Source organism: Vidua macroura, chromosome 3 (genome assembly GCF_024509145.1).
Source record: "Vidua macroura isolate BioBank_ID:100142 chromosome 3, ASM2450914v1, whole genome shotgun sequence".
Lineage (NCBI taxonomy): Eukaryota > Metazoa > Chordata > Aves > Passeriformes > Viduidae > Vidua > Vidua macroura.
The window spans coordinates 35834804-35906892 of record NC_071573.1 but is presented as its reverse complement, the minus strand read 5'-3'; the positions used below and the strand labels follow the sequence as shown (position 1 = coordinate 35906892).

The 72089-nt window shown below is 42.7% G+C and overlaps 1 long non-coding RNA gene across 2 annotated transcripts; it reads right to left on the bottom strand.

The window, feature by feature from the left end:
• Window positions 1-25760: 25760 nt before the first annotated feature.
• Window positions 25761-53910, bottom strand: LOC128805206 (uncharacterized). 2 transcript variants are annotated; one of them, XR_008436325.1, is made up of 4 exons: window positions 53827-53910; window positions 52266-52427; window positions 51871-51942; window positions 25761-25890 (listed from the first exon to the last, which is right to left on the bottom strand). It is a non-coding gene; the product is annotated as an uncharacterized LOC128805206 (long non-coding RNA). The 2 variants fall into 2 exon arrangements; XR_008436326.1 differs by lacking the exon at window positions 25761-25890 and adding an exon at window positions 49169-49253.
• Window positions 53911-72089: the final 18179 nt, after the last annotated feature.

Below are 72089 nucleotides of genomic sequence, written 5' to 3'. Positions count from 1 at the left end.
CTTGAAAATAAATGTGTTCTTTCCAAGGAAACCTGGCTTGGATGCCTGATAAATTCCACCATTCACTCAGCTGCTGGAATTTGAAGAATCCCTCCCCATCCTTCAGCTGGTATTTTCTTAAAAGTAACTATCAGGCATTATCAAACGTGGGGAATTCCCGAAGGCCCTAACATCCCAGCTGGATCAAAGCATGGCCGCGATAAGATCAGTGACTGAGTACATCCCCATTCTGCGGAAGATAGGTGGGCGGAAGGATAAATACAGTAGAGGCCGTGCCAGAAGCTAATGCAGAACAAACACTGAGCAACCCCAGATGCATTTTCATCTGGCTTTGTCTGTGACAGACCATCTTCCCACCTGCGGAGCGAGGAATGCTTCAGGCGGATTTCAGCTGGCACGGGCTCACTTTTAGCACCTCAGCTCCCCTGGCCGACCCAGATCCCTCTCCCTAGCAGAGCAGGGCATTTCCCGAGCCAGGCAAGAGGGATGAGTCCCTACTTACAGCCTAACACTGGAGAAGACAGCTTGTGTCTGAAGGAGATGCACTGAATGTGGTTTTCCACAGCTCCTGCACAGTTTACATTCCTTTAAACTTCCCACAAAGCCTTTAAAGTCCTTTAAAAGATACCAGGTCTCTGATGGTTTCTCACCAAAAGATAGCTGAGACTTCATGTTTCATCTTAAATCAAGAGAGCTTTAGTGATTCTATGTTTCTGCAGCAGATGTTAAAATCTCTCACAGAAAAGTGACACAAGAACACATGACTCCTGCTTCCCAATCAAGACTCTTTGGGCAAACTTTGCAAACATAAATAGATGCGTGCTCATATTCATACATTCATCTCAGTTACAGGCAATACCTGTGGACAGAGGAGCTGGCACTGCCTGTTTAGTTTTATTTTTTACTTTGAGTTTTCCATAATGTCGACCAGGGAAAAGAAAAAATAATGAATTCTGCACCCTCCCTGGGTTTCCCTCCGTCAGACCCCCATCTCACCCACAAGGTGCAGTGCTACTATCTGCACACAGCACAGAACTGCAGAGCCTATTCTTCTCCATCCAGGTACTTAACAGATGTACAAAGGACACATTTTTACCAATCTGACTTATAAGAAAATCAAAGTAAAGGGGAAATCCTAACAGCATAAGCGCAGCACTAAGTGGAAATATTACAACATAAGAGCAGGTGCTGCTTTGGCAACAGATGCTGATATCACAAGGTGTTTGGAGAGAAGATGCTGCACATCCTCAACAATTCAGTGGCATTTCTCTTTCTACCTTTTAAATATTTTTATATGGCCATTGGATGACAGTTGCCAGGTAGGAATTAAATCACGCTTGGTCATTTTAATTCCCTAATTTGCTGTAACAGTTGTGAGCTTGGTTGGTGTAGAATGGAAATGTCAGGGGAAGCATTTTTTTATTAGTGGCTTCTGGAGGAAATGTGCCAATAACTACGCTACCATTGTTTGTTTCACCAGTCTGAATTCACATGAAGTGAGAGAGCTGAGGTCAGGACCAGGGACTGCTGACACCACCATCTGCTGGAAATGGAGATCTGTGCTAGGACTTTGCCTATTTTAGTTTTTATGGTTATTTTACTACTCATTTTAATGCCAAGGTTTCCATTTTTCACATCCTGATTGCTTTCAGGTGCATCAGTTCATATAATACTAGCAGAGGATGCATTTTAAAAATGTTTTTCCAAGGACCTGGAAAAGAAATTTTTAGTATTTTCCTACCTTGTGGGGTCACTCACAGTGTAGGCTCTGTTAGTGCTGCTGTTTGGTTGCTAATGTGAGAAATAAATGTTTGTTTTTTTTAAATGGGTTCGGTGCTTCACAGGCAGCACACACATCATCTCAAAAATGTGACATGCAAAGAGAAAAATAGCAGCACATAACAATATTTCCACACTGGAAGTCTGGGTGAAAATGCATTAAAAATTCTCTCTGATGGCAGAAGAATTCTGTTAGTTTTTGACTTTCCAGTTTGTACAGAAAACAAGGAGGCACTCCCTGAGCTCAATGATAAATGCCATTTTTCCAAGATCTTTTATCTTCTGCAAAAGGCTTTTTGAGGAGGAATGTGTGAGGAAGTGGCAATGATAGACAGGTAACTATTAAAGATGACAGAAGCAGGATGAGGTGCTAGGAGGTGTTTCAAGGACCCAAGCAGCAAAACTGAGTCTCACTGCTTTCAGCAAGATTTGCAAGTGTGTAGTAAAGTTAAGCATATACTCAAATAGTAGTAGTTTGAATAAGGATGGACTTATGCACATATTCAAGCTCTTTGATGAAGTTTCTTATTAGTGGGTTTCATTTTATACAACTGAAAGTGCCTGGGTGAGTTGCTGGGATGTTAATAGACAGTGTCTTTGCTGACCAAGCTCAGACAGTGGGTGGAAAAAGCTGTGGAATGGTGTTGAAGAGCATTCCAGAGCAAAATTAGCCCTGCTTCACATTATATATATTTCAAAACATGGGCAAACTGTTAATAACAAGATGAGACATCAAGGCATGCATCAAGGATAACGAGTTAATCATTAAATTATTCCTGTCTGTTTACATTGTCAGACAAAGTAGCAGTCAAAACATTCAGAACGTTGCCTCAGCGCTAGAAAATCCACAGGGAAAATACCTTTTCAGCACTTAAAATAACAATTTTTGAGCTACTGAGTCATCAAAATTAGTTCTGCACTGTTAAACTTTAAAGGAATTCTGCAGATAAAGGAGCCCATGAAGTGACTCTGAGTCAATTGTGCGATGAAAACGATTTATGCTGGAAAACAAAAAGCCCCCTTCACTATTACTTTTGGTATTTTCTCATCTTCACCAATATCAAGCACTGTTGTTTCTGTGCTCGACTAAAGGTATTTAACAGACTAAGACGGTGAGAGTGATCTCCTTAACAACCCCACTGATTTATGCAGAAGATTAGGGCTGCCTCCCCATTCCTAGTACAATACCACTCCAGAGAGGACAATGTTTTTCCTTCCCTCACTGGGATCAATGATATCTCATTCCTTGCCACAGGCTCCTCAGAAATGCTTGGAAATTATGGGGAAGGGGTTGACTTTCTTAAGGTTCACCTACTCATCTCAAAGAATGACACAGCTGACAAGGCACCAACCTTTCAGCTCTCTGTGGGTTAGCAGCTCTGCTTCAGAATTGTTTAAGGGCACTGCAGAATTGTTCTGGACAGCTGAGATTCCTCCCAGTGTGACTGTTACGGAGTTATGGAAAATGGGAAGATGCATATGAAAAGGAAGATACAGATCTAGAGTAATTTTCTGTGTTTATTTACAGAATGTCTGTACATAACTCCTACGGAGTTACTCCCACTTTAGGTGAGCATACTGTCCTCAGCCTGAAGATCTAAAATGTTTGGAGAAAACGATGAATTATTTTGATGCCAAATGTCCTCAGTCATTTCTTCAGTGAGATATTCTTTTAATGAGTCCCTTAAGATATTCTCATTTGTTTGCTGCCTCACTCTAACCATGTGTAGTGGGCGCTACTGTCTGTCTCTTGATCTGGCTCCTGGTCACTGTTGGCTGCAAGCCATGAACTGATCTCCAGCCCTCTCCATGTCCCACCATCCTGGAGAGCCAAGTGTCCCACTGCAACACCACGGGCTGCAAACACACCCAAACACAGCCTCCTTTTCCTGGGAAACCACTCAGCAGTCGGGACAGCATTATAAATCTCTGGAACAGAGATCCCCAGCCATTCCAATTCCTGTAGGTTGGGATCATTTGGAACCACGGCCGCTCGGTTACAGCTGAGCTCCCCATCCCCTTGGCAGCCCCATGGGTGGTCAGCACGGAGCCGGCAACACAAGCGTGTCCCGGCGTTCCTGAGCTCCCACGGCTCTTCCCCGGAGGCTTTTCCCCGCCCGGCTGCCTGGATGTGTGCCCTGGGGCCGCGCTGCTGCAAGCAGGGCGGTGCTTCCCTGGCCCCGCTGCAGAATGCGGAGGAGATAACCGGGCCCGGCAGCCCCAGGCGGCCGCACAGGTACGGAGCCCTCAGCTTGCAGTTTTTCAAGCAGCTTTGTGATTATCAGCAATTACCTAACTGGGTTGGGTATTTCCACTGCTGCCCCTCTCTTGTTTGGTCACAAGACGCTTCATTAGAGAGATGAAGAGGGTTTCATTATATCCTCGTTGCTGCCGTTCAAAGGGGAAGAATTGGAGAAATGCAACAAGCCCAATTTCCTCACAGTCAAAGATTAATTTGAAAGCTGTCCAGTGAAAGTATATTTTTTCTGAAGCTATAATACACTTGCAGCTACTGGGATAGTGGAGACTGTAATATATCTATCAGACATAACAAATGAAGTGAAAAATCATTCAATGTTTTAAAAAAATATTCTCAGGAGGAGACAGGCCTTGTTGATACTACCTTATTTAGCAAATTTTTCATTATTATTATTTCCTCATCAAAAACATTTTCTACATTGACTGAGGTATGCTCTGTTCTTGGGTATTTCCACACACTAGTGGTGTTTGTTGTTTTATTTGAGAAAAGTGAGATTTTTGCATCAGAATGAAGAGTGATCTTTAGTTCTCCCAAAGTCATGCGGGTCAATATATTCCCAGTGGGAAACAATTCAACCATCACTTTGGACAACAAACATAACGTGTGAAAGAATCAATGGAAAACAACTAGAATTGTATGAATGTTTAGCAAAGCTTGAAAATATTTTATAAGCACATTTTTGCTTCATAGAAAGAGAAAACAAACACTGAAAGCTACCAGTTTCAGACCTGTTTTCTACTAAAGGTTAGTTTGAGCAGCTCTAAAACTGTCACAGAACAAGACTTTAAACAAGATGGGGAAGATAAGTCCTGACCTTTGAATATCATGAACATTTATTCAAGTAAAGAATGATTCATGATGACTGCATGAATCCATGGAGGGGACTTGGTTTGCAGCAATTTCCACTGTGAGCATTTCAGCGAGCCCCACTGGTGAGCAAATTCCCACGCCATTGTGCCACAGCTCACAACATTCCACAGACCACAGGGCATGCCATGGCTCAGGGGAAGAGCTCTGGGATATGGACTACATTTTGGTTTGAAATACGATTAATCCCCGGAGTCCAGGAGCCGTCTGCCATGGCAGCACTTTGCTGAGGTCCAGACAGGAGGGAAAAGAATGGCATTTCTTGCCACTAACACACTGCTGCAGCCCTTTAACATGAACAGAACAGTGTTAGCAACTGAGTGAGCTTTGCAATCCAAAGGCAACAAGAGGCCCTAGAAATTTCAGTTTGATTTTATATTCACATCTTACGGAAATCTCTAATAAGGGAGTGGGAAGCAACTTCATGGCCACAAAAAGCACAGAAGAATGGGAGGCAGAAGCCAGATATGGTACCAAGCACACAAACCAGCAATTCCCAGTCTACTTTCTTTTTTGGACCAATATATTCCTGTTTTTCTTTCTTCAGTGCAGCCCTTTCTGTGAAGCTGCAACTGACAGGGCACTATTTTTGCAGAAACAATGTGAGTGGTGCCACTACTGGACTGCTACTGGGCACAACTCCTGCAGAATATCCTCAGATTCACCTGTGCTGAGCCTAATTGCTGCTGACACAACAATTAATACTCATATGTTTAAGACAAACATACCTCCAAGTAATCTCGTGCATAACCCTAATGTCACATTTGTTTTGATGGTGTTTTGAGAGCTTAAGCCTCATTTTCATTCTTATCTGCTAGTACAGAAGAACGAGATTATGTTTTCTACTGTCACATGTTTGTTAATGGTTCTGTGCAGCTTCATGACAGTCAAGGCAGAAAAACCCCATGCCAAATGGATCTGGGATCTGACTGGGTTTCATGGGGAGATGACAGGGCTATTCCTGGTTATCCATCTCTGAGACAGAAATTATTTGCTCTGTGCAGTGCCTTCAGGGACACTTTGTTTTATCTCCATCTTTTGCACTGTTATGGGCAACTGATTGCAACTTTAATGTTTTGCTTCATAAGAGCACGTGTCCTCTCGAGAGATGCTGTGAGATAGAGCTGGATTCCTAGGCTGGTACAAACAAGCATATATTCCTTTTGAACACGCACAGGGAAACCAACTGCTCTCATAATCCTACAGGACCTCCAAGAGAGATTGAAATTTTCATTTCTTTTGCCCTTGAAGCAGCGAGCACTGCTCAACACTCACTTCTCCAAAGAGTGATCAAATCCCAGCCTGTTGAACAGTTCAAGGACCTGTTGCCTTTTTCACTCAATTGAGCCGATTTCATGTTCCAAGGTGCACAGGAAGCGATGGTACATTCAGTGGGAATGAGATTGCTATTTCTGCAGTTCCTTGCTATTGATGAGATATGACCTGACAAGGTCATATGATCTCTGATTTCTGGCTCTGCTGAGAGCCTCCCCAGCTCACCCTGGGGAAAGGGATGGGGACAGTGCCCTGCTTTCCTCCCTCCACAGCCTGCTCCACACGACCCATGTCCAGTGGAATGGGAATTACATGTTAGGAGTGGGAACAGCACTCCAGCTATCTCCTCACAGAGGTTATTTACTTGCTTCAAATGTCAGCTGGGCTACTTTTTCCACCCTCTCTCCCTCCCACTCTCCTTCCCCTCCTCCTGCAAGATCCTCACCTAGCAAAGATGATGAAATGCCAAGAAGAAATGTCACTCCAGCACAGTAAGTTTGCTTTGGGGCATAAGTTGCACTTTGATAATAGTATTTGTTCTGTGGGTGGTCAAATTCCCCTCCGCCTCCTCTTTTTGGTCCTAACCATTATCTCAGGCAAAGATAAGGTTCATTAGTAGCTCCTCTGAGCTGTGGACACTGAAGAGCTCATGAAGAAGCATGTTCATCAGTGATAGTGCTTATTAGTGATTGCTGCTTTCATGTACCTTTTAGATTTATTTTGCTGCTTTCTCTAGGTGGGAAATCCTTAAAAAACTTTCAAAACCAGGCTCATTTTGAGGCACACATGTATGGGCAACCCATGTACACACATAAGTGTACATGTGTTGTTTATGGGTACAATTAAATCTAACTTCAGTTTGTGCTTGGGCTCACAGTTCTACTAAAAATAATACATTTCCAAACCTGAAAACTAACCCAAATTCATTAATACAATTTTTCCCAAGCTTGGTCTGAGATTCAGGACTATCTCTCTTTTGCAGCCCAAGTGACATCATTGTCCTGCCGTTCTGGTAGCTGAAATAGATATTCCTGTTCCTGCTGGTTAGAAGGAGGCTTCCTAATTCTATAGCTTATGAACATAACATCAAGAAAATGTAAAAATGTCTGGCATAATTTCTCTTAAAACTGATTCACACCTTAAAGCTTAACACCTACAAACATTTAGTTGCTTTATGTTGGCATAACATACTTCAGGAGGAAGAAAAAAAAAGAGATCCTGGAATGTGTCCTGCATCTACTCCAAGAGGACTGCACAGCTTTCCACGCACCAGCACTGTCAAATGCCTGTAACTTTCTAGACAGAGACTGTATGAACGAGAAGATGAGTGAGAGGAGATAATATAAACATATAAAATAAGGAGCAGTGCTGGGAAAGTAGACTGGAACTACTTACCTTTTGGGTTTTTTTTTTTTCCTGTATAGCATGAACAATGAGCTTACAACCTGAAAGGAATACTTTTCTATGGAACAGAAATCTAGGTAGTGCCATTCTTCACCCTACAATTACATTGCCATCATGAATACAGTGAAAAGAATAATAAAACCCCACATCTATCTGTAAGAAAATAATAACCACAATAGATACAAAGGGGAATATTATTGAAATATAATAGCCACAAATAGCAAGTAAACAAAAGCTTTTGAATGCATAAAACCTTTGAATTTTCAGGGCATAGAATCTATATTTGACTGCTTAGGGGATGGGTTTTTATGTGCCTATTGCACATTCACCTCCCCAAAAATGGTTTCTCTTGGCTGCTGTCAGAGGCAGCTCCTAACCAACTGCATCCCTAGCTGTGGCACACAACCCCAGATCCCCATGGGCACTGCAAAGAAATGAATGCAATCTCAAAACTGCTGTCAGGTTTCCTCTCTCAAACTGCACTAATAAGCTCATCAATGATAATAAGCAAAAGAATAATAATGGAAAAGTATTCAATTTTGAAAAATATCCAGATTTTTACTTTTGTTGTCATGGGCTTTGCCACTAAGTTAAAGGACTCACTAATAGTGAGGTAAAATTTTATTCTTAGATTAATTTCATTTACTCTGCAAGATATAGTGGGTTGCAAGGGCAGACATGAGGACTGAATTTGGCTTTTGAGAGGCTTAAAATACTAACCAAACCCTGGAAACTGCTGTTATCTCAACATCAATTTCCAACCTGATTAGGGAGAGAAGTTTCATTTGGTGACTGTGCTGATTCCCAACCTATGAGGTCATGCAGCACTGGCACCCAAACTCCATCCCCTTATTCTCTTAGCCTTTTACACAAGTAATGGCTCTTTGGGACTGGAAGCAGACTCAAGTTTGTATACCCATTTGTTCTTCCAAAAGCAAGATATGTCGTGGTAAACCTTCCATAATTTAGCAAAGCCTCTGGGGATCAGTATATGACTAGTGCATATATGCCTGCACATATGCAAACACAGGCTTGTTTATGATAGGCTTATCTAGCCAGGTTTTACACAGTGATGTTGAAAATAAAGGAATCAAGTGAAAAATGACAGCTGGCAAAACCTTCACCTTGCTCTTTGCCTTTTTGCATATAGAAAGCTCTTTTTGCTTTACGGTCATGGAAAGGGTATGAGTAGCGTGAGCATAGGAAAGTCTGCTTGAGTTATTTCCATCACTGGGAACAAACTTACCTTGTTCCCCAAAAAAGCAACAGTTCTCTCCCCTTGCTTCTTGTTTTAACAACCAGCAGTAATACTGCCCTATTTTATACCATAATCCAGCCTCTAAAAAGGGAATCTGAGATAATCAGCAATAAAGGTAGCTTATTCTTGCTCTCTGTCAAATATCAGCTTCTCCACATGCCCACATGAAGAAACCTTTTGGAGCAAGCTCACAGGAGAGATATGGTACAAGGGCTTCCAAAACAATGGGGCTCCTCCTTCCCTGAAATCCATGTGGCATGGGTTTCTAAATACCCTGGGATGCTCTGCAGAACCAAACATCCTGGCCCTTGTCGTCAGGTGTGAAGAAAACAGAGACCTGGCTGAGAAATTCATAGCTGATTCATGCCATGCTGCATATATATAAAAAACCTTTTCCACAGAGGATCACAAAAGGAGACAGGAGAGCACAATCCATACAGAGGTGTCACTGTAATCCAAGCTGCAGATCCTGACACATACTCCTGTCTTGTTAAAATGCTCTAACGTAAATGCTACAGATTTGGCAGTGGAAAGGCATTGTGGGGCAAGCTCTCATGGAAAAAAAGATAAAATGAGAAAGATAATGATGCTAAACATGAGTGCATGCAATTATAAGTCCACAGCGTCTATGTCATTCAAACGCAAGCAGATATGGTTACCTCCTTTATTCCCCATGGTTAAAAGAAGCATTTGTGTCATAGCAACTCTTGAAAAAATGAATGAGTTACTTGAGATATTTTTCAAGCTACTGAGGGGATTTGTTTGCCACGGTGATCATTCAATTGACCAGGATGTGAGGGACCTGGGCTGCCTTCCTGGGTTCCCAAACCCCTGCTTTGGTCAGGGAGGGCAGCTGTGGCCGTGGCACATTGGTCAGTCTGCTGGGCTTCAGGCTGGGGGACCAAGGGGGTTCACAGAGTGTGGATACAAAGCACAGCTTCCCCTGGGTAGCTGTGTTCAGGCAAGGAGGGCTTTGCCATTATAGCACACATAGTGAAGCATTTCTACCCTAGACATGACCTCAGTTATTATTATTTTTACTACCTAGATTTGCAGTGGTGTGGCAAAAGGGGATGGGAGAAAAGAGTGGTAATCCCAGTTCAGCAGAACACTGCAGTTCCTCCAGTCCTTCCACACGATTCCCCATAAGCCACTCAGATCCCCTTCAGGAAATCACATTTGTGCTGTTTTACCACCCAGAAGCTGAAGTAAGCTCTTACAGGTTTAGATGCTGTTAAGTGCTGCCCAGAGAAACTTCCAGTCTAAGCTGGAAGGCCACAGATACCCTTTTATCCTTTGCAGCTATTGCAAAGGTTGAGATTTTTGAAAGAAAAGGCTGCAGTCACATTGTCACATGCAAGGACAGAAAATTTTTCTCCAAGTTCCCACTGTCACAGACTTTCACGTTGCCCATTCCACCTCATTTTAGGCAATGTGACTGTGCTGAAGTCCACCGGGTGTGCAGGGACTAGGAGCTCCTCAGGAGCACCCCTCCTATTGCATCCCTTTGGAGAACTGCTTGTGGGACAGTCCAGTCCTCCAGGAACAAATATCCAAACATGAACAGACCTATGGAAACCCCTGAAGTATTGTGCATGTGTCACAGTCGATGGTCTGTTCGGTCTGGACTAGAAATGCCACCTCAGGGTGACATGCAGCCCTTTTCAAGCAATCAGTTAAAAGTGTAGCTGTGTCCTGGAATGAAAAGGAGGAAGGGAAAGAAAGCTTTAGTCTCCTAACAGTGAAATGTGGTTGCAGTGCAAGGAAGGAGCTCATCGGCCGTGTTTTTGCACAGCATTTTACAGGCTTTGGGGCCAGTTACAAGTTCATGAACTCTCCCTTGGCCAAGGCCCAGGGCTGACACCAGCTGGGCACTTTTCAGCCTTTATAAAGTAAATTACACTCCAGGAGGCTGTCACTCTTTGCAGAAATTAGGAAAACCCAAGGTGAAGCCATACCACAAAATAATGTGCCAGCACAGATAGTCACTGAGGTAACCCTGCAGAGCTGCTGCTGCCACAACTCCAGCCATTGGGTGGAGGTGGCACACACTGGTGGGACACTCTGGAAGTGCTGGGGCTGGGCCTGCTAAAGGTGTTGCTCTTCCATTTAACAAGCAGTGCTTACTCTTCAGGCCTGGGCTTGAGGAGAACTCTAGTCCCCACTGTAAAAAAATTTGAGATGAAAGCTGCTAGTCATGTAAAGGGTATGGTTTTGAGTCAGCAGCTTCAACAGTTTCCCAAGGTTTTTGTTTTTATTTTAATATCAAAAGAACAGCATGAAATCCAGGTCCTACCCTCAGTTGTTCCCAGCAAGAGGAATAACTCATATTTCCAAGGAGCTGCTAGGTGACAATTTCACCTGGATGTGCAAGATCTGCTTTCACCAGTTCCTGTCTTGAAAGGAACAGTGCTCTCATGGAGAGAGCAGAGGTCAATATTTAGGGTATCTGGTCTCAGCGCCATGACAAGAAAGTATGTAACCTTCGGCATGAGTCTCAGCATCCCAGGATTCAGCTCCTCCCTCTCAACTGAGAACTAAAACATGCCTTTACCATTTCACTCTAAATACCCTGTAAAAATGCTGTTGCACCCTATTACTCTGTAACTCTTAGGGGGAGGTGAAAATCATGCTCTTGATTGCTGTTTTATGGAACAGGATATTCATTTGCTCCTGAGTGGCCAATGCAAAAGGGAAAGTGAGTTCAGTGCAATAAATGTGGTGAGGGACTGAATTTGAGCAGCACTCTTTCCATGCTTTGTGGGCTGCCTGACCTTCAGCTGAAACCACAACATTTTTCATAGTCCAATCAATACTTCGGGAAAAAAAAAAAAAAAAAAAAAAAAAACCAACAAAAAACCAAGCAGAAGAAGGTACCAGTTAGATTTGCCAGGTATGAGACAATATAAAAGCAATGAAACTTTGAGGACACAGGAGAGCCTGTTGCCATCTCTGCTGGTAGCAGTAATAATGCCTTGCATTTAGCAGGCACCGTAACAGCTGTCAGAGTTAGGTAGCCACTGTAACTCATCCTTGATGCTGCAGTGCTGCCACACAGCTCCACATAGGCCAATTTTGTTCATTTAGGGCTTTCATGTAGACATACTGAAGAGTCTTTCAGTACAAAAGAAAGATTATGTGTCCGTGATAGCTAATGCTCAGGAGAACCCTGTGAGACAGAGAACTGGGAATGGGCTGAGAAATCTGCAGGGCTTTGCTGAGTCCTGCAGGGGGACCTGGCTGCAGAGCTGAGCCGGACACCTCTTGTCTTCTGAGATTTCATCTCTGTTCCTTCAGACTTTCCTACCAAAACAGCTTTGCTCTGCTATCTGACCAGAGAGGAGGTCCCATTACACAGCTCATTACACATCAGAAGAGCCCTAGACTTAGTCTCAACACTAGAAAGGACAATCCTATAAAATGGTTTTGTCCAGAAATGGACTTTGAGCCAAACATGGCATATTTTCATCCAGACATACCTTCCTAGAAAATGGGTCAGCAGCCAGATAGAAAATTTGCCAATGGGAACAGTGATTTAGTATCATCAACAGAGGTGAAGACTACAGGGAAGCTCAGAACAAGCAGGTAAATTGGAAGAAAAAATTCACTGATGACAAGTGTAGGTAATGCCTCCTACAAAGCACAGTGGAAAATTTACATTTGGCACACATATTCTCTGTTACTACCTATGGCCAGGGAGAATTTAGCTTAAAGAGCTGAAAGAAAATTCTCCATTCCTGGTACAGCAAGACAAATAAATAAATAAAGTATTAAGAAGGAGAAGGATGTGACAGAAAACCAAACTGAACATATTCTAGTAATGGGGTCTCTTTAATGTGAGTTAGTGGCTGCCTTCAACTGGGTCATTGGTCTGTAGCAAATAACAGCTCTGCACAAAGCCAGCCAGTGTCAGATGTCTCTTTTTTCATGTGTGAAAGGGGAAAGTAATTTTTGTAGAGAGGTACCTGGGAACAATAGGAGCCACTGTCCCTGCCAAGGGCTGGTCCTCAGACAAATCTTTGGGCAGAGGTGGGATAACCCAGCTGCTACTGAATGAACATGAGCACGGATTGGCAAGGTCTAAGAGGGGGTGTGTGGCAGGGAAAGGAGCAAATGGTGAGCAGAGCAGCAGAGATTCCTGTGGCTCAGAAAGGATTGGCAGGACAGACTCCTGCCAGCAGCAGGACTTTCCACTGTTTGCTCCTGTTGTGTTTGGGGCTCAGCAGTCATGAGCATTCTTTGCAAATCAACAGGCTGTGTCAAGGTGCATACCTGGCTTGTGTCATCCATTGCTCCTCCTAAAGGAAAACATTCTACAAGGTCTTAAATATTGATTTACCTCTCAGACCAAAGGGGAAGCTATTCACGGTATTTGCCAACATACCCTTATTGCTGAGGAACAGCAGTAATGGGTTCAGAAGAGGGTAGGGAGAAGAAATGAAATGACAAACAGCAGAAAAGTTTTGGTAGAGTTTGGAAAGTGTAGGTGTGTTTCATTTGCAAGTAGGGTGAGTAAGTGGGGATGCAACAGGAGCATTCCTCTAAAGAGTGGAAGGGGAAGGGGAGCATCTCATGCAGAATTCACATCCCTTAACACCAGGCAAAAAAAAACCCTCAGGGAAACTGAAAGAAATGGAAAAAAGGAAGTTTAAAAAAAATCCCAATGCCTCCATATGCAGCTACCTGGAAGATGCATTGCTATAGAAAACCACTGTGACCAAATACCTCGAGACCATCAAAACAGAACTCAAGAACTATAAGAATAAAAGCATGCAGATGACCAGCTTGCTTCTAAGCAGACAGAAGTCCCTATATTTCCAGACATAAACAAAGCAGTCTGACAGAAATAATACATAATTACCAGTAACTTTTTCCCTACTATCCTGAAAACACCTGGAACTGATCCACAGGTTAAAGAAGATGCTGGGTAGAAGTACTGGACATTATAGACAATGATGAAGAAAGTATTATCTAGAATAAACTTTTGAACATGGAACTAGGCTGTGGCTTGCATTAGCATAGCAGAATGTCTCTGAACACAGAGAACTTAAGGTAGAAGGACAGCATTTCAGAGCTCTCTGAGCAAATACAGCCAGTCCTCTTGCACTTATGTACTCTGTTATTACAACTTGGGGCTGATCCTGAAGAATTCCTGACTTCCCATGGTGTTTCCATTAGTTCCAAATACAAATAGGATGGATCCCTGAGAGTGATACTTCTTAGCGTGAATGAAAGTGGCAGAACCAGATTCAACACACAAAGAAGAAAATTATTGAGCTATGTTTAACTGCTCAGGACACCTCTCACAGTTCGGGATGTCTTTGATTTATTCTCCCACACGCCAGGCTGCTGGAATTGGAGAGCTGCTAACTGCACCTGAAAAACAGCAATTCCTGCAAAGGAAGAAACTAAACACACCTTGCTTCCGTGTGCAGGGGAAGCATTAAGTGGAAATCAACGGAGTCAATACTTTAAAAAAACTTGCTGTTGCCACGATCAAAAGAAATACATCTGTGCACACATCTGTATTATAAGAATGGAGCCCCACAGACCATGGGAGGTCTGTGCTGCACTAGCTGTTCCAGCCAGGAGGCCTTTTGGGTGCCCCTCTCCTTGTCCAGACAGCACAAGAAAGCAGAGAAATCTTGGCACCAGTACATGCAGCTGTGTAAGAGCTGTGTAAGAGCTTTGCTGTGACAGACTCATGACAGCAGGACAGCATCCTTCCTTGTCCTTCTAATCCAAGCAGCAGAGCCCACCACAAGGAGCACTGATGGGAAGGGCAAGCTGCCTTTGAGTGAAACTTCAGCATGGGGCAAAGTGTGCTCACCCTCACTGCAACCCTCTTGTCCAGCTACCTCAGACAGAGCCAGTCAATCTCCACAACCCCCAAAACACATGTGAGGATGAAGCCCTGGGCCTGGAGGGTGGTGCAATGAGCTGGGAGAGGGTCTGCCCCAGCAGGAGTGACTGCCCAGCAGAACCTGCTCTAAGGTAGGGCTGGCCTGCAGAGCAAACTGCCAGCAAAGCCTCGTCCAGCAGGGAACTAATTTAGTCTCTTGTACAGTTGATGAATGAAGAATTTCCTCTTGGGACTAAATTACAGGCCTTGTCAGGGTTGCTCTTTCGTGATCTGTTATTTAGATGTAATTTTCCAACAGGGCTGGAACACATAGCCATGAGCTAGAATAGTATTTGCTGTGAACAGCTGCCACACACCGTCCTTCACTTCCCACACCCTTCCACCTCCCTGGTACCCCCCCCCTTTCCCTCCCTCCTGACACACATGCAAGACCCACTAGGCACGGCTCACACTGCATCTGTTAGATCCTCATTGAGGTCCTTAATTAACCACAAGAATGGCATTTGCCCACCTTCCCTGTGCCCCTGTTGTACAAAGAGTCACATCTTGTTTGAACACGCTTAAAAACAGACAAGGTTTTTTTCAGACTGTGATGATTACAACCCTGTGTCAATCTTTTCCCCCTTTGGCTTGAAAATAGACTTGTGATCCTCCTTTGGCTTTTTGAACTGCTGGAAGCTGTGTAAACACACACCATGTCAGTAAAGCTCTGCTGACCTAATGGCTGCTAAGTGCAGAGCAATTCCCTTCACTCCCTGATCTCACCTGTTTTGGGGTCATTAATGATGAGCTCTGAAAGCGAAGGCAGGAGCATTCTAGTTGGCCATTACCTAATGAAGAAATGGCTGGGTAGAAGTATTTACAGGAGTTTTCTAACAGCCCAGTAATTGTTTAGGGCTTTAATCCCAGGATGCTGTCTCCAGTTAGGAGGCTGACTATTTTGATGTGGGGCAGTAAATCTGAATGCTGAGGGACCATGTTACAATAGACCCTTCTGGAAGTCCCTCTGCTAGACGTGCAGCATAAATCCACAGAGCATAGAAGGAATCTAAAACTCTGTTTTATCCTTTTTGCACACCCTCACACCTTTTATCCATGTGCTCAGAAGCAGCAAGCTGTCCAGCCTGCAGAACTGGAAGTCCTGTAGTAAGGAGCTGGGATCTATTTTGTCTAAGTGATGATGGCCGAATAGCCTGAAATAATTTTCCAACATAATGCTGGTGTGGAGCCTAAATCAAGGAGCTGCTGACAGCAAATTATATAGTTTTAGAATAGCATAAAGGAGCTTGGAGGAGAAAAGGGTGAGGGGTGAATTTGAACTCATTAACCTGCAGGGGTAGACAGTGTATCTCATTTTACAGCCTTCCTGGTGATCCCTGGCACTTTGACACTACCCAAACATAAGTCCCATGTCATCACCTTGGCACCTGCAGGCCGGGTATGCGTGGGCCCGCACGTCTGACTCGGTTCACATTCCCGGGCGTGCAGGCTGAGCAAAGAGCCCGAGCACAAGAGCAAGGAGCTCCTGAGCAGAGACCCCGTGGGGGACTTGGAGGCTTGCGGGTACCGGGTGGTTCTCCCTGGGGGATGCGGGTTTCCATTTGCAGCGGGTCCCGCGCGTTCCTGACTCCCTGGCCCCGGCGGGGCTGTTCCCCCGGGAACTCCTCGGGCGGACAGGCCATAGAAACAGCGCCATCTACTGACAGCGGCGGGCGCGGCCCGAGCGCTCCCGGGAGCGGAATGCGGGCTGGCAGCGCATCCAACAGCTGCGTATTCTGGGAGCAGAAATGTTCTATAGTGCCTTTACACCCACTCCCGAGCCGCAACAACACGCGGTGTTGTGGCAACCTCCCTGCTAGAGAGCACCGGAATCCTACTGCAAACCTACTCCTTTCCCTGCACATAAATCTCCTGCCAGCCCATTAATACTTTCTTAGATTTGTCTGTGATTTAAAAATACCTCCACAGTCCATGTGTTTGGCCTTGTAGAACATTTACCAGACCGAGGTGCAGAGTAAGGTCCTGTTTCCCTAACCAAAGGGACAGCCTTGGCTCCCAAAGGCCACCAGTCTGTGCTGACTGCAGTTGGCTTGTGAACAGGACCCTGTGTGAGCAATTTTTATGGACACACAGGTGGGTTTGCTCCATGCTTCTTGATGCATTAAATAATGAATGACTTCACCGAAGCTACAGTTTAGACTCCTGTGTCATGCCCAATGACAGTGACTCGGTTTACAGGACGTTTTCTGTTTGGTACAGTGTGATGGCAGATGATTTAGTTCTGGGCCAGCTGTCCCAGCAACATCCATTTGTGCCCATCAGCAGCAAGCTGACACAGTATTCCCACTGCTAGAGCTTTGGATGCTCAGTTAAGTGATACACAAGCTTTTAGCAGTGGAAAGTCTGCACCAAAGAGACATTTTATTTAAAAAACATTCTAAGAGCACAAAATTAATTCCAAAGGTTTCTCCCAGTATCCACAGCTCCCCATGAGACAGCTCTGTCTTCTCTTCTTTAGAACCCTCAAAATATTCTCCACCAGTGAAGACCCAGGCAGGAAGTCTGCATTTCTACCTCACAAGGTCCCATAGTTTGTCTTTTGTGCATACTCTGCCCTAAAACCAACAGAAGCTCCCAGGGAAGGCTCAGAGAACAGCTTGGCAGGTTTGTGTTGAGCCTTGGCACTCACAAAGCCCCAGTCATGCAGCTTGACTTCTTGTTTGGGAGCAACACCTACCTTTGCACAGCATCCTCCCCATGAAATTTGTATTTCCAGAATTTCCTTGTTCCCAAGTCCTCAGGAGCACACCTGCTCGCTGTGAGTGATGTCTGGTTGCACTCCTTGAAATGATATGCTCCAAGAAGTGGATGATGTTGGGTTTTGTAAATGTTGGCTCCTGTTGTGGTCTTTGTACACAGGTGCCAAAGCAGATGATGCAGTGCTGCTCACCCTGGGCAGGGGAAGGCGCAGCTACAGACACTGATAGTCCCATCCCTGCCTGCTGAAGAAGAGAGGAGCCATTTCATTCTTCACTCAGTTTCTTTACCACCACCTCCCTCTCTCATCTTACTTTGTCACAGCTCCTTTCCAGCATGAGATCACTGTGAGGAGATGAGGAACAAAGATTTTGGAAGAACCGCAGCCAGCGCTGGTGGATTGCTATTGCTTCTCCATTTCATGCTTGCTGCCTGAAATTTCCAGTATCAGCTTGTGGTGACCACAGCCAGGAGAGTCTGTGTGCCCCCTGAATCTCAGGATCAAAAAAAAAAAAAAAAAAAAAGCAACATAGAATCGTGGAATGGGTTGGAAGGGTCTCGAAGACCATCTGGATCCGACTGCCATGCCATGGGCAGGTACACCTTCCACTATCTGAGGTTGCTCCAAGCCCTGTCCAAGCTGGCCTTGGACACTTCCAGGGATGGGGCAGCCACAGCTTCTCTGGGCAATCTGTACCAGTGCCTCACCACCCTCACAGAAAAGAATTTCTTCTTAATCTGAACCTGCCCTCTGTGGGTTTGAAGCCATTGGCCCTTGTAAAAAGTCCCTCTCCAGCTCTTTTGCAGCCCCTTTAGTCACTGGAAGGCTGATCACTCATCACAATGTCAGGAGCAATGCCAGGACTGAAATGTCCAGCACGTATAACCCCTAAGACAAATGATGTATCATTAGAGATCACTTGGGCAGTAATGTGGGGAAATAAACCCCTGAGATTGTTTTAAATCCTCCTGGCAGTAAACAGCCTGGTCTCTTACCCCCCCCTCCCCCCCCCCAAAACAAAAGTGTGTTTTTGACAAAGGTGAGAATGTTTTCTGAACCTCTGTGGCACCACTCCCTGCTGCCACCTCTGGATGTCTGGGAGAGGAGGAGTGACTATCCCTCTTGGCACAGAGGCACTGAGGGATGCCTGAACTCAGAGAATAACAGTGAGGAATTGCTTGAGCCTTTGCCTCCTCAGCCATTCTCAGGGTTCCACTATGAATTTCACAGAGTGCCTGGTGCTTCCCTACATGACCCGAAGGATGATCTCCTGCTTTTCCTCACACTTTTTTTCCCTCTGGTCTTAGAGGGATTTGAAGGTACTTGAGCAACTTGGAAACCAGAAGTCAGTGAAAGACTTGCCCAAAGCCAGGGCTATTTTTATGCAATTCCACCACTTTTTGGGCAGTCTCTGAGCCAACGCATGCCTGCTAACAGCCCTGGAAATCCTGCTCCAAGGACTTGAGAGCAGCTTTGATTCTTTCCATTAATGGTTTCTTCAGAGCTACGCCCTCCAGCTACCACCTCTCTTGTAGGCATAAACCCTGACATTCAGCATTTAGCACTGCTTTATTTACGGAGGGGGGTTGTTCTTGCTCTTCCCCCTCTCCCTCAGCTAATAAGTCTCTGGTGATTTTATCTCCATTTTTATCTGCTGCAAACTGCTGGGTCCTTGCTGTATTTCCCCAGACAGCAGCACTGCTATCAGTGCCAAATATTTCAAGCTGTCAGGACATTACTGAATCGAAATTCCTTGAAGCCACTGACTGGTAGCCTAAAGGTGAAGCATTTAACTATATTGCATTGGGGTTAACGACTCTGACGGCCCCTGCATTAGCTTATTACTGGTGGCCAGTTGCTGCTGGTGGCAGTGTGGGGACATCACAGACTCCATCCTGGAGCAGCTCCACCTTCCAGCTCCTGCCCTTCACCATGACTTGCCACCTCACTCTGGATTCCTTAGGATTTTCCTGAAAATGTGATCTGTGTTGCATTTTTTCATACTTCTCAGTTTGTCCCTAGTAGGAGAAGGGGTGGGGTCAAGTCTGTTTTTAGCGTATTTTTCCTTTGGTTTTTAAAGTTTATTTAAACTGACTCACATTTAATTGTCCTAAGGTAAACAGATGAATCACCCAGGGGGGGATACACCTCCAAAGGTCAGGGTTCAAAGCAAGTTTTTTTACTTTCTTTCTTTTCCTTGGGCTTAAATAAGGAAAACTGGGTTGGTTGGAAAATAAAACTATTTTATTTGGGAGTTCAGCAGACAGTGACTCAGATTTTTTAGTTTCCTGAACTTTTTACTTTTATATAAGTAAGACCCTTGATAAACAGGTATTGGGCCTACACCTGTCATGGAAAGAGCAGCAGGAGTTCAGCACAGTGTGGTAACAGAAGTTCTCTTGTTCTGCCACTGGAATTAGCTGCTTGGCTACAGGGAGATTCTTGATAACTCCTAATTTGAGCCCTTCAGACCAAGTGTGCTGCAGGGCCCCTTTTTTTCCCTTTTGGAAAGATCATAATCAGCCAATGAGAAAACATTATTAAAAAAACCCAAACAAACAAAAAAAAACAACCCAAAAAAACAGAAGAAGAAAAGAGCCACAAGTCAAATTTTGCTTCTGGAAAATGTAGTCCCTTGAAATCCCTCGACAACTCGCTACTTTAATTTTTCTCTCCTATTAAAACCTATTCCCGGTAAAGGGTTGCTATTTCCGACCTTGCTTGTCTGTGTGGGATGTGTCTCCTGCTCTGCGTTGATAGTGTTGGCTGCAGAGCCGCTGGCTGGTGTGGGGTGAAGTTGTCAGAAAACAGACTGTACATTTGTATTTCCCAACATTTCCACTTTGATCTGGTTTTGGGCTCAGAGCTATCTCAGGTCATGCTAACAGCACCTGTAGCCCTGCACGGAACACCTCGCTCAGTTGAGTTTTCATGTTGATGCCTTCCCTCCTGGCAGTAACTGAGAAAAAAAGACACCAGAGAAGAACTTTGGAAACAGAAAGCTGTAGAAGTCACACCACAGGAAGAGTGTGGAGAAAAGAGATATTTGCAGCTTTCCTTCACCAAGCCAGGCAGCTTGAGGACCATCAGATGATCTAGTCAGAGATCGTTAAGCAGAAAGGACAAATTGAGGATTTCCGAGTCCCCATCCAGCTCTGGGATGAGTAACAAGACTCTTTGTCTGTGCTCACTAGATCATGAGTCTATCATTTCCTGGTAGAACATGACAGATACTGGCTTCCCTCTTGTTCTCCATCAAAAGAGAGGTCCCCAAAGTTCCTCTGATTTTGGGAACTGAGGTACATCACTCTGCCAGCATGGGCAGGCAGATGGATACAGCAGGGTTTTCCTACAAGTTCCTGATTTGCAAGGGCTTTGAATTTCCCTATCTGTAAAATATGGAGGGTAACAACACTTCCACACCAAATCCCTCTGAGATATTCAACTACCATGGTCATGCTTTGATTGGATACATTTCTCCATGCAAAAATGTAAGAAAATAGTAGTTTCACTGTATTTCTCTTGATAAATTTGAGGGTTCTGAAATTGGAAACTGTTATATGTAACAGGTATAATTCGCGCCATTTTTTGCATGATATATAATATTAAATAATTGTTAGAATGTACCCTTTAGCATTAGAAGCCCCCCCTTCTCAGGCAAAACCAGGTGTGTGTTGAAACCCGATTTACAAGCAAAGGGATGTAGCTCGCCAGGAGATGGGCCTTATCTGAGGCGATATGGAGACACCCAGGCGCTGATCGTCGCGTGAACGACCCGAGATGGACATCAGGAACATCCCCCGCTCCCCAGGCCGAGGCATGTGAATACCATGTTCCCGTAAATTTCATCAAGAGTTTCAACGACACCGGACTTCGAATTGCTCTGCCTTGTCTCCGAGAAGGAAATCTCATCAACTTATGGGACTTTGAATGAAACAAAGGACTGAATGCCGAAATCCTGGCTTCAGGCAAAATTTTCACTATAAAAATCGCTTGTACCAGGATGGTGGTGTGGGAGCATAGGGGGAAACCTCTGCTGAGGCTGACTTCTGTGTCTCGCACCCAGTGCCGATCCCGGGCTCGGCACTGCCCTTTTCCTTGTGGCTGGCTAAGTTAGAGCTCTATTGCTAAAATAAATTTTTTAATTTTTTTAATTCGGCTGGATCATTTTTCATTTATAACAGAAATGAAAGGGAGAAAATCCACATTTCTAAATAATCCAAAATATTAATTTAAATGGAAAGATGCTCATCAGAAATTTGCATAACCAACAATGTATTTCACTATTTTCTTTCATTTTTTTAATGACCATCTCTTTCCTCTGGCTTGCTAGGAATATTTAAATGTGAACTGATAGACAAGAAACCTAGTAAAAAAGAAGCAGGAGTAACCCAAAAAGCAACTCCTGCTTCATTTTGGTGACATTTGGTGAATGAGAGATTAAAAAAAATTATTGGAAGAACCCATTCCTGCTTTTCATTACCATTTAGGTTGCAGTGTAACCTAATGGGCAATATTCCAGTACTTAGTAATCAAAGGTTTCCCTAGTTTGACCTAAAAATGATATAGTGAACTTGAGGACTACCTCAATCAAACATTTAGTTTGTCAGGTCTCTAAGCACCCATAAACACTGGATGAGTCCAGGAGACTGGACCTTTGGTGTGGTCCAGTCTGACCATTCCCGTGCTATTTTGTCCCTCTTTGCTCACTCTGAATACCTGGAGCACTTTCAATAGTCTCATCTCAGAAAAATTACTTTTAAAATTAGTTTATAAATGCAGAGATTAGGAATCTAGTTTAGCAAGCAAGATTTGCAAATATAGTCCCCAAACCCCCAAGGAGACCTATTGTCCCTGGCTTTCACAAAAGCCAGGTTTGGGCAGCTCCAGGTACCTACAGACAGCGACAGGGGTGGAAACCCTCAGCAACAGTTGCTTGGAATGCTCTGCAGAGATAAACAGTATTTAGTATTGAATCCATAAACCTCTCTCTGGCTGTTATGTGAAACCGAGCTGCTGCTTTCCTGGAAAAAAACCCCAACAATTCCCATATTTCATCCTCATGCCCTTTTGGGTTGCTCAAAGCAGCTCCCAAAGCCACCATATCTCACACCTGAAAGGAATCTCTTGGTTCCAGACCCACTAAACATCCCCCACAAAATCTGTTCCTGTTTGTTTCGCACTTGTTTGCTGTCTCAAACCATCTTAACCAGAACCATGGGAGGCCCAGGCTTTCCTCACTCAGAAAGTGTTCACTGGAACACCTTCTCCTTGTCATGCTGCCATTGCCAGCCTCCGGAGGAAACGCAAGCCTACGGCCAAATTCTCTCAGCCTTTTGGAAATCAAAGGGAACACTCACAACATGGGGTCTGTTTGTATTAACACAGAAATTCCCGCAGCCTCTGTGGGCTTTTCCCTCTTGTTCTCACTCTTTTCTTTCTAGCAGTGGCTGTGTACTTGGGAACACTGAGCTGCTCTGTATATTTCTTTAGTTCTGCCCCTATTAACAGCTTCCGTTCGCCCTTCCAGCCCCGAGCACAGGGACCTGGCAGTGAGGAGATCAAACAAACACAGCTGCTCCCATGTCCCTCCCGCTCACCATTCCCGAGCCCATGGCGGCCGCCGTGCAGGTGGAAGCGGATGGCTTTGAGGTCGAGGTGTAAAGACCCATAATTAGCCATGAATTATATTTAATACCCGTGACAGGCTCTGGTGGGAAACAGGTGGGGCAGACAGCTCAAAGATGCACACTGGAAAAAATTCTCTGTACTCAACTTGATCTCAAGCCCATGGAAGCACATGGAAAGAATCCCCCAGGGTTGTGATGGACTTTAGACCAGGGTGCTGTGCAAAACCAATAGGAAAAGCTGCATATACAGGGTGGATTGGCAATTTTAGCAGGCTCCCCCTTGGCATGGAGAGTTAAAGGAGAAAGCGTGGAGGAAATCAAAACAGAAAGAAGATGAAGAAAAAGAACAGCAAATCAAAACACAACTGGAGGGTGGGGGGAAAAGCAGAGGAATGGTAATTTATATCTTCATTTCAAAGATACTCATATGCTCTATTCTGACACACCTTGCAGAGAGCAACAAAACAGCATGGGCTGCCAGAAATAAATGTTATGGTGCTCACATTCTGAATTATTATTTTCTTATTTTTCTGGAGAGTTATTTCATATATTTCTTTTAATCTGACCTTTGAGCTGCTTGGAAGATTTACTGAGTGCCTCAAATGCAGTCATTTTTGTAAACCTGATGTGTAGCATTAGCTATAGGAGAGTGTTCCAGTGATGAGCAAATAGGTCAAGGCCAAAAGTGAACCAATAAGGTAACCAAACAGGAATGCAAACTGAATGGATCCCTTTATGCAAAGGTGAGGGGTTCATTTTTTTCCAGAATTATGAAATATTGAAAAGCTTGTGTCAGAGCCCACCTACTCAAAATCTTTTGATAAGCAGAGATGTTTTTAAAGCTACTCAAACTTCAGTGCATTTGTCCTTGCACCTCTAAAAATGTTGCTCTTGGAAACTCACCTGTAAGTACAAATACAGGGTTGGAAAACATAACTTTACTGTAACACACAAAATCTACAGTAAAATCTGTAAAATTTACAGAGCTACAGTAAACCTTGAATTTATGTTTGTGTGATATGGTTTCAGACTCTCCAATGTAGTCATATCTACCTGATTTTGGTGGGCTTTTTGTGCCACTCTGTCCCCAGTCTCCTGCCTTTCCACACTCCAATGGCATACGTGGGGGCAAATCCTCACCTGATGAAGGTTTACTTTCTGCTTTTGATACTACTGAAAATCTAACCAAATCTCCTTAATGGAAACTGAACAGCAGCCACAGAGACCCACACTCACAGGTTTGCCTCAGCAATATTCCAGGTTGAGTTTACAGTTTTTCTTTCCAACATGACTCATACCTGTGAATTTATTTCTCATTTTTCATGACCAGAGTGCCATGTTTTTCACTTAACAGGCAAATTCTTCCTGGAAGTTTGTGTTGATATTTTAAATCCCTTTGATTTCTTTCACTCTGACACTTAACAGTTACAGTGATTCAATCAAGAAATAGAAGTAACACCCAGTGACCCAAACAACTCAAAATATATCACCAGCACCAGAGAGTCAAAAGAAACAAAAAGAGATACATGGAGTGAACCACTTTTTCCCCCTTCTCATTTAAAATGATCCAATAATTTCAAGGTGATGCCAAAAAATGGGAAAATGAAAGTCTAGTCAGAAGAAGTTCTGAAACTAGAAGGCTGAATAATTTGATGAAGCATTTATAACCAGTCTTCTCTGCTGTAGTGTTTTGCTCGTCCCTATGGAAAAACACCGAAGGGAAAACAAGTTAAAGCCATATCACACCCTCCTGCAACAGTTCCACTCTACAGATACCTGTCTCCAGTCATAAATGAAGACCCTTGTGTGTCCCAGCAAGTCCCACTCACTGAGAACATCTAATTCCCATTAAAAAGCTAATTTCAGACATATGTGGTTAAATGTGTTGCTTAACTGTGGTCAAGGTGCATCCATTTAATTCCATTTTCATATTGAGGCTTTTTCTGCTAAGTAGGTCAGTGCCAGAGATGCCAAAGTCTTCCCTGGTTTGCAAAATATTCCCACCCATTTCTGGTGAGCCTGTAGCACCTACATCTGGACTGTGGCTTGCAGTGAATGAATAGCTCAGCACAGCCCAGTGAATGCAGAGCTAACCTGGGCACTGAGACCGTGGCTGTAACCTGGGTGCCATTTACGCCTCCCATGAGACAAAAACCTCCTGGTTTAGCATTGCCAAAGGCTGAGAATCCCAACCTCCCTGCACCTGAAGCTGCTCTCCTTCGTGGCTGTGGGTTGAATGCCACTGGAAAGACAACACGGGGCATCTGCCCCACTGAGAGATTGCTCTGTAGGGAAACTGGCCTGGCCAGTGGCAGGGACGTGAAAACAAGCAGTTGCTGAAAGGCACCAACACTGCATTAACACCAAAAAGAGCTGAAGATTTCCATGACCTACCTTCTCATGGTTTTTAGTCATACCCTGAGCCAGGGAACACACACACTTGGGATAATTAAAGCAAAAAGGTTTTTTTGAACCTTAAAAGATTTGAGTTTGGCTGAACTGGAATTTTAGACAAAGGTTCACATGGGTTTTTATTTCCCCCAAGCCAGTTTATCCACCTTTCCTTTTCAGACAGGCTCAGATTTTAATCCTCAATACCTGTGAAGTTTGTTTGTTTGTTTCCAATTAACTTTTAATCCATTTTTGGGTCTGAGCAGGATATTTATTTTTCAAAATGCTGGGTGTAACCATTTATATAAACAAATCTGTCTCACTCATTTTTCTCCTTTTGATGTTGATTTCCATTATTTTTAGCCCCATGTGGGATGGGAGACTTTCCTACATGTCCTGGTAACTCTGCAAGAGAATAGATACCAGTGACCTCGATTCCCATTTAACAATGGATTAATTGATCAGCCTGAAAAGTTTAACCACAATTAGTTTAAAATAATTTATTTTAAACCAGATGAGAACATCTGCAGAGCATGACCATTTTCATCTATCTGTGCCCATATTTTCATTTCATTATAAACTCCAAATCTTCAGTGTTTCAGCCTAAATGGATCATGGCTTTTTTGGGGTTTTCACTAATCTTTACTTTGTAATTTTGAATGAAACACTGTCATTTTCTATACAGAATCACAACAACAGCATCTTTTATACAACAAATAATATCTCATTTTTCAACCTGCTGTGTTTTGTACACAACTTTCTAGCCCATCAAACATGGGCTAGAAATACAGAGGAAAAACCCATTAACTTCCTGGTTTTTTTGAGTATCTCAATTATCTTATGCTGGGAGTCTGGTCCATTGATTCTCATAACTGCACTACAAGTCACTGACTGCATTAAGGAACAGATTTGTTAAGACAGAAAAAAAAAAAGAAAATTAACCAGGCAGGTTGGTTTCTTTAAATGACCATAAATTCAGTATCCCTGGGTACATATTCACCCTAGCTTTTATGCAAGCAGGTTGTCAAAAGGGCACAGAATGAAAGCCAGGAAAAAAATTGGTCTTTGTTTTGAGTGATTTCATGTTTTCTCCATTTCAAACTGCTGGAGGTGAGACAAAAGGTGCAGGAGGTGGCGTAAAGGTTTGATCTGAACTCAGAGCAGGCCACAGAGCTGTGGGTGCACAGTGAAAAGGAAGACTTAAGAACCCTTCTGCCTCCTTACAGGGGTGTTTAAGAGCTCACATAACTCTCAGCCAGCCTTTCTAGGAAATCTAGGGACAGAAGAAAGTCCCATGAGGTGTACAGTAAAAGTTAGGGGTGTGATCCTCTACTGGGGTGAAGAGCAGGAAGAAATCCCTCTGTAACCTCACAGCAAATTGCTCCATGGGCAACCTCCGACCCTCTGAGGAGGCCCTGTCTCAATGGCACAATTGAGACCCTTTATTTAGTGGATAAAATTGTACATGGGTTGTACAAAGTGATTGGAGATTTACACACACATGGAAGCCAGCAGAGATTAATTACTGCTCGGTCTGAACTTCATAAATGCAAGGCAGCACAGGAGCCCTGAGTTTCATTATTTCTCTCTATTTACTCACTAGCTGGCTTTTTAATACCAATTAAGAGCCAAAAAGAAATTAAATGAAAAAAATTAATATAAAAATATTGGAAATAGAGTCACACACATTTTCAGCTACCCAGAGATCTCTTTTCTACCATAAGCAGTCCCAGGTCACAGCAGAGCTGAGTCTAATTCAGACTGAGCATTTTCTTCAGCTGAAGGATGACTTGCTCTGCCTGCAAGTAAATACTTGGTCTCCAAAGGTGAAGGGTGGCTGGCAGATTTGCCCAGCTCTGCTGTGATATAGATGACAATGCCTCGACTCCAGGAAACAAAGCTTCAATGTAGTAAAACCAGAAGGGATGCTGAGTCCCTAAAAATTCTGCCTTTCTTTGAATGTTAAAGTGGTATGTGCGTATCATTTCCCTAAAAGCACTGACACAGTGCTCCTCTATCCATGGGAAGGAAGAAGGCTCCGTGCCTGCGCCACAGTGAAGCAGATGGCTTCAGCTTTTACAAAGGCATTCAAACCCAGGTCTAGTCCTCCCACAGAAAGAAAACCAAAAACCAAAACAGCAGGAGAGCTAAAACCAGCACATACAACATTGTTCTCATTCAGATTTGTCGAGGTCCTTCATATCCAAGACCAAAACCAACAACTTTTCATCACTCAGAGGTAGAGGCCTCTGTTTGCCCCTCATTCCCTGCTGGCTGGGTTTGCAGGCATAGTGCTGTGCCCCAGGCATGGAATGCTGGGCTGGAACATGTTTGGCACTCTATCATGGCCGGGTCATATACACCAATCCCCCTCCTTCCCTTCTGGAACACAAAAGGGACAACACACTGATGAAAGTGCAATTCATGTCTACTCCACAGCCCCTCTGAAGTGCTGAAGCATATGTCTTCTGGGACAGAGAATGAGATCCACAGATTCCAAGTCCTCAAATCCCTAGGCTTTAAAAGGACAATAGTTCCGGCTTGTGGCACTCAGGGAATTCAATAGTTGTGGTCAAGAAGGGAGGAGTGCAGTGTGTCTGTTTATTTGCTTTCTGGCTACTTGAATGGCTCTGCCATTTTCCCAAGGGTTGAAAGGACAGTGTTATCATAAAGCTGACTGTGAAGGCACACAAATTTCATATGCACTGGGGAATGAAAGATTTGCTTCCAAACATTGGGTGCATTTCCAAACTCTCCACTCCTCCTAAGTGCGGTCAGGAAACCTCGTAAAAGTCGACTCCACTTTAAATGGTCCGAATCCAGTTGGGCCACAAACACCATGAGAAGAAAGTTTCTCATGCCACAATGAAGAATTTTTCCCATGTAGACAAGGCCTTAATTAATCTTTAAAGTGTTTCAGTTTTAATTTTAGGTCACAGTTGGGGCTGTTTTTTACCATGGCTCCTGTCCAGCAAAGCTCTTAAGCACATGCCTAATTCTAAGCATTTAAAGTAGCCTCGTTAACTTCTATGGGATTGTTCACATGCTCAAAACTATGCAGATGTTTAAACTTCTGCTGGACTGGGGCCTGCCTCTGAACCTGACTGTCCTGGAGCCACAACAACAACACGGTGTAAGAGAAATGCTCCCGAACCGACCTTCAAAGTCCTGTCTGAAGCCATACTGGAAGGGCCAGACAGCTGGCAGGCTTTGCAATAGTTTCTTCACCACAGTATAAATTACCTCTGATTTGCTTAATGACTGTTTGGAATCAGGACGTCTCAGCCCTGCTAATATAATGCCCCATGGGCAATAATCATTTTTTTTTGAGAAGAGTCATAGGCAAAGCACATTTTCAGCAGAATAAACCACTTCACACAGCTATAGGTGAACTATGTGCTGTGTAAGTACCCTGGCCCCCATGAAGATCCCAAAGCAAATCGATATGTGCTTTTAATGGGTGTGGTTTATTTCTCAGCAAAAACCAACATTTCTTAATGAGGATGTATCAGCCAAAACATTGATTAACTGTAGCTTTTAACAGCTTGTTCAAAGAGGTATGAATTTAATCAGCCCTCGTCAAAGTAAGAAGAATTAGCATTAAGCTGGTTTATAGCTCAATTCTCCTGGCTGGAGGACAAAACGAAAGAAATAGTTTTTAAAGGGAATTATTAGAAAGGTGATTAAGTGATACTGTCATGTTTGCTTGGGATTCAAATACAAGTTTTGTTTTAAAATTGAGAAATATGGAAAAGGCAACTGGAGAAATGCTGAAAGCCCTGATCTGTCATGTTGGCATTGCTTAACCCCCATTGTCTGACCTGGGGCTACATTAAAGATCAGTTAATGTGAAGTTCAGATGGGATCCTCTTTGCTTAGAGGTCTGCCCAGTGTTGTGCAAGAGATGCCAGATAGCTGATTTCAAAATTCACTTTTTCTCACCTGCACAAATCATCCTTTCCCATTTCTGTAGCGGAACAAAGTTGCCTGTCCCAACATTCCTGCCCTCTGAAATATGAAACATCTACACTGGTAAGGATCAGATCAAACCCAACATCTAAATAAGGCCCATTTTACAATTAGTATTCTTTCTTGAAAACGATTTGGGAGTTTTTAGCCACTGAAGCTTTCTAAAGCAAAAAACAGATTTAAAAGGAAGTCTGAGTGTTGTCCTGTTCTTTTGAAAGTTTTAAAGTTCTTCTAAAAGTTTTCTATGCCTTCTGATGTTTACATATTTCTACTAAAGTTCTCAAGCACTGTCATGTAAATAATGATTGTTTGACATTCTTCTTTGGAAGAAGAGAGAATTGATAGACTGTTAGTTTGACCAGTGTAGTTAGAGAAGTAACAATTTCATCCTCCAATCCACTGTCACTTTTAGAATTCTATATATTGCAGAGTCAGAAATAAACTTCCTCTTTTTTCCCTCATTTGCATCTAGTGTGCGTGTGTGAGTTATTTCATGTCGTAGTACAACATCTGACAAACTGGAGACTTCTGAGTAGGAGTCCTTTCCCATTCTAAAGTGCCATTCCTGAGGATCTGCTGAAGGGCTGACCATCTTCATGGAAGCTGACAGACATCACTGGCTCTCATTTTAGAGAACAACTTCCTGCCAGTTGCCCTCACTTCCAGCTAAGGCCTCAATGCACAGCAAGTTGCTGCCCCACTTCCTTCTCTTGGCTTCTCTGAATGCCCCTCCAAAAGTATCTGCTGTTAAACCGTGAAGCCTCCTGATGTTCCTGGCACCTTCCTGAGGCTGCACGGCACTGGCAGAACTTTTCCTGATGAATCACAGCACGCCCAAGATGTGCACACAATAAAATCCAAGTGTATGCAGCTTGGAATCTGGAATGGTTTTTCTGATGGGAATAGTATTTGTTCTTCTTCACTTCTGACCCTTTAGTCTTGGATCAACTTGGGAAAAAATGTTTCAACAAGCAGTGGCAGAAATGCTGCTAAGAGAGGCTCTAAACAAAAACAGTGCACTCAGCAGGCATCGTAGAACAACAAGTGGGAAAGAGAATTCCAGGGGAGTAGAGATGCTCCAAAACACTGCAGTTAAAATAGGACAGGATCTGGAGTCTAAGACTGCAGAGAGAAGAGGAAATACCTAAAGTATTTCTGGGAAAACAGCCACTGGAACCAAAGCGTTTCCACTTTCAGAGGCCCCCAGGGCTGGTGGAACACGCTCACACAGTGCTGGAGCAAAACCTGGAGCTTTTCAGGACAACTGATAGGCTGAACCCTGGAAAAAGGAACTGGAAGAGAGACAAGTCCTGTTCTCAAATGATTTATGGTTATTACTATATATGCCTAATTGAGACATATGATCCCAGATGAAGGAAAAGTGTCTGCAGATCTCCTTACCAGGACTAGAAAACCACCATGGCTATTTATTTAATCCTTCTCATCTCCAATGAAATACAAATATGATGACTTCCAAAAACACATGTGATCTGTCTTGGAGGATCAGTGAAGGTAACCAGTCTGATGGTTTATCAGGATTCACCAGATGGCTCTGATGTGGAATTGGCCCCTTCCAGACTCTCCAGCCTCAGGCAAAGGATAGGGATGCTGTGACGAAAAAGCCAGAGAGTTACATGCTCTCCTCCCAGCAACACCAAGTAATGCAGAATGGCTTTGGTGAACAGCTGTGCATGGAAGAGCCCACATTGCAAAACAGGACACTGTGGGGTATCAGTGCAAAAGCTGAGATAATGAAGGGATGTGGTGAAGCTCTGACAAAAGAAGCTGCACAGCTGCACCAGTGCTTGAGCTAATTATTCCTAATTAGGGTAGGCATGGAGCCACAGTGTAGCGCATTTGGAATGAAGCAAATGGTCCTGCACAGGCCCACGAGCTGCCAGGTACATCTGGCTGGTTTTGGGTCAAGTAAAATAGAGTAACCTTCTTTCAGCTGGTGCTATGCAGCTTGGAGTTAATTGTATAGTGGGAGCTTGTCCCTACTAAGTGGTCAACAAGCAAAAAAGAAGGGACACATGTTAAAAACTCCAATTGGCAGCTGTGAACTACAGAAGCACAATTCCACTCCCATCTGGGACTCTTACTGTCTATTAGGTCATGTGGAAGCCCATGTTGGAATTATAGCCCCCTAATTCAACACTTGCCCAGTTTTACTCTGTTATTATCACATTACTGCTATTTTTATATTATCTGTAGATCAGCATTTGGGAGCTATGCCCTTATAACCCAGCAGCTGCTTCAAGCCATGACAAAACCCGCTGTTGCCTTTGCAATGGCTGCTACGTCTTCCTCCTCCCATTCTTCCAGGAGCAGTAGAAATCCATCCCCTGCCTAACACCTACCCCAGTCTCCTTCTAGCACTCTCACGTGTTAGTTTTCTCACTCTTTAGTCCTCCACCAGGAAAGAGCTTGTCTTCTGGGAGCTTCCTGTTTATCTCAAACCAAGGGAGATACCAGAGCAGTAAATGGGTGTCCTGGATACATTTGCACAGTTTATCTCTTTCCACATGTAAATATTCATGAGGCAATTCGTAACCTCATGGAAGCTACTGATAAATATCCCCTTGCCACACTGTGAGATCCGAAGATGTGGTGCTCTCCTGGCAGCTCCTAGCCCAGGTATTTGAAGGCTAATCCTTCCCCACAGGGCCATGACCACAAGGCAACACCCACAGTCAGAGGAATATTCTATAAGATCTTCAGCATTGGGTGTTATTGGCAGGGATGGTTGGAAGAAATACTGCATTTACCAGTTGCTTTTATGTATATGTATGTATATTTACATATATATATTTACACACATACATATTTACATATATACACACATATATATGGCATACAAAGTGATATTAGTTGGTTGAATCCACTTGACACTTTAATATTGCAATAAGGAGTCAACAATAATGTACCAAAACATGTAGCTAGTTAAGCAATTCCCATCATTACTTTTCATAGAATGGGAATTTGTAATGTCTGCTTCAGGTTTTCTCCCACAAGAGAAATATTTTTTGATTGTTGTGGGTTTCATTTGGTCTTTTGACTTCTGAAAAGTGGCCCATTTTAGCTGATTTTTAAAATTTAATCTAGGATCCCAGCAGCATGAAGACATGTTTTGGGTTTTGTGACAAAAAAGAATCACTGAGGTCAAAAAGCTTTTCCATTTTACATAATTCATTTTCCTCTATTAAAAATGAAAATTTTATGTGAATAAATAATGCAGCCAGTATCTTTTAGATATTGTACTAAAAGAGTATGATTAAATCCTAGCAGAAAATGCTTCACACCAACCACCAAAGGATGTGTGAAAAATGTAGCAGAAGTAAGAAAAGCTTTGTGGCTTCTTCCCTTGCATGGATGTGGCTCTCCAGTGCAGACTAATCCTGCAATTTTGGAGGAGGACTTTCCATGGTAATTTTCCATGGGAATCTTTATCTCCTATGAGGTTCTGCAGACACGTTGACTGGTGATTTAGGGTGCAAAGATGGGAGCAGGAAAAGATTGCTGCAGAAGAACCACAGGACCATCAATGGTATTGTCCTAACGTCCTGAGGGTCCAAGTCCTGGCCTTTCAATCTGAAAGGGGTTTTCCTCTGCACAAGCCTTATTAACCAAGCAGGCAGCAAGCAGCCATAGCAAATGACTTCACAATCGGCTGCTGGGAGTCTGGACTGGGCACAGGTGCAGTAGGGGCTCAGCTGCCAAAAAGGCCTCATTTCCCAACTATTCCATGCACCTGGGATTGCTGACAATGAGGAATGACATTATTCAGACATTAGAGAGGAGTGTCTAAGACACTTAGGATAAGCTGGAGGACACTGCTATTGGCAAGGGCCTAAGGGGAAGCTGCAGAGGAAAGCCCTGCAGTGGCATAAGGAGAGACAGGAGAGGCCCTAAAAGAATAAGAGATGCAGAGAATGAGCCCCAACCCCTGAGGGACCATTTGAATTGGATAAACATACAGTTCTGTTCTGAAGAACAAGAAACAATCTATATCAATCATCATCATGCTGGTAATTCCTCAGCAAATGCACAGTCACAGCCAAGAAGGTTTATCCTTGCCCTGATCACACTTTGTGTCTGAAGGTAAGTCTGTGTTCTACCATCATTGCTTTAGTCACCTTCTGTAACCAGATGATTACATCTACACTTCAGTTTTCCCAAGGCAACCATTTTTCCTAAATGTTAAAATCTTATTTTTAAGGGCCTGATTTTCACTCCATTATCTTTCAGCACTTCCTAACAGCTAAGACTGTTTTCCCTTGGGAAAATAGTCACTTGAAGTCTCTCCCTTTCCTCTAAGCTTCTGTCCTCCAATCCTGAGAGCCAGGGAGATGCCCAAGCTTTGGCATTTCCATTCCTGGTGATCTCCTGGGCATGGTCATCATGACCCTTCACAAGGGATGTGCTTACATGGTCACTTTTCTGTATGAGAGCAGAAATAGAGGAGGATCAGGGCTGGACCAGCAGCCAGACATGCACCATTCAGTGGGTTTTTCATAACACCGAACACTGAGCAGTAGAAAATGGATAAAAACTCAAGCACCAGAATTATGAACTCTAAGACTGACACCTTTTACAACCACTCCCCACTTCACTGCCTTCATTTGCTTGATTTATTTTAGTCAAGCGCTTCATAATGTATGAAAAACTGAAAAATATAATTGCAGTTAAATAATATGCAAGTAAAAACATATTTCAGCTGGGTATAAGCAATCAAATTCCTGATCCAGGAGCCCTGTCCAGTCTGGTACAGAGGCAGTTTATTGCAGGAGGGATAATATCACCTATCTGGTTTTGTCTAGCTGATATTTGCAAAGCAACCAAAAAGTTTCTGGCTAAATAAATGAGAAATCTTTAAGTCGACTATTTATCTTCAAAATCTCAATAATAAGATTATTGTAATCATTTAACTGTGAATTTTCTGGGCAGCAGATTAACATCAAACTGAAGTGCTGGTGTTTCTGTCTGGTTTAGTACCTATCTCATATTGCTCTAATATCTGCCCTGTATTAATGCAGCAGCTACACACTGCTACTTCTTTATAAACATGTTTGTCAGGTCACACAAGCACACAAGCAAAGGCTTTAATATTAATCCCTTCTATTACGTTCAGTGAGGATCTATAAAAATCTTTTTTCCTACCCTTAGGAAGACTCTTGCTTCCTATCATTTTGCCATCAAGGTTATAATTAAAGACACTGGCTGCTGTGGCCTGTATACATAATTGCAATATATGATCAAGGATTGTAAGCACCAGGATAAATGCATTATCACACTGTCTAATTATCGTGTTATCTGACTGACAGGAGGCTGTTTTATCTCTTTCTAGGGATGAAGGACATATCTGACAGACACCAGGACTTGGCTTTGATGTCAGATTTGTATACGAAAGAATCAAAGAGTCAAACCCTTTCTAAAATGCTTCCAATGTGGTTTAATCCCGCCAGACAATCCCCTGCCTCTCTGCCAGAGCCTGCTTTGAAGTGGCACTGCAGAGCGCATGCTGCTGGAGCTTATTCCCCAGAGCTGGAGCGCCCCACATGCCGAGCAGAAGGCCCGTGCCCCCCATCTCCCACAGCCACCCCCTTGTTCACCAGATCACACGGGGAGAGGGGATGTGGTGGCGCTGGAGAATGGGGGCTGAAGTGCCACCCCCAGCTCATGCCTGGGGTGTGCAGCCACCGCTTCCTGCTTTGGGCCCTGCTCATCGTCAGTGTTTCCTACAGGGGCACAACCACCCCATGGTCATGGTGCCAGTCCTGCCAGCACCCAAGCAAGGGCATGGCCAGCATCTCCTCCACCACTGGCACCTCCCTGGCCCAACAACGTGCCTCCCTGCTGACAACGTGCAAACAAGTAACCACAGTGCTTGGCCGCACAGGAATACAGAATTCCCATCCCTTCCCCCTTTCCACCCCTGCATGACCTGGCCATGCACCACCAAAGCATTTCTCCATCGCATTAGTGATAACAGCCAGAGCTGTGAAATGTCAGAGGAATACGGGAAGGCTGGGAATGGAGGAGCCTGGGAAGGGGCACCGATGGTGGGACAGGCAAGGCTGAAACAGCCTAAAAGGGAGGGAGGAGCAGAGAAGTGTCAGCCTTAAAAAACAGGTAAAAGTGTCCCCTCCTGCACGTTCCCAGTGGGGCGAGACCTGGCATCCCGCCTTTCCTGCCCCCTCCCCTGCAGAGCACACTGCTGCTCAGGGCTGCTTATCTCCCCAGTGACTGACTCCTGCTATACTTCAGGCACTCAAGTGCCTCAAGTCCATGCCATGGCACAAAGGTTAATTTTGTCCTCCTGTGCACATATGACATAATCTCTAATTGCATGATCCATTTTTCTATAAGTGGGTTTTTCCTGGGATAACTGATTGCCATTTCAGCCTGCTGTGCCCAAACCAACCCAGCATCCCTGCACAGTGGCAACAATCTCAAAGACTGCAGCATCAAATGGTTTTCATAATTTGAGGAACTGCATAATTATGATAAGATAATTAATCAAATTTTAACTATATCCAGCTTTTTCTTTAGAAGAAAAAAAAAAAAACAAAAACCAGAAGCCTGGAAATAGTTTTGAATCATTTCTATGGTATAGGAATGAATAGACAGTTTAGTTGTCTCGTTTTTCGGGGGTTTTATTTGGTCAATTTAATCCTCCTTCACATATGCTTCACACACCCTTTGGCCATTTAGCAATCATGCCAGAGAAGGATGAATCTTGTGGAGTTCCAAAATGTTCTAAGTCTGGAGCTCTTAACTTCACAAATGAAATATTTGTCCAGTATGGGGTTTGTTTGTATATTTAAATTCCCAGGTTTTGAAAAGTAAAATGAACTGACTTTCCTTATGGCATCTCCAGGACCCCACCACTGCCACAACGCTCAAGCCTCCACCTTCCTGCATCAAACCCAGACAAAGCAATCCTTTTCTAGAAGCAGGAGCAAGGAACTGCTTCAGCAGTGGGAGCAGCTTCTTGGATGGAGACGATAAATCCCTTCACACCCTCCTGGCAACCCTACAAGGATAGATATGATCTTTTTTCTGAGTTTCAAATCAGATCTGTGCCTCTAAGGACTTCCAGTGCCTCTACTCCCCTGCTACTTTAAATAATGTATTTTTTTTTAGCAATCTAACTTCTAATCCCTGCCTATAATTTTGGTTTTTTTTTTACATGGAGAGCTATCAGTATCATTTACTTTGAATTACCATGCTTAGTGTCCCTCTAAGAATTGCATTTCTCCAGGGATGTCGGCAAAGGATTCCCATTTTTTACACTGACATGACAAAGACCCAGAAAGTTTTGGGTGCCTAATTCAGACCATCGGGAGCAAAGCAGTCAAGTATCTTTATGGACCTGAGCCAGTGTTTGTAATACAGCAGCAGCAGCAGCAAAAAACAGACATGGAAAAGTGAAGTTGCAGCAAAAATTCCTCATGGATCTGCCTACTGCAAGTGTTCTTAACCCAATACAATATTTTTCCTGCTTTATAGATAAAACCTAAATAACTCTGAAATTCTGATGCCATCAAAGTACAGCTTCCATTACTTTTAAATTGTACTTGTAAAACCTGTTGGTCATGAGCAACTCTAGTAAGGCTGCAAATGCTTTACTGTCCCCTTGTAGTGTTAGTAATAAAAGTACATTTTGACAAAATTGTTACGCTGTTTGAGTCTTCATGTAGGATCTTGTCTTTCAAAGTCCCATGGAAGTAAAAGGGGCAATAATCAACACACATAAATATATATGCGTGCATATCCATATACTCAGATGAAGAGGTTAATTATTTGATAAACTCGAATGTCTTTATTGTTGTATGATCTGCAAATGTGGTTGCCTGCCAGACACTCATTACCCCCTATTTATTTACAAGATCTTTGTTTACTATTTGATAGGAATCTTTTGTCCATTCTGACTGCCAGCCTTCTGGAAGTCCTGGCTTCAATGCAGCCATCAGAGATATTAATTTTAATTTCAATTAAAGGTGAATACTTGTGACAGGATAACACTGAAGAACAAGTCCTAAGTAGCTCAGGACTGATGAACTCCCAAAAGCTTCAGTGAAGGTTTTATGCGAAATGACATCACTCCATGAACTGTTGAACACTGGAACAATGAAAGGCCAAACTTCTTCCAAACATGAGAGAAACTGGAACAATTATCAGCCACAGCTCATATGAGAATTCATATACCCTTATATACACCCTGAGTATTTTACTCCATTAGGAGACCCTTTGGCTTCTGCTCAACTATTTGAGAATAAAATTCTACTTACTATGGGTAGGGTCAAAATATCAAAAACCTCCTTTCTGCTAGAGATGCCACAAATTTTCTTAGACATTTTTCCTTCTTCTCTCTAGAAATAGCTTTTCTATAGGAACTCTTTCCCTCTGTTGAAAGTCAGGCATAAATATGTTTGGATTTTTTAATTACTAAAAAAGCAAGCACAAAATTAAATAAATCAGGTTTTAAGGAAGAAAAAAAGGAAAATCCACTGAAAACATCTAACAGAAGATAATTAGTTTCTGGAGGGAAACTGCTCTATTCAGTCTATTCAGCCTCAGTGAGTGTAGAAATTGCCACTTAAATCATTTTAGTCATGGGCTCTAGAATGTTATACCAAGCATCTGGACCCATTGCTAAGCAAGTACTAACAAGACACAGTTACCTAAATAAATCAACAGATGATCAGCTTCATCCTGAGCTCTCCCAGCTTGTTGGGAGATTGTTCAACTGGCATCAAAGACTACAGAAGTCTATTTATTTTGACTAAGGTTGAGTTTTTCTCTGGTTTGGTTTTTGTTTTTGTGGGTTTTTTTTGTTTTTTTTGGTTTTTTTTTGGTTTTTTTTTGTGTTTGTTTTTTTTTTGTTTGTTTGGTTTTTGTTTTGTTTTGTTTTTTTTTTTTTTTCCTGCATGAGTTAAGGCATCTCTGCACTGCTGAAAAAGTACCTTCTCTGCCTTCAGCCTTTAACTGACTCCAGCAGTGTGGAAAAGGAGGGCAGAAAACAAACATTTCAGTAACCAAGCAGAGTGATTGAAGGGTTTCTGTGTCAGAGGTATCCTAACTACTTATTTAAATCCCTCGAATAAGAGGGATTCATGACTGACATCTAGAGGTAATTCCTTAAGATGACTGGGGCAACTGCTGGCTGAGGCTCAGGTACCTGCCCTGAGCACTGAGGTCTCACTTGCCAGCACAGGCAGTGCTTGGACACACCGTGGGAGTTCAGCTCAATGCAGCAGCACAGACTTGAACAAGTAGACCAGGCCAAAAATTTTTTTAGTGAGGAATTATTTTCTGTAGAATTTCCCACCCAGTGTTTCAAAAGGAAAGTGGTGAAGCTTGAATGAAAACTTTCCATCCGAGTCAAATATGAAACCACTTTTCCCTGCAGAGCACTTAAGTATCTCTTTCCTCATTCTGCCCTGCTGGTGTAAGATCCCTGGTCAGATCTCATCTCTCTAACTACCACATGTTTCTTCTCTTTCCCACACAAGAGATGAGAAAAACCTCATAAATAAAGGGTAGGAAGGAGGGTTGAAACACCTGGGCTACAACCCACAAAGGATGGTGAGATAGCATACAAGAGATTATGGTATTATATAAACAGGACTTCAATCTAGTCACAAATTCTATCTTTTCATTTTGTTTCGTGGAAAATGGGGGTCAAAAATATTATGCCACCTCTAATTTGAAATTTCCAGGAACTTCTCCTTTAGGAGACCTCCAAGAGAGCTGGAGAGAGACATTTTACAATGACCTTCAGTCACTGGACAAGAGGGAATGGCTTTAAACTGAGAGAGGGCAGGTTTAGATCAGATAACAAGAAGAAATTCTTTACTGTGAGCATGGTAAGGCCCTGGCACAGGTTGCCCAGAGAAGCTGTGTTTGTCCCATTCCTGGCAGTGTTCAACGCCAGGTTGGAGCAACGTGGTCTATGGAAGGTGTCCCTGCCCATGGCAGGGGTGGAACTGGATAGTCTTTAAGGTCCCTTCCAACACAAACCATTCTGTGATTTTCATCCTTATGGCTGTTGGGATACAAGTGGTGCAGGCAGAGTTTCAAAGCAACTTCCATGCCTGGCTGCCTGCCCATGGAGATACCTGACCTCCTCCCATGAGAGTAAATGCACCAAGATGAGCTCCTCCAGGTGACATTGCCAGGCTGTCCCTCAGAGAACTCAGACCAGGCTGTTACAGAACAGACCAGCAGCCTCTCCTGGCAAAACATTGTGCTGACCTGTCTGGAGATCCTTTCCCTTGGCTGCCCTATGTATATATACACTCATTGTCTTACAGCTTTTGTCCAGGCACAGGTTTTGGTAATATTAGGAAGGCTGACATATCCTGATTTCTTCTCATCATTTGGGGTGAGAAGAAATAGACATGTAGCATAACTTCACTCAGAAGTTTTGTCTCATGTCTTGCAGTGAAAGGCAGGCTATGAGCACACATCCAGCCAAGGATAACTAGACAATGCAATATAAAAAATGGGACTGGTCACTCTGCTTGAGCTATGGCCATTTGGGACATCTCTAACTAGAAGGAGATAAGGGGGAAAGGTTCAAACTGAAAGAAGCTACTACAAAGTGAGGGATACTAATGAAACACTAATGAACATCTTGCTCAATGCTGCAGACATAGTTGTTCTGCGCAGGAACAGAAAAGAGCCAAACAGATAATGGAGTCCCTGCCTCCAGACCTATGGATACACTCTGAGCATTACAGAATCCACTGGGGTGTGCCTGATAGCTGGAATGCTCTGAAGAACAGGTAGCTCTTCAGCAGTTAATCTTTCTTTTTCATCATCTGCATTTACCTGGCATGTTTGGACACATGCACCTGGTTTCTGTGCCATCAGGGAGCTCAGCTGTAGTTCACCTCTATCACATACCTGAAAAATGGTAGGTCTCTTCTTGTTTGCTCAGTTTGGAAAGATTCAATGTACCTAAAGAAAGCCTTTAATCTGTCATTTAAAATCTTATTGTGGTTTAATTCGTAAGGAATAATGTTATTTTCATAGTGTGCCAAAAGCACTGTTGGCAACGGTGAGGCAATTATTTATGTGGGTTATCAGTTCACAGAGCTGATTAAGTAACCTGAAATATGATGATAATGGCTTCCAGTAATGGCTCCATATCAAAAGGATAATAAATATTATTTGCTGCTCTTTCTTATAAGAAATGGGATATATTTCAGTCCTGTTGAAACAAAAGCAAAACTCCTATTGTTCTTTGGAAGAGTCTCCCAATAGCTCTAATTTCACATCATGTCTACTTCAATATGCTCATTTGGTTGCATAAAGTTATGAATAATAAACTGAATATTATAGATACATCTGGATAACTGATGTTAAGTCCTAATCTGCTTTCAGAGCCCTGGAGTGACCTCTCCATGGCAATGACTCAGTTTTTATTCCACAGCGAGGTACAAAGAGCCAGCTGTATCCCTTTGCTTAGCATTATCCACATAACATCACACCCTAACTTGCAGACATATTTTAGAAAATATTCAAAAATTACTTCCTGCTGTATTTTACCAAAGGAAACTAGATCCAGATTTTCTTATGATGGGGTTTGGTGAACTGGAGTTGATAAATGGACCAGCCTTGGCACTAATAGCATTTCTTATGATGATTCGTAGTTTTGTCTATCACAAATTACTCTGACCTGCCTTAAACCCACCAAGTACCCAGTTATGAAATCTTGGTTCTCAGTGAGGGACACTCATCAGCAGAGGCTTTTCTTATTCCTTTAATTATAGCATGAATAACACACATCCCATTCAGAACTGACACTGATGGGAAGATTTGGATCACTTGTCAATTGCTCAATTGTTGCAGTATTAGATCATGGTGAGTAATTAGAAAAAAAATACAAATCTGGTTTAATTTAGAGCTACAGGTATAAAGAAATATATTTATTTTAGAGCTTTCATTAATGGTTTGCAAAGACACTTTGGATAAAGCCTTTGTCAAAAGTACCTAATCAATGAAAAAAAGAAGTATAGTATCTTCTTTGGGATAGGAAATGTGTAGAGGGGAGATTTACAAAAGCTAGAGCTCCTCTACTCCAAGGAGAGTTCTGAGCTGTTGTCAGCTGCTTTGAATGAGAGCCTGGAGGCTTTATGAACATTTCAGCTCATAATATAATACCTACAGATCAAAAGAGAGTTAAGTAAAAAAAAAAGAAGAGGTGACTCTCTAAGTCCTGCATGAGGTATTTGATCTTCAATTATGTTAAAGAATAAGATCTGAATGAAGTCACAGTATTGCAAAGCAGATTGTTTTTTTATAATAAGAATATAATTTGCAAAGAGACATATATGTTGCCAGTACCTGTAGGCAACAGACTTTTTAGTTTTAGCCTAAAGATCTATTCTGTACTTTTTAATGAAGAGGAATACTGTTCCCATTATTTTTAAAGATGGCCCAGCCATTAATAGTTTTCCATACATTTGCCCATCGGATCAGTCTGGATTCTAGCTCTTGCCTCTTTATGCTTAACTTCAGTTACTGACTGCTGAAATGGGGCTGATGATGTTTGAAGGAGAACATAGGGCTGGGATGTAAACCTCATTCACAGAACACAAAGCTGAAACCACTGTACAAAGTAGTAACTCATATCAAAGAGCAAAACCTTGGTAATAACAATCTGACAATGTTTTAAATAAATGTCACTCTACTTTAAGGGTCTAGTGCAAGGATATTAAGATTACTTCATCATTTTATTTCAAATACTTATTTCCCTAAGAGAAGGGAATTTATTTTTATTGAAAGCCTGTGATCTTTATTCAGCTTTCAAGAAGTGCTGAATGTTTCACATGAAGTTTCTTGGTGCATATTTTGGTATTTAATTCAACATTCAAATCAATGGTAAGCTGATTCAGAATTTGAATCTAAATGCAGTGCTGAACATGGGCTAAAGAGTATAAATGTTGGATATTTAAGTACTAAAAATATTCATCATTCTTGCCTTATAGGGATTTCTCATTCTAGCTTGTAGAAATTGAAACTATTCTAAGAAAGTGTTTCATTCATCATGGGCAAATATGCAAGTGCTACTGAAACAAGAAGGAATCCTAGTTTTTCCTACTAGAAAACTTGTATTAAGGATGCAGTCCACCTGCATTTCCAAAGATTGTACCTCCATTAATTAGAAATATGGATGGGCCAGAAGATCTCCAGGTTTGACGTAACCAGACCTTACCAAGAAAGCAAGGACACGAGGTTAGAGAAACAGCCACAGAACTGCTTGGCATGCTGTGGGGAGGAGACAGAGTCCACCAGACACTGTCAACCCTGGCACATCAAACCTGCCCAAATGCCTGGGTAACACTCTTATAGCTCTGCACTCTGGGTTTGTACTTTATCCATAAAAACAGAGATCAAATCCTCTGCTTCTGGTGGGAAGGCACATTGGTGCCGTGTTGAAAAAAATAAAGTTGATGGCTATTTTTCAGAGAAAACCCCAGTCTAGGCAATCACTCCATATTTTGTTCTTTAGTTCAGTGCTTCTATTACCATTGGTGGCTGGAATTTAATTGATAGTGAAACAGTTCTCACATGCTTTCCCCAAAGAGGTAATACAGACTTCACATTCTGAAGCCTTAACTGAAGGAAGGAGTGCAAAGATGTGCTTGGAGGAGTAACTTGAGGCATCCTGAAAAATCAGGCCAACGTTCAGCTCCAGTCTCCATCCTCCTACTTGAGTGCCTGGGGCTGTACTACTTGGTTCATCACATCAAGGATCGTTGTCAGTGTCACTGGGGCTGGATTTATGCACTGTGTCACAACCAGTCAATGCAGTATGACTGCAAAAGAGATTTGAGGTATCTCATCATGTGAACTTTATGCTGTGAAACTACAAAAGAGGTTACTTTGCACTTGAAAACCTCTGCATAATCCACCAGGAAAATCTGGACCATAGTCCAGCACACGAAGGAAAATATAGTGGATGCTGTCTGTGTTATCTATCTGTGTTTCAGAGCAGGTTACAATAAACCCTTGTGAGTACCACCACCACTTGTGGTGACCTAACTGAATTTTATTTGGGTGACCTAATCTATGAGAATTGGGAGGCTACAGGTGACTGGCAAAGGAGGGGCAAAGGAGGCTCCATTTAGAGAGCAGGTAACCAGGAGGGGAACAGACCTGGGCCTCCTCTTTGCATTACGTTACTGCAGCTCCACAGACACCCATCCACTCAGCTACTCCCAAGTGATACCTGCCCAAACAGTTTCTGACAGGGGATTCTGACCCTTTATCCTCCAGTTACCACTAGTTACATTTTGCCTAAACAAAAACATTGAGACACATCCCCTGGGCTCCATGACTGTCCACCCCAGCTTCTCCCATCTCCTTTCTTCACCAGTGTGTACCCACTCTACTCCCAATCTCTTTTCCTCCCTGTGATTCATCTGCAGCCTCGGGGAAGGGCACCTGATTTCGTTGCTTAACTGCTGTTAACAAGTTGCTGCACAAATCACCTGGCATTGCAGGACGAGGCTGCCAAACTTTCTACTAGAGCTACAGGGAGCAGGTTTGCAATGCCAGCACTCTTATGAAAATCTTATTTCGTTTTTGATGGGGTTATTACAAGTGTATTGCAGTGCTGGAAGATGGCAAATCAAGCTAGTTTTCTGAAGAGCACCCCAAGAAGATAGGTCCAATTCAGTTGTTGGTTTCCTTGCTAAATCTGTTAGCTGATGTGATTTCAATGTGTACATGATCTTCTGTGGCAGATTTTACTCATCTGCCTGTCACACTTGGGAGTTCTTTCTCCCTCCCATGTCACTCCTGGCTTTACCAGCTCCCATCCCACGTGTTTTCACATCTCTGTAACCCTCAGAGAAGGGGTAGAGAGGTAGGTGGCCAATTAGTATAAAATACAGTGTCTGCCTTCCTCCCCTCCTTGTTCAGGGGTCTGTGAGTGACTGGACAGGGGAAGAGGGTCTGGCTCATCTGTAGCCCATTCTACCTCACTCACAGTGAACTTGTTTGAACTTAACTTTCCAAGTGCTACCTGCCTCAGTTCTAGAAGACAGAGAAATTGCAGTGTTATGAAGGAAGAGGAATCATGTTTGCAAAGTTACTTAGCTAGGGAGGAATACCAACATGGCACACCTGGAGCAGCAGTGGAATGAAGAATACCAAAGTACAAGCCACCCCTCCAGTTCAGCCCCAAAGTTGAAATTAACAGCTCTGCCAGCTTATATGTAATTTATTGCTAGGAAAGTAAGGGATAGACACAGATATCTCCTTTCATGATGAACAGAACTGTACTGGATTGTGGCATCCTATGTTTTATGTGAGCAGGAGACTTGTCCTGATATAAATCACAGGGCACCAAAGTCAGCCAGCTGCAACTGCCCAGAAATAGCTGCACACTGAAGGACAACTGCTTCAAAGACAGTCCTTATCAACCCCAGACACATTTACTTTGGGATCCTGCTTAGTTTTAATCACTCTGACAGGTTTGGCTTGTAAAATCATTCTGCCTGTTTATCTGTACATAAGTAAAATCCATGTGGACTCCACCCCCAAGGACCTAAAGCTGCAAATGCACATAAATAACTTCAGCTGCATGACTGCTCTCCTTGGGTAAACAGCAGGGAGGAAGAAGAGGTACTTACAATATTGACATAAAAATGAAATTGTCCATGACTAACCTGAGGATGAAAATGAGGGAAGACTATTTAACTATCAGCCAAAGAAGGCAATGGAGTAACTTTCCAGCAGGAGGGATGGCAGGTGAAAAGTCAGGAAGCTTTACATGAATGCTTGGCCATTTTATAAGAGGAGTTTTGGGCCTTGCTTGTCCCACCACAGGGCTGGAATCAATGACCCACGAGGACTCTTTGGGCCCAGGGTTTGTACGTGACTGAAGTTACTCAGAGGCGTAAATGTTTATAGGATGAGCTGGGAGCTTGCGTCAGCAGAGCTGGCAAAATTCCATGGGTGCATCATCCATCCCACTGAACGCCATAAACATGGAAGGATAACTTCCTAACAGAAATGCACACACACACACACACACACACACACACACTCTGCAGGTATATAAAAATTGGTATTTTTTGCACAACAGTTTAAAACTGCAAAAAAGTTACTAGCTATATGTATTTTAATGTATAATGTCAATGAGCTGTATTTCTGCTGTAAATTATATATGTATTTATGCACATATGCTGATGAGAAAGCCAAGTGACTTTCACCATACTCTGACATCAATTAGATTAATATTCTTGTTAGAGGAAATTGAAGGAATGTGTTGAACATAGATGATTTCTTCAGATGTCCACACGGTACTCAGGAATTTTTTAATGTATTAACTGAGTATGATGTGGGCACTCTGCCCCACAACTTCCAACAGGGTTTATGCCCCAGGTCAGGAAGGATATGGATTGTCACAGTATAAATCACCAAGAAGAAGAAGAGGATTTATCCCTAAGGCAGCTTAAGGTCTGAAGGTCCCTACGTGACTTCACTCCTACATGGCTTGTGTCCCTTGACAGTGTTCCCTGTGGCATATATTAAATTAACAATATTAAAAAGACAACATTAAAAGAAGACCTGAATAGACAAAAGTGAGCAACCAAAAATCAGAACATTCCCAGCATAAGCCTGAACTGGAAATCTGAACAATAGTATTTATTATGGATGTAAAGAACTTCACCTCCAGTTCTGACAATCTTCAGGGCACTTGGACCTGCCAGCACTTTAGAGCCTGAGAAAAGGCTTCCTCTCCTACAGACTATTTCACACAGAACATTTTTTTAGTCACATGAGAAAGCACCCTTTGGTGAGAAAATAATGGAAAAGATACTTTGGATCTTGGTGAAGCCTTGCTGAGTACAGAGTTGGTTTGTATCAGGACATTAGAGCTTAGAAACCATGTAAGATGCGACATTTAGATATAATGCAATGTATTTATAGCTAATTTTGCAATAACACACAGGCTGAGCTTATAATAAAAGGAATTGAGTAATAGAGTAAAAGTTTTTATGCTAATAATTAACTTCTAAGAGAACAAGATCAGTATTTCCATAATATAGAGCAAGACACCCTGGTTCATCATCAGTCATAACAGCTCAAAATGGATATAAAACACTTTCACAAAACAACTTTTCCATTCTCCTTGTCTTTGTGTCAAGATAACATTGACTCACTGTCAAGGACAGTCAGACTTAAAATCTTTTAGGGTTGATGATTAAGGATAGAGGGGGATTTCCCCAACTTTGTTATTTCTAAATGCAAAGATCAATTCACTTGTTTATTTGCATTTTCATCTGATCTTTTGATCAGTGGCAATGCTTATGATACAACTGTGAGAGCCTGCAAGTGAGAGATCCATTTACTCTTCTTACTTAGGATAGAGATTTCCTTAAAAAAAATACTAAGATTGTTACTGTAAAAGAACTATCTTGGAAAGAGGCCTCTTGGCCTGGGTGTTTCCTGCAGAACAATTCTGACTCCTGCTGTGGGAGAAACTCCTACTTGTCCTGCCCCAAGGGTGAAAGATACTGCCAGGGAATTACAGCAATTAACCTCCAGGTCCTTGTCAAGCTCCAACCATCCCAATGAGTTATTAGTCCCTTAGGACTCAAGAGACCTCAGGGAGACTGAAAAGCTCTGCTCCTTCTGCAGATGACCCAACCCATAACCGCAAGGAACAGGCAGAGGGAGCAGCCTTTGCTAAAGCTTGGAAACTGTGGGGGACCAGTGAGGCCACTGGGTGGGTGGCTCAGGAGGCTCCCCTGCCCTACCTGGAGGCAGGTGGTCCCTGCCAAAGCAGGGCTGGCAGAGCCGTGTGTGATCCCGAGCCACTTCTCCCCAGCTGCCGAGGCTCCGGGAGCTCTCCCAACCATTTGGACACTGCCATGCCGCCTGCAGCTGGAGCGCAGTGGGGCGTGCCAGGAAGCCCTGGCAGAAGGCTGGTCTGAGCCAGGCTGCTCCTGCACACACATGTGGGTGCTTGGAGGAGAGCAGCTCGAGCTGCCCCACAGTGCAGGCAGGGCAAGGGCCGAGCTGGACTCCACAGACTCTGGGCAGTCCCCATGGAGATCCAGCTGACATGGGCTTTGTGGATCCCTGTGTTCCACAAGAGCTGCTCTGGTAGCACAGGGGGCTGGCAGAGCACATGGAATTGCTGGGAGCCCCAGGGAAAGCAGGCTGGACCTCAGCTGCTGCTGCATAGGCACAGAACAGAAGTGGAACCAGTTTCATGCTCATAACATCCATCTGAACTGGAATCTGCCCATTGGAGGACAGGCTGAGCTCTCAGCTCAGATGAAGGCAATTAAAAAAGATAATAAGAAGGAAATACCTTAGCTGTTCTCATTACACAGGAGCAAGTGAGCCCAACCACTGTGTCACATTCACGGCAGTGCAGTTGGGTCTAAGCAGAAAAAAAAACACCGTCCACATCCTCAGAACTGACACCTGCTGTCCTCTGCCCTGTACCCAGGCAGTGATTTACCCCTTGACAGCCATCCCAGGGCACTTCTGTACCATCATTTTCTTGGTGCTCTGATGACAACAATGCATTACATTTTCTACAAGTAAAGGCTGTTTTACATTTTCTCTGCTCTTCATAAAGTATCCATTCAAGTGCTTCATACTATAAGCCATTGCTGAAGATAAAAAAATATGGTAATTTGAAGTTGACCCTTTACCTGAGCAGATCCCTACCATGCCCATGTTATACATGGTGGCAGCAAGGTCAGAATTAATATTTGGAAAATAAAGGCAATATCACATTGAACACCAGTAAATTAAATCCCACTGCACATATTTACACAAGACACACACACAAGAAAGGTAGCACCTCAGGGAGGATCTGTGTCCCTATTGCCATTCAACCTCAGTGTAAGCAGGATATTTTTCCATTCTGCCAAGAATTTGTAAACTTTCCCAACCAGTTCTAAATGAAGAAGAAGTAGCACATATAACAACTGAAGTCTGAGCAAAACTGTCTGTAACCACTTAAGATTCAAATACGCCAGAAGTTCCTAAGTCATCTGATCCTAATTTCTGAAGAATTTAAATAGGACTTGTGCTATGCTATATGCCAGAAACTATAAATACAATGCTTTCTCTTATCAATCTCTTCTTCTGCTTTGGGCAGCTTGATAGCATTAGCTCAATATCTGCAGTATTCCTCTTTCCTTCCCCGAACAGGGCGTAAGGAACCTGTGAGAGTTCCCTGCTGATTTATGTCCAAAGCCGGAGGTGAAACTGCTGGATTAGAAAATCGCGCTGCACAGGAACTAGAAGCCAGCCCACACAGGCTTTACAGGAAGAAATTATAGAAAAAGGCAAACACCAGAGCAAACTTAGAGCAGGGATAAATTAGCAAATGGCAAAGTTCACCGGGAGGGAAGGCTTGCGTGCTAGGCTGTGTGTTTACAGCGCTCGCTCCAGTGCCTGCACAGCTCCAGTGATGTGCTCCTGCAGAGAGAGCAGCTGGGACTCCCCACTCGCACTGCCAGCACTAGGCTGCAGACAGGAATTTCAGATAATGTAGCAAGGACAGAGCATCTAGAGCTATAAAAACACTAAAAACAGTCTGCTGGGCAAAATAAGGGAGCACAGAAGCTGAAGATTTGTCTTTAGCCAAAGTCACATAGTTCAGAATTGTAATTCAGAAATGTGCTACAGATTTTCTTTTTAAGCTTAAATCTAGAAGTCCATTGATTTATTAAATTTAAATATTCCTCTTCCTACTAGTCTGGACTCCAGAGTGCTTTGTCTCCTGTGGTAGGTATCACATGAATCAGCTGGGCTCAAAGGAACCAGTGAACCACACAAACAGGAAAGAATAAGTTGATTAGACTTTCAAGCTGTCTTAAGACACAGCATGTCCCTAAATATCTATTGCTAAATACAGTTTGATGTTCACAGGATTAAAAGTTAATTGTTTTTCGGTCATACCAACAACAAAATATATTTTCATTTTAGGAATGTCAATATTTCATCCCTGTTACAAGAAGAGAATTTCAGCTAAAAAAAAGCCACAGTATTCCAGTTCCACTTAAATTCTGTCTATGACAGGGATATTAAATAGAAAGACTTAATTTTTATCTTCTCAAATAGAATTTTCAAAATTCAATGTAATCAAGTGGTTGTATTATCCAATTAGATAAAATAAAATAAGATGTGATGAAGCATTTTATAACAACATTATCATAAAATCAGAAGCAAATATTTATAGCTATAGGAATCTATAGCTATGCTATCTTTGGGCTAGAACAGATTTGGGGGCTTTGGGTGTTGAACAAAAACACAGTATTTTTTTTCAATTGGAGAAAATGATAAAATAAATTAATATCCATAGTCTCAAATGTTCCGTAGTTTTCTTTGTGATTACTTAGCCCTTCTGAAAACCTCTTAAAGTTTAAGTCACTTTTCACATAAAGGTAGTTTCAAAACATCATATTACATATCATCTCTTGATTATATTGAAGCAAAGCATTGTGTTTTTTACCTGCAGGAAAGACTGACATCTGAAAAAAATTCACTTTGTCAGACTTATAAATCAAAAAAAAACCCAAAACAACTGTCACAAATATTTTGGCACTCTTTCAGTAACTGCTGTGGCAGGAGGAACAGCTAACATGAGAATCTAGTTCACAAGACTTCCAGTCCAAGTTCTACTGATCAGATATTTTTTAATCCATCTCAGTTAAACATCTAAATCAAACTGGCCAAGATTTACCAGATCCACTAATCTGCTCCCTCTTAAAACATATCCCTTTATAGTATATATATATTTCAGACTATTGGCACTTTCTCTAGACTCCATTGTGCTTAAGAAGTTGATATTCCCGAAAACACCTCAGAGATGCTGTTTCTTTAATGAGTCTTGTCTCTTAATTTACTGAAAATTCTCATCAATTCCTTTTTTTTTTCTTATTTAAAGGCAAAACTTAAAAAACAACCTTTCTGTTCCACTTCATTTCACATTTCTTTATCATCAAACACTCCCACCAAAATCCTATTTGCTGTAATCTGTAATTCAGAAATTATGTGACCTGGAAGACTCAGATGAGCAAATTCTGAAACATATAACTTTGCTTGGCAAAAAAAAAAAAAAAACAAAAAAAAAAAACCAACCAAAAAAAACCCTGGTTCATATCATAGAGATGTAACTCCCTGGATGTAAAACCCAGAAGTGTTTGTGTCACCACAAAGCAGGAAAGCAGAGTGGGGAGAAGGGCTAAGCATTCCGGAATATTTCCTAAATCCAATATGGTAGCAAGCAGCCCTGTTGCTGTCAATTCTGCATCCCCATCTGGTGTCCTGTAATGGTTTTAATAAAAGCTCTTACACTTGGTGCTAAAATAAGCCATGTGTTTGCTGGGGTGAATTAAAAGATGTAAATGCAGCGTAATATGCCAAAGGATATAACAGTGTCAATATAAGAGCTGGCTGTGTCAGTCAGCAACAGGTTCCAGCTGGGGCAGCCTCATGGAACAAAGACAGCCATTGGCTTCATTCTGCTCTGTGCTTCTGAAGTCCCAAAGAGGGGGAAAGCTGAGGACCTGGAGCAGATGTGGGATACCCAGTTGAGTGCACAGGGACACTCCCACAGCAGCTTCACTGTCCACGTGGCCAGTTCTGACTGGAGCCATCCACCTCGGATGGCTCATACAAGGATGGAGTACACAGACACAGAGAATCCTGGAGCAGGACTGATCCCTTGAACAGCCTTTCCCTTCTGCTGTTGCTGGCCACAACCTGAATTAGTTGTTTTAGACAACCAGATACAGCAGCTCAGCTCTGAACTCTGCAGCTGAGGAAGGACTGGATTTCCAAAAGCGCTCCAGTAAAACATTAATGGTTTGAGAAGCCCATGGAAACCCAACAGTATTCCTCTTCCTAATATCTTTCCAACCTCCATCTAAATTAGATACATGGGTGAGAAGGAATTAGAAATCTAGATCTAGAATCTAAATTCATTGCACAATGAATATTTGTCCTGCAACAGCACTGGCTGTCAGGAAAGGGGGGTAAAGACCAGCATTCCTAATGGCCATGTCTATTCCTCATGACCAGTCCCCTCTTAATCAGACCACGTAGATACATGCTGACAAGTATATTCTTCAAGGCTTCTGTTCCACAGGAAAACCTGGGAAAATCTATCCCAATTGAGATATCCTATCCTGAGGACTTCTGGACTCCTAGGAAAACCTATCCCCCTTTTCAGAGCCCTGTAAAGAAAAGATTGACTCTGCACATCATCAATATCATTGTGGATATTCTCAGTTCAGTCAGAGAGAAAAAGAGAAAGATTTCTGCCAGGCTAAGCCTAGGAAAAAGTCCAAGAGGAATGTAAACAATCTATTATCTTGCTTTCCGTTCATATTGTTTATAGGTATGTTCTACCACACTGACCTAAGTCCAGCGTACCAATCAAGTGAAATGTTTTTACTTTAAGACCAATGGAATTAATGTTCACGATGTTTTCTATAAAAGAGAGAAGTGCTTTTGAATAAAGTCTCATTTACCTTCTAAAATCGTACGAGTCGTTTCGCCCATCCCTGGCTCAACAACATCATCATATGAGCTTACAGTAATCACAAATCCATGGGAAATAGCCTAGGTAACACTCTACCTTTTTGGACTGGTTGGTTAGTTTGTTTTTGGGAAAGAAACCCCCAATTTTATTATTTTATTTTCATTTTCTTAGAGTATTTGCCACAGAAAATTCCCGATCTGTGACTAGAGCTTGTGGGTGTTAACACAAATTACATAACATTCCCCAAATCTGAATTAATTCATAGACTTACCAGAGGTTCTCTTGCAATGATTTTCTCTTGAAACTTGATTGAGATGATGGATGATAATTCTTATCTTTTGATTACAGCCGTGATGGTCTGATAAAGACTATAAAACTGCAACCATTAAATTTCTCATCCCTGAATTCCCCCTGAGCAGTCTCCTGAGATCACCTGAAACAGATAAACAGAGATGTGAAGAGCATGCAATGGAACTGTTCCAGAACTGATACTGATAATATTACTTGGCTTTACATTTATGCTAATATCAATTAAGCAAGCTTTATGAATACTTGCTGTCATTTCTTGGAGCTGCTTTACAAAGCAGCTTTCACTTTGCACTTATGATGAAAATCAAAGACTTTCCACACTTGTGCCCTATATGGTGTGGCAGAAGAGGCAGCCTTCCAAGAGAGGGTAAACAGGCAAACTAGATAAGAGCAGAATTGGGGGAAATATTGCACAATCACATTCACAGGAAGGGCAATATTCCCTAGACTTTCCTCATTATAGTCAAAAACACTGATCAGAAATTTCAGTTGTGTATTTTCAACCAGTCCTCCCAAACCTTCATGGAATAGCTATAGGAGGGATTTTACCCTTGTTTTTAACCAAGTTAGACACCAGCAAAGTTCAGGAGCCATTGTTAACTTTTCTCTTTCCTTTTGCTTGTCTGCAGAAAGTTGCCAAATCCCAATTTGTCATCATTCTTTCATGTGTTTCTCGGCTTAACCTGCAGCACCAACACCCTCACAACATTATTCTTGGAATACAGTATCTTTTTTTTCTGCTGCTATTATCAAACTCTGCTATAAAATAGTTTTCCCTTTTCTTCAGACATCCCAATTTCACTTCCCCTAAGTTCTCCCAAGAATTGCTTTAATGTAATTGGGTTATAACGAATGATACAGCACCAGGAGGGAGCAGTAGGGATAATTCATAAGAATCACAGAACAGTTTGGAGAGGACCTTAAAGACCATTCAGTTTCAACCTCCCTGCCATGGTCATGGACATCTTCCACTAAAGCAGGTTGTTCCAAGTCCTGTCCAGCCTGCCCTTGAAAGCCAAGTTGAGAACCCACCACTAGTTGGTCCTACTGGAAGTTTTCTTTTGAAGAGCGATTATCATTTACTAGCTACTTAAATTGGGTACTGATATAACTGATGATTACATTCACAGCAACAGAAAAATAAGACAACAAAAAGCATTTCTATAGCTCCCATAACCTCAGTGTAAGCACCTTTGAATTTTTGGTCTAGTGTGGTGCAGACATCCTCATCTAATGTAAAACACTGAGACTTGAAGAAGATGAGTGACTTTCCCAAGAGATGCCATAAATTCCAGAGCAGTACAGGGTTTTCAAAATATATATTACAGCCCTACTTGCTGAATGTGGAGAAATAGAAATGAGTCAAAGTTTGTAAATTCCAGCTTTGCTGAATATTCACACTCCTCTGCTTTACCCAAAAGCACAACAAGCACACGCAAACCTGGTACAGTTCAGGTGTAGGTACTCCAAGCTTTTATTACTCTACCTCTAAGAGGTGCTTCCTAACAGAAATTTAACGTCACCTTAAATGTTTTCACACATCGCTTCTCCAGCATGGCTGTAATTTATCACCTATTTTGTGCACAAGATGTGCAGCAAGCACCAACACCAGCTATACTCCCAAAATTCTGGTTTCACCTGAAATCAGCCTTTATGAGCTCATCTTAACTGTGTCCTCATGACTCTGCATGAACTTCAAAGAGGACTTTGAAGACCACACAGCTCTTCCTGCAAACAAGCCAGCAGGACAAGAACAACCCCTACAAATAATGTCATAGAGGCAAGACCACACAGAAGATTCCTGCAATGCCCTTTGGGCTTAAAGATGTAGGGGGTCTGAACTCCCCACCGCTGAGGCCGATCTGCAGCAGCTCCAAGAATCCCCGCTGCGTGGCATGTGGTGAGCTCCGTGCCCACATGGAAGGGTGGAGAGCTCCAGATGAGCTCTGTCGATCAGATACCTCTGCTGGGTCTGCCCCAGCTTGCAGCATGCCCTCCTCAAAGCTAAACGGAGCCCAGAGAGAATTCACACCCCAGTACCTGACAGGTTGCCAGCTACGGCAGTCTCATAGCCACTGAGAAACCTTTGGGACCAGGTGCTGCTGCACAGCAAGCTGGGGAGGTTCTATCCTAGACAATCCCCATGGCAAGAAACAAGATCACCCCTTGAATGAGTGAAAATTAGAGGACACACAAACCATCATAACATCCACCTTTGGAAGATGCTGAAGATGCCTACAAGTGAGGGATGGAGAGAAAATGTCTGGTTTAAAAGCCCTACAGTTGTCAGGTCACCTAGCAGTACAGTGACTCAATATTTAAGGAGTTGTGAACAGCTGAACTATGAAGCTTCACTAGCAAGAATTTGTGGAATCATGGAAAAAACTGATGGGAAGGGAGAAGATCCAGACAGGGACCTTGTGACAGTGAGACATGGATGACAACTTTCTGCACATTGTCCTTGGCAGGTCCTGCCTCTGGGCCTTCAGGTCAACAAACACAACTTGCTGTGGCAGCAGAGGCACCAGGCTTGGTGTTTGAAGGCAGCAGACTGTGAAGTGCTGAGAAGATTGGGCTGAATAAAGGAATGTGGCAATTCACTGTGTTTCTCTTTGCAAACTGCCACCTGGTGTCTTGCAGTTCTCTTAAAATGAGCAGTTGCTAATTATATTTCTGTGATTGCTAATAGCTAAAAGCAGTTATTTTCTGAAAGCTCACCACAGCCACCATGTCTGGACTGTGATCAGTGAAATTCAGCCAGGAGCTAGGATGGTTCGTTTTGGCCCATCACACAAGCTATAGGCATAGCTTTTCCCAGCATGGTCTGATTTTTGTCATGGAAGCTTATGGTTTGAGCTAATCTTCATTTCCTCATTGCCCTGGGTTCATAGAAAATTTTTCTTTGTTTGATACTGGAGTTTTACCCAGAGTGAAAGGGGAACAGTGGGAGGGCAGAGAGTAGGTTAACATTCGTGAGAAGAAAGACTGGATGTGGTGGGACAGCTCTGCTGGGGAGGTCAGGAAGAAGTACTGGTTGCTTCACTTCAGGAATCAGAGGAGCATCCTCAGACACAAAGATGCCTTGAAGAAAATGCAGTCCTGGATTAGTTGTATGCTTTTTCCCCTGTACCTCCCATGACACAACACAATCTTTTCTTGCTATCTACTTGTTTCCCCTTCACTTTTCCTGAAGCACAGAAGATACCAATATTTTTACTATTTGTCCTCATTTGGTATACACTTGTTACACAAAACACCAAATTCGGTGATGTTGAAATTGCATTTTTTTTCTCCAATTATTTCCAAGGCTGGCTAGGACTTTGCATAACCCTGGAATAAAACACAAAGGTTACTGACCTAACTGCAGCCTTCCAGTACCTGAAGGGAGTTTACAAGAAAGAGGGAAACTTTTTACAAGGGCCTGGGGTGACAGGACAAGGAGGAATGGCTTCAGACTGAAAGAGGCAGGTTTAGACAGGATATTATGAAGAAATTCTTTACTGTGAGGGTGGTGGGAACCTGGCACAGGTTGCCCGGAGAAGCTGTGGCTGCCCCATTCCTGTAAAACCCAGGAAGTGTTCAAGGCCAAATTGGACAGGACTTGGAGCAACCTGGGATAGTGGAAGGTGTCCCTGTCTATGGCAAGGGGATTTGAACTGGATGATCTTTAAGGCTCTTTCCTATTCAAACCATTCTGTGATTCTATGATTCACCTGCTCAAATACTTCTTGGTAAGGGACCCAAAATAAATCACAACTCTTGCTAAAGCAAATTTCTCTGAAAAGGTGTTTTTTCAAGTTGCAGTATTTATGGAGAATGCTGACAGGAGCATTCATCTCTAGATCAGAGCCAGCTATCCTCAGAAGGACATGGAGTCGTGCTCATTTATTCCTGCTACAAGGAACAAGCCTTCAGTTTTCTAAGAATATGATAGTGCTTTGAAAAGAAAATAGAAAGCCCCCTGAACATTTTGTGGTGCACAAGCAGAGCTCCAGTTTGCATTTGAGTCCTTTGCCACTGAATTTCCTCCTTTGCACAGAAGCCAAACAGGGCAGCCCCTGAGCCAGATCCCTGCCAAGACTCTGATTAAAAACTCACTCTCTGCACCTGTCTGTTTATTTTACCACTCTGCACCTGCAGTCTGGTTTCAAGAGCCTCATTATTGCTCACTTGTCTCTGGCCTCATACTGACAAACTTCACAGACAAAATGCCACATTTCCTTTCTAATGACCACCACAACAGCCCCAGCTCTGAGCAGCCTCTAATAATTTCACAATTTTTTTCCTGCTCACCAAATATGTAATAATGAGCAGTCATACGGCATGCTGAAAGTAGAGTGAATGCAATTTCTAGAAATGGAAATCTGCTTTTAAAAAATTAAATCAAAGTAGGTAAAAGACACAAAAGGAGAAAAAAAAAAAAAGAAGAAATAGAAAACAAGAGTATAATTGAAGAGAGTGAGTGACCTTTTCGGGTTCTCAGAGCTCCTATCTAGAAATTTATGAATTCTGCACCTGGAGAGGCCCGCACAGCCCTTGTATTGTGTCTCAGTCCCTAATTTATGTTCTGCATAAAAGGTAGAGGGACCCAGCACTGACTCATCTCATTGCTGCTGGTGCTGCCACTGGCCAGACTGGAGCCTTTGTTCAAGCCAGTCTGGGAACAAACTGCTGGAACTCCAGGCTTTTCTTTGAACCCCCTTTTTTTCCAGCCCTCCTTGTAGGTTCTCCCTGACTGCCTTATCTATTTCCGCACAAGATGTACTTGGAGCGTGATTGCTTTTGCTAAGTAGAAAAAGAGTAAAATCCCTCTTCTCCTTGGACCTATGGTGTCCTGGGCAGAGGACAGCCCATGCAAGGACAACTCTTCCAGGCTGTTCTACTGCAAAGGCAATACATGGGAATAGCTCTTGTAGGAGGTGCCATAAATCTGTTTTATGGTACAGGTGACAAGCAGCCAGTGACCACAGCAAAAGCCACCCTGCCTAGACCTGGTGAGCCTGAAGTGCTTCTTGACACAGAAAATCTATGCTTTGTTTCCTATGGTATCAGTTATGCTTGTAAAAATACTCTTCTTACAATACCTCCTGTATCCATACACGTGTTAGGATGTGAAGTTCCAACCTCTCAGATACCATCCTGCTGCTTCCCAAGGGACCTTTTCACAGTATTGCTGCAGCATGGGAATGAGGGCTTGACAAACAAACAGGTATTTTAAAAATATTCCAGTATGAAATTTTAATGGGGAAATCAAATAGCAAGAGTTTTGTTTTGTCAAGACAGGTTTATCTTTAATCCAGAAGACATTCAGAGAGGATATTGTACCACATGCACTTCCAAAGGCACAGCAAGGACAGAATATTACCAAATTCTCACTGGTTGTCCAGCCTAAGGGTAGCAAACCACCTCCAGGAGAGAGCCAGCTGTGCCATACAAATAGAGGATTTATTTAGACCTGTTGGTCCAGGCAGATGTGAAGACAAAAGCTCCAGTCTCATTACTGCAAGCTCCTATGTTATTAACCAGGACCAAAATGGGAGAGGAAAACTCAGATCTTGGATCTGTACCATCAAAGAGAGAACAAAGTTTATCCAGTGAGTCACAAGTCACAAACCAAGTGTGTATTAATCTTCCCCCTGACACATTTCTTCCATCCATCAGATCTAGCATTGTGCTGCTCTAACAGTGAGGATACATCATGTCATTCGTGACACATGATGATTCCCAGATGTTCAGAGAGCTCTGCTACCCAGTGGAACAAATGGGTGTTTACAGTAAAATAAGCACCAAATTTAGCAAAACTGAAGATGAAGTTACAAGTTAATTAGTGCAAGAGGGCCTAAGCCCCATGATATACAGCACTCATATTTCTTCAGTAGATCCAGAAGAACAAATTGAGAAAAGAGTCCAACAATTGAATAGCAGAAAATCAAAACCAAAAAAACCCACCCAGAAAGTCACCCTGAGAGAAGCCAGAATAAATAACACCACTGCCGAGCTCTGATGTAGCTCTTCTGGTGGAGTTTCTGGTGATGAATAAAAGGAGCTCTGAGTCAGGTGCTTGTAAATACAGTCATATGTAACACCAAAACAATTAGAAAGAGTTGGGAGAGGAAAAAGGGTCTAAAAACGTCTTGGAGAGTCTGTGAACCTCTCAGCTGACTTTAAGAGCTCCTGATTCAGACAAGAGCATCACAAGCGTTTTTGAAGGTTATTTGCTCTTAAATTTCTCTAGTGGCATATTGAGGAGCAGCTGGAGAAGGTGGACACCTACCTGAGGCTATGGGAGGAGATATGAACTCAAGCCCAGCTGACTTAAACAAACTGAGGCAAAACACAGCTTTCCACTGGACTGCCTTGGTGCTGATGTTTCCCATCTAACATAAGGAGTGAAGAACAGCAAACTCTCAAACCAGACACTGGTTTGAGATCAAAACTCCAGTGAGATCAAAAATAACTCCCTGTTAAAGGCTGTCCTCCTAAAAAGTTTAACGTTCTCAAAAGTCATTACAGCTCTCCAGGTCTTCTGCTAAATCTTCCATCCTCTCCCAGATATTTCAGTCACTACTGAACGGACCCATGCAAAAAGCATCCAACCAACCCATTCTCTGGCAAACCTAGGAGGCAGGAGCAGCCCATGGAGTCCATGGCACTGCCAGCAGTGGGGATCCTGCTGACCCCAGAACAGCTCTCTGGAGACAGAGTTCATACAATGACAGAGGGCCAAACACCAGCACTGTGCCTGGATACCTTCCTTATTCTCTGCTAGAGAACAAATTCATTTTCCATATAGCATTAAATAGGCCAACTTTTAATCTGGCTTGCAGTGCTGAAAACAACCTGCAAAAAACAGGTGGAAGTCTCCTTTCATGCAAGCCAAAAGACAGATAGACCTGACTTGCCATTGAAAATATGGTAAAACAATCCTTTTCCATCTGCTCAAGCAAACTCTGAGAGTAAGTGAATTAGCAGACCCCCACGAGCAGACACTGTGAGCAAGGCATTGCTGCTCATTAATTAAGATGAACGTGGCAGCAATTGATTGCCTCTACTTCTTGAAGGCATCAATCAGAGCCCAAAGCTGAATGTGCACCTTGTCTGTCCCTCCCAAACTCTGCTGGAACTCTGCCCATTCCTTCCTAAATGTTTAGAGCAGCATTCCCTCACAAGCAAATGCCTTTTCTCTCCTGCCATCTCTGTATTCTCATCCAGCCCAGAGTTCAATCCTGGTGCCATCTCTTCACATTGAAGTTGACCATAAGCGATGAGTTTGAGATGTAAAAGCCAGGGCATTTGCAGAAAGGTTTCTTACACAGCCAAGATGTCCTTCCAGAGAGATTAGAGCTGAGGGCCATAATTAACACGTCCCTGCTGCTGTTATGACAGCATAGCCCTGATCACCCACGCTGATATTCAGCTTGCCAGAGTTATCCCAGAGGAAGGATCCTCAGCACCATCTAATTATCCCAAACTTCAGCCTGTTGCTCAAGAGGGTTGCTTCTGTGGATAGGCTTCTTAAAATACCCCATGTACCCAGGCATGAAAACACAGACTTCCCCTCAGTCCAAACACAACCAGTTTAATCAAGTCAGACTGTGACCTGTCCCAGGCAGAAGGGAGATAGAACAGTTTTTGTTTAAACAAGGCGGGGAAAAAAAGCAGCCAAATCCTTGTCTCATTTATGGTAATGTAAATCTAGAATAACTGGATAAATATAACCAAAGTTAAAGCTTTTATAAACAGGTATAAATCAGATCAGCTTAAACACATGCAAGTTTTTAAGACTCTTTGGCATCTTTTAAACCTCAGTTTCTGGTTAGATGCTCAGTCAGGCTGAGTCCAGCCTTTCAGTTGCCTGTTATTTATGGAACTGTTCACAAAGCTGAGTGGTCACCCCACAGGACATGTTTAACCTCCATTTGCACGACACTTAGCAGATGTGTAAACTGAAAGGCTGGCAGAAATTTGAGTGTGCATAACTGGGGGACAGTACTGTCCCTCAAAAAATATAAAGTATCAAATAGAGCCATTAAAAAGCCAAAATTAAAAATCAAGATGTCCACCCCAGGAGACCATGATTTTTCATTTCACTTCAAACATTCAGCATTTTTTCCCCATAGAAACAAAAGTTCAGAGCTTTTTTTTTTTTTTTTTTTTTTTTTTTTTTTTTTTAGTTTGAACTGTTGAAACATTTTGACTGAAAATAAACATTTTGACATTTCCAAGTCAGAATGTATACATGTGGTTTGTCAACAAAATTAGGTTAGAAATCGCAAAGGAAGAGGTTTTCATGTGAGGTTTATATTGTACTTCCTGCTTTTTGAAGAAACAGTGCAATCATGTCCAGGTCAAAAAGTTAAGAGGTGCTCAAAAATGCTAACAATGAATTGCCCACTCTCCTTTAATCTCAGATCAGTTTTGAACTCAGTTTGGATTATCCCTGATTTCATTCAAGATAACTTTTTATTCAAGATAATTCATCTGCTCTTCCAGCTGCATAGGCAGATACAGAGACCTGGGCTACCAATGACTTTCATGCACAATCTAGGATTATAGGTGTAGAAAACCACAAAAATATTATTATTACCTTTGTATGTGTTTTCTTGAACCAGAAGTTTTGTTTTGCATCTTTTAAGTGTGAATGCTGGATCCTGTTTCAGATTTCTCTTCTGCATTTAGCCTGCTTGGACACAGCTGAGAGATTTCAAACATCAAATCAGTTTGGAGCTGTGTGAATTCCTTCCATATATGACTTTTCTTGGATGTGTAAAGACTCAGCACTCAGAGAGCACCTGAATGACAACTCTGCTGCCACAGGGACTGGCACAGCAAAGGATCTGAATGAGCAAACTAGTGGCCATGCAATCATTTTTACTATTTCTTTATTTTAACTGCAGTGCAGAGAATGAGAGTTCAGGCAACAGAATATTTTAAATCTGTGCCCTTAATGCAGAACAGAACTGCACGACCAGAAGAATTACATTTGTCTTACTTTTATTTTAAACTCCTGTATCGTGATTCTGGCAAGAAGTTGAAATGGCTAGAATAATTCTCTTTTCTCAGTATCTCTGGATTGCCTTCAAGCAAGGTAGCTGGAAAGATTGGAATCAAAATCATTTCCATCTACCCCTATATCTTATTAGTCAAAGCTTATGTTATAGAAATTGTTGATGCTCTTGCAACAGGTGTTGATCTGAAAAACAGAAATGTATTATATGACTTTGGAAAATGTAAATCAGAGATTTTTTTTAGAGAGCTGTTTGTGTGTATATATATAAACCCAGTAAGAAACCAAGACTATTTTTCTCTTCCATACATCTACGTCTAATTACTATGAGTTCTATGGTAATATATCCCACTTATATAATTAATTGGCACTTTAGAAAGCGGTTCTTTATCTTGGGAAGGGAAGGGAAGGGAAGGGAAGGGAAGGGAAGGGAAGGGAAGGGAAGGGAAGGGAAGGGAAGGGAAGGGAAGGGAAGGGAAGGGAAGGGAAGGGAAGGGAAGGGAAGGGAAGGGAAGGGAAGGGAAGGGAAGGGAAGGGAAGGGAAGGGAAGGGAAGGGAAGGGAAGGGAAGGGAAGGGAAGGGAAGGGAAGGAAGGAAAGGAAAGGAAAGGAAAGAGGAAAGGAAAGGAAAGGAAAGGAAAGGAAAGGAAAGGAAAGGAAAGGAAAGGAAAGGAAAGGAAAGGAAAGGAAAGGAAAGGAAAGGAAAGGAAAGGAAAGGAAAGGAAAGGAGAAAGGAAGGAAAGGAAAGGAAAGGAAAGGAAAGGAAAGGAAAGGAAAGGAAAGGAAAGGAAAGGAAAGGAAAGGAAAGGAAAGGAAAGGAAAGGAAAGGAAAGGAAAGGAAAGGAAAGGAAAGGAAAGGAAAGGAAAGGAAAGGAAAGGAAAGGAAAGGAAAGGAAATACTGAAGATAGAATATCTTGTTGTAGCACCCTGTCTATCCAAACTGAAAGGTTCTGAGTCTCAGGGAGCAGCTGCTACTGAGCATCATGTCCTAACATCCAGGAGAATGGCCAAGCAACAATGAAAACATGCAAAATCAGGAAGCAAGTTTGAAAATGTAAGCAGCTGTTTTTCTTGTTAGGCATAAATTTCATGCCATTGGATTCTCAATTCATTTTCTATCAAGATAACAATTGAGATCCAAATATTTGATGCAACATTCAAGTATTTTGCAACACAAGCAATCCAGACTTCTCTAATTTTTGCCTTTTATAAAACACTCATAATATTTTACTCCTGCCAGGGGCTTAAATTTTCTTGATGGAAAGAGATGATGTGGGAGGACAAATGGCTAAGATGCAGTACTTAATCTATTTGAAAAAAACATCTCTTACATCAAGGATTCTTTGCTAAAATAACGATGAATCAAATTAACTCCATGGACACAACACTAAGCTTTCCCTTGCACCAGAATTATGACTTTTAGACAATGGTAGACTTAAAATCCTTTCTAGCCAAGCACTAGACCAACATCTATGAGAATTTAAATAGTTGCACAAAACCAAAAAGAAGGATAAATCATTTTAGAGGAGAGGATAGTCCATCCCAGATCTTTGAAGCTTTTGGTACCGAAATAGCCACAGGAAGTGGAAATGAATGCAACAGATGAATATAATGTACACAACACCTATTATTTTGTCCCAGTGACTCCAAAGGGGTGTAACTTAAAAAGTTTAGGAGTTCAGGGAGTACACATGTTTGATAAATAATTGCAAAGTCTTCAAGTTAAGCAGAGGATTGCACTAACCCAAACAGCCTCTGAATCTCAACTTGCTTAAACTCACATATATTCACTTCTGGGTTTGGTCCTAGGAATGGGACCTGCTACACAGTGGTTTATTTTCTTGGGGAAACAAAATGAATGAGTGGTATTAGAATCACCTGAGAGGCTTAGGTGCAGGTCAGTAACAATATTAAACATATGGATGAGTGGAACAGCCTAACAGATTCCAGAAAAGGAGAAAACTCCGCTGTGGAAACATGCATTGCCTTCCAATTGTCACAAGGAACATAAATCCCAAAAAGCTGAAGCTCCCCATCATCAGGGAATAGGAATGTTATTTGCAAGGGAGCATAAGCCACCAAGCAGGAGACAAAAGTCTTCAGGAGCTTGGGCTTGTCCATGAAGTGGGACTGTTGATTTATTTACTACAGCATCACACGCTCCAGAGCCAGGAATACAACAAAGATCTGAGCTCTGGGTTCCTAGACAAGGTTCAAATCATCCTGCCATGTGAGACCTACATGGCATCACACTGTTTTCCCCAGAGTTTGTCACTGCCTCCTCACATCATCCACACATTGGAGGGGAAGGAAAGAAAGCAACTGCCTGGAAGGGGAGAGGTGGGGTAGAGCAAGAAGGTCCAGGAGCTGGATACTTATGATCCAGCTATTCAGTCTCCAGGAGAAGCTTGCAGTAGCAGCCAGGGCCCTGAATGTAAACACTGGATAAGTGTAATATTTCTAAGATTATTCTAGCATCCTATATCCTCATGCGAGTTGGAAGTGCCCTGACTTCATTTTCCCACAGATAGGAGAAATAAAGGTTTATGTCACATAAAGCTTGGAGCCTTTTGCTGAGCAGATGGATGGCCAGCTTCCTGCTCTCTTAGGTAAGCAATAGAGGAAATTATACTGTAACTCAGAGAGCTTTGAAATAAAATGGCTTTTGGCAATGCTTAGACTTGTACTAATATCACAGCAGTTATTTCTGTCAGCTTCAGAGTACTGTGCTGTGGCCAATTAATGGAAAAAAAGATGAGAGTCAGTTAATTTCTCTGGGATTTTCTCTCTGAATGTTCAGGCTAGATTAAGGAAAAGGCCTTGCCCTTGCCTGTGTAGCCTCTTATTTCCAATTGGTGTTACAGCAGTGCTGGCCTCACTGTTCCTATTAAAGGTCAGTCAATGTTTCCACTATAAACCTTCTTTATTGCAGATTTCACACAAGTGTGTGAGTTTCATTTACTCTGGACTGAATCATAGTTCTTCTTGACCTGGAAATGGAGGTGTTTAGATCTGTTCTTTAAATCTGTATGCTCATTTCAGTATTAACCTGGGACATCTTCAAAAAAGGTCATTTCTAACACACATTCTTCTTTAAAAAGATTCCAAGCATAGATGATCCCCCTTTTGGATAACTGATTCCTTCAAAACACCAGCCAGTGGTTTCTTGATTTAGTCCCAAAGCAATATTGGCAGTTCATTGTATGTTATCTGAGAAACTATGGTTATCAAGCTTTATTATTCAATAGAGGGTGGGTCACTTCTGAAAAATGAAAATCTGAAAGGAAGGTATTACTACTTGGAACAACTTCAGTTTCCACACAAAAAATTGTATTTCAAAATGGGCTGTGCACACAACCAGCAATTGGACACAGCACAATCCCCAGGACAGATGATGAAAATTATTTTTGCCATTGGGCAGGAAACAAAAAAACACTGGAATCAAAATCCTGTATTCTCCAAACTTCTCTAGAAATTAATTACTCCATGGGATATCTCCAGGGCAACTGATCGTCCCTTTGTAAAATGAATAATCACCAAGGAATTATTTGTAAAGTCCCCTCATTATACACCCACACACATCTTCTTTCCCACTGAAGCAATAGCTCCTGCTGTCTATCTTCTGCCTCCCTCTATTGGGAAGAGGGTTCCACAGGTAGGAGAGGCCAAGTGCCCCCTCTGGTGGGTTATTCCCTGTTCTGCCTTAGCTGGGGCACAAAGGACATGTGCAGCCCCCACCCCAGGGCTGAAGCTGATCCCTTGTTCCCTTTTCTCCTTGAGGGCAGAAGAGCCAGGGAGCCTCTTCTCCCTCTAGAAAGGAATTGCAATAAAAGCGGAGGAGGCTTACCAGAAAATTCAGGTTTGGTGTCACATACCTGTCATTGAGGTGTGTAAGAAAGGATGGATGGTGGGGATCTAAGAATTTGGAAATAGTTTTGTATTCCATGTTACAGGATAAAAACTGCCACAGTTTTCAACAGGAAAAATCAAAGCACCTCCTGATCGGTCATGTTTTTATTCTCAAGGAATTATTTGGCAGAAGTTCTCCAATTTGTGAGGTTTCACTCTGAAAAAAAACAAAAGCAAAATTCTTTTTCCACGGTTATTTGCATTCTTTGCCCATCCCTACTTTCAGCTTTAAGTCTCTCCACACGCACCTAGGCTTGCTCATCCACACCCGCACACCTGGTTCTCCGTTAGGACTGCCTTGGCGTGGCCCCAAGAGCAGTGGATTTTGAAGCCAACACCCAATTCTCATGCAGAGGACAATTCCACACCTATGGCTATGCTTTCAATCTACCTAAATGCACATAGGGCATCTGCGGAACTCAGTTGCAGAGGTGTAAATTTAGACTGCTACAACAATCTTGATGGAAATCTGATTAAATTCTTACTGCATCAGGAGCAGGGTTTGGTTTAGCTCAGGCTGTCTGGAGGAGGTCAAGCTAGAGGCAGAACTCCCTGTGAGGATTTTAGAGCCAGAATGCAGGGAGTTCTGCCATCAGGCTACACAGTTTACCAAGTCAGGTGAGAATGGCCTGTGTATCTGTGTAGCAGTTACAAGTAAATTGCATTTTCACACTCTTGTTCTCAGATTTAAGGATTAAAAACCCGATACTTTGAAACAAAGCCGAATGAGATGATGCCTCACAAACTTCCATGAGCTGGCACCAGAGCTGAAGTTCAAGGCATCCTAAACTTCAACATGGAAAAAATTCTTTACTCCAAGGATGGTGAGACCCTGTCACAGATTGCCCAGAGAAGCTGTGGATGCCCCATCCCTGGAGTGTTTAAGGCCAGCCCGGATGGGGCTCTGAGCAACCTGGTCTAGAGAAAGGTGTCCTTGTTCACAGCAGAAGGTTGGAACAAGATGATCTTTGAGGTCCTTTCCAACCCAAGCCTTTCTATGATTCGATGTTATGAACACGGACACAAGCACATGGATCTTCTTGGATTGCAGGCAGTGTTAACATGGTGATACCACGTACCAATAAGACATGGACCATGTTCAAATGATGGGCTGAGCTCATTCACCTCAGCCAGCATCAATTCATGTAGCCATACCTACCTATTAATCAGTATTTTGCAGGTCTGACACCAAAGGCAGCTTTTACAGTGCAGCCAGCTGCCATGGAATACCCTGGGGAAGACACAAGTGCATCTGAAGAAATGGGACTTTGAGCAGTGCAGCTTTGTGTGTGTCAAATGAGCATTTCATCAGTGCTCTGCTTGGACAGCAGGGAGGCAGCTCATGCAGAATGGGAAGGATGAGTAAAGGAAACCATGCTGGAAGAGATTCACTAGAGAAAATCTCTCAACCCAAAAGGCCCACTCAGGGTATCCTTGAGGAGAATGAGGTTCTCTGGCTGGCACAATAAACCATGATCTCTATTCAGAGGGAAAAAGAACTCATACTTTTAGGCTTGTCAGTAAAGTGGGCTCAGTTCAAAACAGAGGGACAGCTCAGTAGTAATTTGGATCTGCAACTATTTACTTTTAAGTGGGGTTTGGCTCCCAGATCCAAGACTAAAGTCAGGACTTTCTACCCCTTCCATGTTGACTGACCACTTACCTAAAAGCACATGACTCTTACAGGTCATTTTAAGGTGTGGGAGTATTTCATTCTGCATTTGTCAAGGCCTTCTCCAGCCCTGTATTTCTGCATCTCTGCATTTACAGTATGGAAAGCCTTCTCCCTCTGAGCCCATGTTGTACACACGATGAGAAAACCTCCTATAACGTCCTAACAAAACATGCTTGAACAGAGCCAGCGAGATTTCACTATAAGCTATTTCTGTAGGTTAATTCTATTGCATAACTTAAACAATTGACAATCAGCCATAGAAGAACAAAAGATGTGTTGAACAAGAGAGGGGATCTTCTTAAGTCACATGACACTATTACTTGCTGTTTCCAGCTCATATTTGCAGTGTCAGAGCACCACAGAAACATGGGAGAAGACAGAGATGGTCCATCACTGTTTCAGCTGAGCAGAGGCTTTGTGTCCAGCTGCTGAGTGACTGATGCCACTGCCCCTTTTACTTTCCTGAAGGGCCTGAAATGTGTTCAAGCTCCACTTATTTACTAACTTTTCAAATTGTAATAGGCTGTGCATTTGTTCATTCAAATTGCCTTGACTTTCTTTTCTTTTTCCTCTTTTTTTTCCAGATGGAAATTATCTGGAAAGAAACCCTTTGGTAACAGAGAAACCAGCAACTTGTGGGATGAGTTCGGGACTGCTTGGGAAGAAAGGACCCAGGGAGCCCACGTTATTTATCTTGCATTACTCCACTTTTTTCCAAACGTGTTTTTATATAACATGACAGGTTATCACTTCTTGCCTTTGGCTACAGATGGGTAGGACTGCAAACAATCAAATGCAAATCAAGAACAGTCTACAGCAGACACACCACTGTATTGTCATAGCATCACTCCTACTCACTCCATTAGTCAAAGCACTGCCTTGGTTTGGTTATTTGGATGGACTAGCTGGGTGGAGACAGAGTGTGGGGGTGGATGGCCCTTCTCCAGCAGAGCAAACACTCTCCTCGGGGGACGTCTCTTACAACAAGGAATTCCTCGTGACATCATGGGCTGCTTGACGCAGGAGTGATGTGCTCAAGCTGGAATGGCTCCCACTGAGTTTTATAACACAGCCAAAATAGGATGAGCAAATCCTACAAGGATAATCAATTCAGGGGCGTGGCTGTACTTAGACCAGGATTTTTCCTTCCTTGCTTTCCCAATAGTAAGATGTGTTTCAGAAATGCAGCTTCTAACCCCAAGAAATCTGGATGCACACACTGACTATGATTAGCAGAGCTTTCCTTTTGTTGGGTTTATGCACAAAATACCAACTCAAAAGTTTTCCCTTTCAGGATCTATTAAAAGAAATCTCCTTCATACAACCTCATAAAATAACCCAACAGTCTTCAAGAACGGATTAAGTAGTTTTAAAACTTTAAGTTAGCCATGCTCTAGATTTAGGTCTATCTTTACTATTTAGAAATGGGCTGACATTTTCTTACCACAGAAAAAAAAGAACGGCAAATTTGGGCTAGATGAACTAAGGAATTGCTTGCCCTGTCTAATTCACCAAAAACCCAAGAGACATTTACTCAAGTGCTTCACATCTCAAAAATGTTCACACAGTGAACAGACTGAGCTGGTATCATTGACAGAGGACATCTTATCAAAATGCAACACATTCTATAAATCACACCGTGGACAGCACCCCAGGGATGAGAAATATCCTTTTTGCGCTGTTTTTGGTTAACAGAGCAAAGCAAGCCCTGGTCAGGACTACAAAACACAACAGGACAAGGCAGACCAGGGATATTCGATCTTCTCTAACTCCTGGGTAGGGCTTTAGGGAAGGAGCTGTGCTTTACTTGGCTTGGAACAACTGACAAGGACAATTCCTACATACTTTTGTTGTTTCAGTTAAAACAATTGGGAAAGGACAGGTAAGTATGGCCATACACATCTAAGGGGGTAAAAAATATATCCTGGCATGATATTTCGAGAACAATGTCATGAGATCCAACAAGCTGTAGTACACAGGACCTGATATTAAAAAAACAATCAGCTTGCCTCAAAAAATTAAATTTTTGTCTTCTAGAAAAAATGCAATCAAGAAGGAACAGACAGCTTTAGTGAGATGTCATAACCTGGTATCAGCAAAATAAAATTCCCAAATAAACCTGAGCTATTATTCCAAGGGAAATATTGTACAGTAATTATAATTTAGTGTGAAACTAAATTGAAACTGTAATTGACAAAATTAGGGGAACATGTACTGTGGCCACATTTCTGCCTTGGATCTGCTCACAAGGAGCTTGGTGAAATGGAAGATGGAAAGATTTCGCTACTGGCAAAAAGAATTTCTCCTCCTGCACTATGAAACAGTCTGTAAGCCCAAACATAAACTCACAGTAAGAGTTTCCAATAATAGGCAAAAGTACAACACACAATTATCTGTGTTACACAACGGCTGAAAATCTCATTTGTAATGAATCCACAGGTTCCCCAGGAGGTGAATCTCTGCCGTGGTTCCTGCAGTTGTTCAGGATCTCTCCCTAAGCACAAGCAGGGCAGGTTTGACCCCAGCTGTCCCCCCACATCCCAGGACACCATCCTCCCAGGTTGTATCCTACTTCTCCTTGACAGCACACTACACAAACACACTCCCAGGCCCCAGCACACCTTTCCCATTATTTGAAATGTTTTTCACTGCAGAGCACATGTGCATTCTTCCAAACATGTGTAAGAGCTCCAGGGGCCCGGGAGAGCGGCAGCCCCCGTGGCGTGCAGCAGGAACACAGCCAGCTGCCTGAAAAGAGAATCGCCCTGAGCAACACTTATTCTTAGATTAGCTGCACACAACAGGGAGATCTTCCTATCTGAAAAGGGCATATTTGCAGAGGTACACCTCCTGCCAAGGCTTTCCCAAGTGGCTCCCAGGTGCACCAAAGCTAGCAGGGGTATTAGAGAGAAGGTGAAAACAAACTCTGGGATGGGAGAGAGGGAACACACTAAATTCTCCTCTTAATCCCTGATGTTTAAGGGATCACTTTAAACCCTGCAGCACGAGATTTGTGATTCCTGACAGCATATGTTCTTTATTTGGGTTATCCCTATTATTCCTACTGGTGTTTGCTATTGTCTTTTCTGCAACAGGAGCTCAACAGCCAATGAAAACAGCACAAGTAACTGGCAAATTTCCATGATCCTCTCCCCTCATAGTCCCATTCCTCACTCGAATTTAATCAGGTGGTTTTAGCCTAGTATATCATGCTTTACTCTGCAAGGCACGCTACACCTAAGGCTCACCTACACACTGTGTCACTGGCATCTTAAATCACCATTCTGGCTCCAGGGTAGCTCTAGGAGTATCAGCATGTACTGACTATCCCTCATTAAAATTCAGCAGCGCTGGAGCAGATGAATTGTGCAACCCCATTGTTCCTGCTGTGTGGTTGCAGGCATTCACATAATCTTATTATGACTTTTGGGTGGTTCGCATGCATATTTACACTTTAATTTTCTGTGCTGTAGGTTCAAAGAGGAGCGTGTGAAATAGTAATATATGGCTCTTGGAACTGGGAAAAGATTAAGAGTCTCCTAAAATAAATACAAAGTGATCTAACTTCACCACAATGCAGAATTTATACTGGAGCAAGGAAAAAGTTCTGTAAACTGTTCTGGGAAAATCTGTATTTTTCATTTGGAAAAAAGCATTGTCTTTGAAAATCTTCATGTTAAGTAAAGGTTCTAATATTACAAGCTTCAGTAATGCCCTGGAGCCCATTCCACAGAGCAGATACTCACCGTGTTTGCCACCAGATAAATCCAAAATGGAATTGCAGTGCCCTCCTTGGGGATCTTTCCTGCATTTCACTAGGGACCTACACTCCACAAATATCAGCAATTGGCAAAATGAACAAACTTAGAAGGAAATACCTAGGGCTATTTTCCCATAAGGAATTTTGCCTTAAGGGATCCATCAGAAAGAGGTGAAGGGAAAACACTTCCCTGTTTGTTGTGAAATCCTTTTCCAAAAGGATTTACATCAACAGACCAGGGACACCTCAAAATATTTGAAACTTTGCATAATGCTTACAAAACAATACAGATGAGCAAGCCTTGGAAGACTACAAGGAAGCGTGGCTGCTGCTGATTCCCAGAAAAATGCTTTCATCACACAAGTACAGTTGAGAGATAAAGGAAAAGGAAAGACTCAAGGAACCTTGACTTGACAGGGTAAGAAATCCCTCTATACATAACTGTGCTGAGTTAACACACTGGCAACATCAGCCCTAGCAGCTGGCAAAGATATTAACAACCCCTGTAAGGAAGAGTGCTTGGATTTGGATCCTCAGAGTTATTCGCCACCTTCCCCCTTCAGAAAGTGTGGCCATGGCATCCTCAAGGTTTCAGAACATGGACTCATTTGTGCCTTCCTCCAGTTTCCCCTGATGAACCCCAAATGAAACGTGTGCACATCAGTGTTAGCTCAGGAGGAAGATGCTCTGAGCTCTTTGCACTCTTCATAGCACATGAACACTATTTCCATGTGCTTTTATTGACACAACTGTATTTACATTTCTAATTGATGTGTACAATGCACATCAGGATTTAATGGTGCAGACAGGACAAGAGTCCAAAAATTCCAGCCTATTTCTCAACTATAAGACTTTACTCACCCCAGCCCTTGGCTTCTCTACAAGGACCACCAACAGAGGCAACAGCTGAAGACAACTGCAGTAGTTTTCTTTGGAATATGAACATGAGGAATTCAGCTGACACTGGAGGGATTCTGGACAGTGGGTTATACACCTGCCAGGAAGAAGCAGCTCTTTAGAAGGCTGTCTCTGGGGTTTTTCCCTTCATTCCCTCACCAATAAAAGAAAAGCAGCCCATCACATAAGGTGGTGCATGCTCCACAGGACTTCTTTCCTCTCCCCCCTTCCACTTCCTCCCTTCTGGTAAGGTAGGAGAAGTAAAGAGCAGCAGGAGGCATGAAATGTCTCCTTTTTGTGGTTTAGTGCTGCAGTGTGTGATCTCTGCTTTCTTTAGTCACAAGCTGGCAGGTACAGCCTCAGTGAGGCTGCTGCAGTGGAAGTTCAATAGACAGTCTAAAAGGGGTGGCTGGCACCTATGACTTAAACAGAAAACCTTGTGTTTACTGGTCCAGGATCAAGCAAACCTTGCTGGCCTAAACCTTTCCTATATATATATTAACATACTTCATTACATAAAGTCTTTAACCATAGTGAG